This window comes from Chenopodium album, chromosome 9 (assembly GCF_948465745.1).
Source record: "Chenopodium album chromosome 9, dcCheAlbu1.1, whole genome shotgun sequence".
Taxonomy (NCBI): domain Eukaryota; kingdom Viridiplantae; phylum Streptophyta; class Magnoliopsida; order Caryophyllales; family Amaranthaceae; genus Chenopodium; species Chenopodium album.
The window spans coordinates 68,352,461-68,422,962 of record NC_137842.1 but is presented as its reverse complement, the minus strand read 5'-3'; the positions used below and the strand labels follow the sequence as shown (position 1 = coordinate 68,422,962).

Below are 70,502 nucleotides of genomic sequence, written 5' to 3'. Positions count from 1 at the left end.
TTGGGTACTTCAAGTATGGCTCTTTGCTTTGGAAGAAATGGAGTTGTTTTGGAAGGTTTTGTCGATGCCGATTTTGGAGGATGTTATGATTCAAGCAAAAGCACTTCGGGGTATGTGTATACTATTGGTGGTACGGCCATTAGTTGGATGAGCAAGCTCCAAAAGTGTGTCTCTATGTCTACGACGGAAGCCGAGTATGTTGCTATGTCGGAAGCGGGAAAAGAGATGGAATGGTTGAAGGGTTTCCTTGAAGAAATGGGCATGAAACAAGACGTTTGTGCGTTGTATAGTGATAGCCAAAGTGCGGTTCAATTGGCTAAGAATCCTATGTTTCATTATCGCACTAAACACATCAAGAGGCGTTATCACTACACTAGGAGTTTAGTGAAGGACGGCACGATGTGTTTGAGGAAGATTGCCGGTTCTAAGAATCCGGCGGATATGCTCACTAAGGTTGTTTCTAATGACAAATTGAGGTTGTGTAGGACCTCAATTGGACTCCATCATTAATTGATGAAGTGTTGCGCTATGGTGAAAAATTTGTTTTTTGATGATTGTGTTGAGTGCTCTTGAGGAAGGTGTATATATGGATTTCTATGGTGCATGCATGATTGATCCTATCTCCAAGTGGGAGATTGTTAGGATTAGTGTGGAGATGGATAAATCAAGGAGGCATAAGGTGAAATCAATGAGGTGAAGATTTTGACCACTTTAAGAAAAGGGCTGACTTCAAATGAGCATATCTCTCAATCTAGAAAGGATTTTGAGATGATTCAAGTTGGATGTGATAGCTTATCTCAAGAGCTTTCCAACGACTGGTCATAAGCTAAATTTGGCCAAGAAACGAGGAAGTTATGGCTGTTTTACGAGAAGCTGTCCAGCAGGGGAATTCGGAGCGCCCGCTCCTATCCGAGGAGCGCCCGCTCCATTCGAGGCTCGTTTTCTATTTTTTCCAGTTTGTTTGAGCGGTCGCTCATGTTCTTTGGAGCGTCCGCTCCAATGGGTTTCACGGGGTTGCTCTGTTTTTTGGGCTCGGTTTTCTTTGTATGGTCATGATTAACTTTCTCCTCCCTCTTGATTAATCTTAGCCTTTGATTATCTCCTAATACCTAGACTATATATATTGTTTTTAGATCTCTTATTTCATTATTCACAAAATATAAACACTTAGAGAGAGAGTTTATGGAAGGTTTGTGAGGAGCATTTGAATTATACACAATTCATGCTTGTAATCTTGATTTCATTCATCATCAATAATACTCCATAGTGCAAGGGTGGGTTTTTTCTCCCGGTTCTCGGGTTTTCCCACGGTAACTTTGTCTCACCTTTACTTGCTTTAATTATTCATGGTTGTTCTTGATTGTTATACTTGCTTGTTCATTGTTGTTGTGGGTGGATTGCAATTAGTTTGAACCCTTAATCCTTACAAGTTCATCTCTAATAAGTCCAGTTCACTTCAATTCAGCTCCTAATTTCCTTCTCTTATAAAATATTCAGTTCAATTTAATTAAGTTCAGTTTAGTTCAGTTCAGCTCTAACCAGTTCAGTTCAGTTTAACTGTTCAGTTCAGCTCAGATCCAGTCAATGAAAACAGGCCCTCAATCAAAAAGATACCTAATTCATGAGATTTATGGGAAGAATTTGATAAAAGAGCAGGGTGTTGAGAGGAGAGAGAATCACTTAAAAAGAAATCTATCAATTAGTGCAAGAGTAAATTTGATCAAAAACTTCGTATGTATTAAACTATCCACTATATATATAAAATTATATTCCTTTGATTAAGATTGGTTGGCACTTGGCAGTTTTCCATTGATTGTTTGTTATACTTTAATTCTATCCATCCATGTTAATTGTTCCTCATATAGTTATCCTATGGAGATTAGGATGATGGTTGAATACTTAGAAGTTCATCAATGGTAGAAACAAGTAGGGTTTTTATTATTATTATTTATTTATTTAGGATAAAGTAGTTTTTAAAATATTTATAATTTAGAAGTCAAATATTGAACGGATAAGATTAATTATTAATATTTAAACTATTAAGATTAAAATTAGTTACAATGGCTACATTTAATTTTTATGTAGCCATTGAATAGTCTTCCATCAATCTACATAATTTTTATTTCCCTATTCTTTTTTTTTGGTGGTCAAATGTTGTTCGATATTTTGAGAACACCTCAAAGAACTCTTTTTCGAGAAGGAAAGGTCGATCTTTCAATCAATATATGTAGGGTGACTGGGTGAGATTAAGAATTGGTCAACAAAATTGTTGTGGGAAGATCTTCAATTCACAATAATTGCGTGCAATATATGGTGAATTATTGCTTGTAACAACTCACGAGCATATAGTGAATATGAAAATTTTTATGGGTATATGGTGAATAAACAAAAAAAACTTAGGGGTATATGGTGAAAAAACCCGAAAATAAAACGTAATCAACTTTAATCATTTTTATTTAGGGAAATTATTCTGTGTATTTTTGGGGCTTTAAAAAATGCACCATGTATCTATGAAAACTTCCCAATGCACTATATACTCCCGAGGTTTGTAAAAAAATTTAAATATACCAAATACCCTGATCATCTAACAAAGTAACAAATGAATATATCATCAACTTATCAAACTAAAATCATACCCACACATTGACCCCCTTTAAGTATCTTATATTTATGTCGCAAAACAACTTTAAAACATAAATTACATCAAAAATTGAACTCTATCAATCATTCTAAATCCTAAACTTTTTGGGTATTTGAATTTGATTTATTAACTAAGTTTTTACTTGGTAATTAAATGGTTTAGCTTCACAGTAACAGTATACTGCAATAATTTAATAGATTTGATGTTTAAGGATCTCAATCTAGCAAAATTAATATTTCTTATAAGTTTAGGGTGTTTGGTGCATTTTTTTACGAACTTTTAGGGGGTGTACGGTGCATTTGGAAATTTTAAGAGACATACGGTGCATTTTTTAAATCCTCGGGAATAACGGAACAATTTCCCTTGGGAAATTCTACATTATAACCCGCTACTTTTTGAAATTCTACGTTGTGCCCCTACTTTTTGAAACTTCTACAATGTAACCCCAAGGTATAGTAAGTAACTTTGTTGTACCCTTGATGCTAAATCACCGTTAATATAGTTCCGTTAGACATAAAAAATTTATTTAATTAAATAAATAAATAAATGAAATATATAAAAAAAAATCAAAACACCAAAACCACCCCATGGTCAGCCCGCTGCCACCGCCGACCCACCACCCTTCCCCCGGAGCGCCGGCCGCCTAGATTTCTTCCCCTCCCCCGACGTTCGCGTTGCCCCGACCACCTCCCCCTTTCCCCTTTGAATCACCCACCATGAAGTTCAACAAAATCTCTCAAATTCCAACCCCCAAATCCCAAACCCTAACCATAACTTTCAATTTCCGGCAGTAGGAGGCTAGAGCGGAGAGAGAGAAAAGGAACAACAGCGGAGGCTACGGCTGCGGTGAAGGGAGATGGCGGATCGTTGATTTCCGGCGATTGGAGGTAATTTAAGGTGTTTTTTCGAGGGTGAGGGGGAGGGGTTACGAGTGGTTTTACGGGGAAAGGGGAGGGTCATCGGGGCTGTGCAGTCACCGAGGGAGGGAAAGGGGGTCTAAGAGGCGTCCGACGTTCGAGGGGACGGGGGTAGGGCTGGCCGTGGGTTGCAGCGGCTGGTTGTGGGTGGTTGAATTGGTGATTTTGGTTTTCTTTTTTCTTTTTAATTTTTTTTAATTTTTTTGGGATAACGGAACTTTATTAACGGACACTTAACGACAAGGGTACAACAGAGTTACCAATGAGACCTTAGGGTTACAGTGTAGAAGTTTCAAAAACCAGGGGCACAACGTAGAATTTCAAAAAGTAGCGGGTTATAATGTAGAATTTATTTATGATGGGAAACAAAACACACATTAGACAGAGTACTATATCCAAATTAAATCTGTAATGGGCCCAAGCCCTTTGAACCATGTAAAGGCTATGAAGGCAATTATGGACCAACGGAAATAATCATATGAAGCTCTTGTCTACTCCCGCTTGACTCTGAAATCATTAACATCTTTTATTTATGCTAATATGTGCACTCAATTACATAATTTATGATGTGGACCGCACTTTTAAAAGGTTGTACTGCTACACGCACCTTTATCATAGTTGGTGTTGTTGCGGCCAATTTTCTTATATTGAAAGGCGTTTTTGTGAACATTTATGTGTCACGTAGGCTCCTCATTGGGCCATGTCATATATTTAATTTCTCAATATGTCATGTCACAAACTCAATTCCTTAATATGCCACATCACCCATTCAACCAACAATTACACTATATGATTTCAATTGGAGCCCTTAGGGTTCTTCGGACTATACCCAATTTGATTTATGTGTACTTCTTCCAATATAATTTATAGTTATTTTCATAGTAGAATTTCAAGTAAATCCCTTCGTTATTTTTATTACGGACTTTTAATTGTTAAACACAATGTTAGTTACTCATCGCTTTGGGTAAGTGGAGGCTTTCCATAGGAATTGATGAGCAACTTCCTCAGGAGTGGGATGGCACGACAATGTAAGGCCTTGTTCAGTTCACCTTAAAATAATAATATTTAGTAAAAATAATTTCAGTTTAGGAAAAATAATTTAAGTTCGGTAAAAATCAGTAATTTTAAAGAGAAATATAAAAGAGAATCAGTAAAATTAATTTTACTTCAACAAAAATAATTTCACTTCATTAAAATTAATTTCAGTTCTAGAAAAAAAAATTAATTCAATAAAAAAAAAAAATCAATTCAGCAAAAATTTCAATTCGCGTGTTTTTGTCATGAATTTTTAATTTTATACAATTTTCAAGAGTGTATTTATTGCTTATATATATAGCATTACCCTATTCCTTGGAAAATGTTATACATAGCCCTTAGGACTACATATAAGCATTAATTTTATACAATTTTCAAGAGTGCATTTAATGCTTATATACAGTTTATGTGTTCAATTTTATACATTTTTCCTCTTTATTTTATGTCAAATCATTGCAAATAATATGAAATAAAGGTAATAGTAATACATTAAAATGAGCTGGCCCAGCAAAATTGATTGACAAACAAAGTCAATCAAATAGACTAATCGGGCATGGCTCTTTCTTAAATGCTTAATTCAATGAGATCATGTACTCTTCAAAGTCGAGTTCATATATATGTAGAACGTAGTTGAGTTAATTAGTATATCACATAGATAATTTAAATATTACAATCCAAGCTAAAATAATGATACAAAAAATGGGTGAGGATGATGAGCATGAGTTTAAGTATAAAGACGAGGCTCCTTCATCACCCGTCGGCCAAGTATTCCGGAAGCTTTACAGCCGGAAATCGGAGATTGTGATCAACTGTGCCATGGGAGTAAGGGATCCAATCGATGTTATAAGTCTTAAGGAAGCGATCTCAAACTCGATCATGCTCAAACACCCGAGGTTTTGTAGCCTCGTAGTTAGGGATCAAAGTAGCGGTAATATTGAACTATTGAAAAGAACTCACGTTAACATTGACGATCACGTCTTTGTTCATCACCAAACAACCGGTGTAAAAGATGAAGAAGAGGATAAAGAAGCCGCAATCAATTCATTCTTAGCTGATATTTCAGTGTCAACACCGTTAAGTGAAACCAAACCATTATGGGAAGTCCATGTATTATTAGGGTTAAATTGTGTGGTGTTGAGAGTTCATCATGCATTAGGTGATGGGAGTTCCTTGATGTCTATGCTTTGTGCGTGTTTTGGTAAATCGAGGCCGGCTTCTGATGCTACAAGTGAAGCTGGTTCTAGCCAAATTAAGAAAGGTGATGGTGCAAAGAAGAAGTGGAGAAAGCAAGGAGTATGGGCGCTAGTCAAAAGCTTATGGTATACAAATGTGATAATGCTCAAAGTTATAGGAAGAATATTTTGGGTGAAAGACGAGGTTAGTATGTTAAGTGGTAGTGATGGGGTGGAGCTTTGGCCAAGGAAATTAGTCACTGCCAAGTTTAACATTGATGAATTAAAGTCCATCAAATTGGTCATTCCTAAAGCTGTAAGTTATTTTTTTTGAAAAAAAAAATTACATAAATGATTCACTAGTTCAAAGTATATAAAAATTAAATCTAATGAGAAGCTTTTTAAAATGAAAAAAAATAAAAATAAATGTTTTAACATTTTTCCACTAGATATATATGCATGCCAATTTACTGTACATTTTTATTATGTAGTTATGTGCCTATTTTGATTTTCCAATTAATAAAAAGTAATAGTTTATCAATCATGATGAAACCATTTCTTAACCGAGACATTTTTAGTTGTTTAAAAAAAAAAAAAAAAAACCGAGACATTTTTAGTCTTTTTTTTTTTTTTTTTTTTTCTTTTTGGGCCTAATGTCAGTCACTGGAAAAGTATTTCAAGGAAATAGTTAACATAATATGTATTTTATGTTTTCTTTTCAAAATACATAATATTATGTTAACAATTTCCTTTATAATCCAAATTTATAATGCCTCATCTTTTTGTTTGACTTTTTTTTTTGGAATTGTTTATATGTGCTTAAATATTTTTATTTTCAAATACCTGCAATAATTTCTACTCACATAGTAGTATATACTATATAGGGTATTTAAATGAATTATTATATTGATATACTTAGTTTCAAAAATCCAAATTTTCCCAGCATTCACAAACCAAACAATGTGGGGAAATTTTTGTATTTTTTAAACAGTTTTTGAAAGTAATTATATCAAAATAATAATGCAATTAAGTACCCATTTACTATTACGTGGTTGCAAAAATTACTACAGGTTTTTTACAAAAAAAAAAAAAAAAAAACCAATAAAGGTGTGGGGTATCATTAATTTAAATTGTGCTGTAAAAGAAATTGTTAACGTAATAGGTATTTTGAAAGGAAAACAGAGAATTAATAATAAATAATTATAGACGGAAAATTCCTCATGATACTTTTTCGGTGAGCGGCGTACTGTTTTGCACATATAGTACAAAATGTGGTACTACTGATAGCAATTAGTATATTTCGTATTATTTTACACACACCGTTAATAGTGGTACTCCCTCCGTTTATAATGTTAGTCTCATATGGAATCAATCACATAAAATAAGACAAGAAATATATTTGGAATCTAATATTAAAGTACAATAACATAATTCATAATTGGGCAAGTCTTGTATGTGGCTAGACGCACAGTGTGGCCACATTAATTTATAAGAGTAATCTTCATTTACATGATGAGTAACCTCATTTTTTCATAAGAGTAACCTCACGTAATCCATAAAAGTAACCCAAATTCATTATACGAGTGAAATCATGTAATTTAGAAATAAGTAACTCCATTTGTTCATTCGAGTAACCCCTATTCTTTTGTTTTAAAAAAATGAAAGAATAATTCCACTTATTTAAAAAAGTAACCCCCTTTTCTCATTTAAGTAACCTACATATATTAAGGTAACCCCATTTATTCATCACCGTAACCCCCTACTACTTAATTAATTGCCTTATATGTAATTATGTGAAATGGCCACACCATGTGGCTAGCCACATTTAAGACTTTGTGTTCATAATTAGTTTAATTAGTTTACTTTAGTTAACTTTTTTGATTTTTTATTAGAAAAGCACAAGTCATAATTGCATAATTTAAGGTAAAGATTTCCTTACTTGGAGTCATGTCATCAATCCACAACCAATTAATTCCAAAAAAATCAAGTTATAAATGAAATATATTCAATATGGGTAGATCTTTTTGAAACGCACAAATTAGTATATGAGACTAACATTATGAAACGGAGGGAGTATTATTTTAAGCCAATTTTCCTATTTTAAATCAAATATTTTTGTAAAACTTATTGTTAATATAGTTATTTAACTAATGTGCATTGCACTGGGTTTAATCTACTATTTTATTTGAAAAAAAAGAAATTATTATTTTTGAAGGAATCTACTAGTATACATAAATAGGTGGTGATGTTGATGAGAGAAAATGGCTTAAGTTGTACAGAGTAATTTGTTTTTAAACAAGTTGTACGGAGTATATTATTTTGCGCACATGAACAACGATACGTAGTAGTTCCTTTCAAACCAAAAAAATAATAATTGAGATTATTTAAAGCCATTTTTTCCACCGAAAAGACGAACATTGTTACGTTGTTAGGTCAGCTATTGGGTCAGCATTTTAATTTATATTAATTAATATTATTGTTGGGTCAGCGTTTCAATTTATATTAATATTTTAGAATACACGTGTACTTTTTTGGATCTTTATTTGTTGTGGTTCACAAATGCTTGAAGTAGATGGTATTCTTTTCGTCTCACCAATTAAGTAATTGCGTGATGCAGACTATTAATGATGTGCTGTTAGGGATCATATCATCAGGACTGTCCAATTATCTAAACATTAAATCATCAGGTGATAACACTTTTTTTATTTCAGTTGTTACTGGTATCATTTTTCTTTATTGCTATATTTGTTTCTAGTTACTGCATATCTCCGTTCACTTACTAAAAGATCAGAGTCAAGCTACGCCTATTTCTTCTTATATATTTACAAATAAATTAAGACAGAATTATGTGTGATCTCTAGAATCATTTCAATGTATGATATACAAATATCAAAACTTTTATTAGAGTCTCATTTCTAATAATTATTACTCATGTAATAAAGAGAAATGAGACTCTAATAAAATAACGGAGAGAGTAGTAATTTACATTGGTATGTACTGTAATTAAAAGTATAATTGTATAACATGAGAGTTGGAAATTGCACAAAAAAATCTTTTTGATCTTGATTATTAATTTATAATCACGGCTACTCGAGGACAATCCGTTGTATCCTATATGTTGCTCTTACCTCAATTGTTCATTTTCTGGTTTAGCTGTGCGACAAGCCCTGCAACTTAGTTTTATCATTCCAGTTAATCTTCGCAAAGATTCTTCCATGCAGGTAATTTTTTTTTTTTTTTTTTTTTTTTTTTTTTTTTTGGAAAAAAGAAGTGGCTTTCTTTAATTATACTAGTACTAGGTTATTCCCGTGCTATTTTAATTTTATTTTTTTTTAAAAGTTATCCCAGTACGATGCACGATTATAAATTAAAATGAGTCTTTCTCGTAACTTAGGTTATATTGAATTACATTCTATTACAATATTAGAATTATTAGAGATAAATATAAATTACAGTTAAGAATGTATATTAATGAAATCTTAAGGGAAAAAAAAATACAGTATACAATTAACACCAATGTTATCAAAATTTTTTTAGCTTCTAATAATTAACAGGTTGTACATAGTATAATAGTTTGTAGAAGCATCTATTTGATTTTGTAGTCATAATTCATAAAACAATTTTCAAAGCAATAAACATAGAGTAGCTCAGCTTTAAAAAAATAAAAATAAAAATAAATTGAAAATGGTGTCATTAAAAAGCATTTAAGCGGGATTTTTTTTGGAAAAATTGCGAAAAACCACCTTTTATAATACCTTCTTTGTGAAAAAACACCTTATAAAATTTTTCTTGTGAAAGCACACTTAAACCCAGATTTTTTTCGCAAGGTAACACCTTAGGCCGGTTTCAGATCACTGACCTTGTTTTCCGGGGTTGAGCACCGGTGTTGACCCTTATGTGAGAGTCACGTGCTCAACCCCTCCCTCCATAAAACCACCAAAATCACAGCCTAGCCGACTCCACCTATCGACACTGGAACCACCTATCAGTCGTCGACACCACCACCCATAAATCTAACCGCCTCCAAAATCACCCAAAACCACCCAGAAAAAGTGCAACGTCCCCCAAAAACCAATAGAGAGGAGAGAGATAGAGGGTAGGTAGCAGTTTTTCCCCAAGTAAAAACCCTAGATCTAAGGTAAATAAAAAAATCCAACGAAATTAACAACAATGAATCAATTTTCTTAACTTTAACAACTTTTACCTACCTCAAAATTAGATTAATTAACGTTGTTCTTTGTAGCAAGTCAATATGTTTTGTTTTAGTAATAATTAATAGAGAAGTAAGGAGTATATAAATGACTCGTAATCAAAACATGGACATAGATCATCTCAAAAATCAAAGTTATGAAATTTTTTCTGTGGAGGCGGATGCACCATGCTTGGTGCATCCAGTGTTCTTTAAAAAAAGGCGGAATGAACATTTAGCTATTCAGTAAAGAACATATAGTTGTTTTGTAAAGAACATATAACTATTTTATAAAGAACATCCAGTTTTATATGTTTTTTTTGTAAATCTAAAGAACATTTGTAATATTAGTAAAGAACACGATAATATTAAAGAACATTATTCATATAGTAAATGTACATTTGGTATAAATGATCATGTATGTATATGAAAATGTACATTTTACTATATTATAATGTACATTGTATTATATTCTAATGAACATATATGTTATAATGTTGGTTACATGTTTTATGTAAATTGTATTATTTGCATCATATAAGTATATGAAAATAGAACATTTTACTGTAATGTACATTGTATTATTTAGATCTACAACTTTTTCTAAATTTGTCTATTTGCTTGCTTTCTTCTTCCAAAATATATTAATCGGTTGATCTTCTTCAAGAATTTCATTTTATTTCTCATTGCAACAACAAAATTATATCAAAATCGCAATTAATTTTCAATCAAATTTATAAAAAACAAACACTCAAACTCAAAATAAACAAGTATGAATGTCAAATAAACAAGTATAAATGTCGAATTTGGTCTTACTTTTCGTTTTTATTTGTCATCTTGAACAATCTTGGGCTCAAAATTTCGAATTTCTTGAAATTTTGTTTGAGGTTTGAGGAATTTAAATGGGTTTGAAGTTTTGTTTGGAGAGAGAAAGTGAACTTTTGGTAAAAAAAAATTGAAATGATTTGTAATTAATGTATGGTAAAAAAAATTAATTATAGTACTATTTATCTATTTCATTATACAAAATATATATACAAAATTGTTGCATAAAAAACTGATGTACATTAAAAATGACTACTATGTTCTTTTATATGACCATGTTCATTAGAATATATCTGAATGTTCATTCTGCCTTTTTGTATTTTGGAGCGGATGCACCATGTGGATCGTGCATCCGCCTCCACGAACCAACTATTATCATAGTTAGGCCATCAACATAACATTGTCGTCTTAGAGATCGAGAATCAAATCGACAAGAAAATCACAATTCTTTCAAAAATCTTAATTAGGCTGCAACATATGATCAAATGCTTATAAAATTACTCCTTCGATTCCTTAAGTTCTTTATTTAACATTTTCTTTGTCAATAACAAAAATTTCAACTACTGTATTTTATAAAACAGGATATATCAGATTTGATGAAGACTCCTAATTCTGAGTTAACTGGATGGGGAAACAAATCAAGTGTGGTAATTGTGCCAATTGATTGCTGTAATGGGCTCAAGCCTTTAGAACATGTTAAGCAGAAGAAATCAGTTATGGACAAAATGAAGAAATCCTGTTATGCTCAGTTTGGTTTTAAAATGATGAATGTTATAATTTCCTGTTTAGGCCCAAAGGTTAGTCCATTTACTTTTTTTAAGAGCAATATATTAAATTGAATCATGCAAATGCATAAGCTTATAAGTAGAAATTAAATGACATTAAATTTCAGGTTGGTTGTTGGATCTTTTACAAATTGATAAGTCATACAACCTTGAGCATGTCTAATGTTGTGGGTCCTTCCGAGGACCTAGTGATTGGTGACAACCCTATAACGGACATAAAGTTGAATACATCAAGCACATCTCATGTAAGTTTCTCTCTCGCTAAATAATCCTTAAGAATTTTATTTTTCATACATGCTTTAAATTTTACATGTTGAATTTTGATGTTTGTTTGTTTGTTTGTTGATTATAGGCAATTTCATTTCTCTTGGTAAGCTATGCTGGAAAGATTAATCTACAAGTGATGGTTGCTAAAGATATCATCCCTGACCCTGAACTAATGGTCAAGTGTTTCCAAGATTCTTTTCAAGAAATGAAGAGTTCCAACAAAATGAAGTTGCAAGTTTAATTTTAAATGTGGAGATTTGTGTTCTCTTCCTTCATAAGATACGAGTATTAGTTTAACTCGATCAAGTGGGTTATTCCTTTGATTGACAATTGATATTTGAATGGAACCTCACTTCGGTTATGTTATTGTCTTGTTGTCGTAATATCATATTTTGTGTATTAATTGAAAACAATAGAGTTGCTTAAATTAAAGCTATGTACTTTAAACTTTTGAACAATAAAAGTATTAGTGTACACCTTGTGTAATCAAAAGTTTTTGGTCATTAATTATACAACTACAAACTTAATGGGATATATTATCCTATACTAGACTCCTAGTGCTACCAACCCTTATAATTTCGCAAACAATAACCTCAAAGACTTTCATTAGAATTTCTTAAAAATGATGTTAATGATTTGAAAATGTAATTTGGCTTAAGAGGACATTGTTCTATGCTTTGGTTAACATGAAATGTCAAATTTGATGAGAGTCACTTCTTAAATCAAATGGGTTTTCGGGATGGAAAAACAAAACGACTATTTCACCAAATGCCATTGAGTACTTTAAAAATTCACCAAATGCCATCGGACTTTTCAGAATTCACCAAATGCCACCGAGTTTTTAAAAAATTCACCGAGTGCCATTAATGACTAACATTAGTTAACTCCGTTAGTCATTAAGGCTAATTATGCCACGTGGCATATTCTAATTGGTTCATTTTATTATTATTTTATTTATCAAAAAAATTATAATTAAAAAAAAAAATGAACCCCAACCACTCTTCCCACCGCACCACCGCCCCTACGCCAGCCCAACCCCTTGCCTCCACCCCCAACGGCGACCAACATCGTCAGCGGCCACCCTTCCCCCTAACCCTATGCCCCCTACCATCTTCATCCACTCCCCCCCTAAACACCCATCCTCGACACCCTAATAAAACCCCAAAAACAAAATCTCCAAAATCGAAAACCAAATTTGGTTTTCGATTTTAAGCAAGGTGGTTCAGGGCTGTAGATGGGAGGGAAAGAGGTGGTTTGGGTTCGTCGGAGCAGGAGGGATAGAGTGGAGGGGGTTACGAATTTAGGGAAATCGATATTGGGGTTAAAGGTGTCGAAACCCTAGATTTCGATTTTTGGGGATTTTAATTTAGGGTTCCGGCGTGGTGGTTGAAAGGGTGGAGCTCGGAGGGGATGAACTGATTTGGGTTCTTCGACGTGGGGAGAGGGGCTTTGGTCGTCGACGGTGGTGAGGGGAGGGATTTTCGAGGGAGAAGGAGAGTTTGCGAATTGGCTGGGTGCGTTGACGGCGCGGTTGTTCAAGGCTGGGTTGCCGGCTCGATTGTTCAGGGCAGGGTCGTCGCCGCAGTGGGTGGTTGGAGGTGGGGATATGGTGGTGGCAGTGATAGACGGTGGTCGGGCTGGGTCATGGTGGGTGGGTGGTTTTTTTTTTTTTTTTTTTTTTTTTTAAAGTTTTTTATTAAGTAATTAATTTACTAATTTAATAAGCAACCAATCATAAGCCACCACGTGGCATAATTAGCCTTAATGACTAACGGAGTTAACTGCCGTTAGTCATTGATGGCACTCGGTGAATTTTTTAAAAACTCGGTGGCATTTGGTGAATTCTGAAAAGCCCGATGGCATTTGGTGAATTTTTAAAGTGCTCAGTGGCATTTGGTGAAATAGCCGAAAACAAAACAACCACTACTCCTGCCAGATTAATGCTATAATGGGCCAAACCCTTTGGACCATGTAAAGGCAATAAAACCAACTATGAAAAAAGAAAGTCATATGAAGTCTTATGACTCTAAAATTGTTGAAATCCTTTATAGGCCCAAAGGTTAGTCCAATCTTGTTATTCTACTTACTAATTTACTATCAATATTGGCATATTCTATTCTAAAGAATTTGTGTGATTGTTAACTAGCTAAGTATCTTGGGGGTACTAGCTAGCTAATGATTGAATCTTTGAACCATGTCTATATTAATGTCCTTTGTGGCTAACTCAAGTTTCAATACACCAAAACTTATCTCGTAAAAATGTACGACTTTAACTTGCTTATTACTACTCCGTATGATGGATCCAAGTAATGAAGTGTGCGAGTTGGTTCTATCAAAGAGTAATAAGTAAAATTGAACAACTAACCTTACTTGTTTCAAACATCTTGGATCATTCTATAAAGATAACAATTTATGACAACACTGTAATACTCATAAAGTTGAATGTTTCGTGCCAAACGTATGCAATGCCATAATTTTTCCATGCTAGTTTATGTACTTCTTAAAATTAACACCATTCAATGTCATCTTTAATACAACATTGTATTTTATAAGTAATTCTAACAAGGTTCTCAATCGGCCAACCATACCCTACCTTAAAGGCTTAAACCTACACGCATGCTACTTCTAGTTATAACTTTCAGCTCTTAACTATGACCAAATTTGAGACGGGAAGTTAGACTATTAATTCTTACTAGTAAAACATAAATTCATAATCACTCATTTTACAAACAAACTACCAAAAGAAGGTTTCGCATTAGATTTCCTTGACAATGACAGGAGTATAGCTAGCCACCACACAAGAATAATCAACTAACCATTGGAAAAAGTAAAGTTTGATTACTCTAAAAACATTCTTACACTCAAAATATTAAAGTTCCCTCTCTTAGCTTCTTCCATAAACATTTAAAACCAACTTAACTTTTTCTTATTAAATTTTTTTTTTTTTTAAAAAAAAAAAAAAAAAAAAAAAAAAACCCTTAGAATCAACTTCTTTCATGGAAGCCAATAGAGATGAGCCTGTAACGCCGGCGGGCCGGCTATTTCTACAGCCACACTTTAACCAAATAATCAACTGCGCGATTGGCTTCAAAGAACCTCTAAATATAGAGGCCATAAAAACAGATATCTCTAACTGTTTGATGGTAAAACACCCTAGATTTTGCAGCCTCTTAGTATTAGATGATCATGGAAGAGAATATTGGAGAAGAACCCAAATCAACTTAGACGATCATATAATCATTCATCACAAAAACCCGGGTTTCGATTCCGATTCCAATTCTGAGGAAAAAATAGAAGAAAAGATCAATTCTTTGTTAGCAGATTTTGCAGTTTCTTCTCCTTTAAGTACAGATAAACCCTTATGGGAATTACACTTGATTAGTGAATTAAAATGTGTGATTCTTCGAATTCATCATTCTTTAGGAGATGGGATTTCTTTAATGTCAATGTTTTTAGCTTCTTGTAAGAGATTAGATGGTAATAATGAAGTAGGTTTTACAGAGAAAAACAGAGAAAACAGGGGAGATGCAAAAAAAGTGAGAAAAAGAGGTTTGTTGGATGTTTTGAAGATTTTTTGGTGGACCATACTTTCTGTGATTGGATTTTTTGGGAAATGTTTATGGGTTAGTGATACAAAGACCGCCGTAAGTGGCGGAGATGGGGTGGAGCTGTGGCCGAGGACGGCGGCGACTGCCAAATTTAGCCTTAATGATATGAAAGCTGTCAAAGGTGCCATTCCTAATGCGGTAAGTACATCTCTTTTGCTTGATCACGCGAAATATGGCAATTATTTTAGGGAAGACTTTTCAATGGCTCACAATTTTTGCAGTCATTATAACTCTAATAAATGAACGAATCCAAGTCCTTGAATTTAAACAGATAGTCTTATTCGTTGATTAATTTCACCATTATTGGTCAAACTGAAGTGATCATGCCATCATCAGCCCATCACTTTTATTTAGATTTTTTTTTTCAATCCTTTATCTGTAAAATAAAATTACAATCTGATTAGTGATAAAAATGGGAAAAAATTAAGTCACAAATTGATTATGGGAATAGAAAAAAAAAAAACTATCTATATTTGAGGATGGGCTGATGGCATGATTCAACTGAAAAAACTAATTCATCGTTCCATATTCAAACAATCTTAATCTACAAACCATCGAAATATCGAATTCAATTAGTATTCAGGATTCATGACATTTGCAAATTGCAATGTATACATAATCACATGAATAGGATAAAAAAATCTCCATAGATTAAATGAATTCACTGATTATTAAGTAATAAAAAAAGAAGGGGAAGGAGAAGGAGAAGGGGTCGTCAGTATTTTCCATTAATTAAAAATAAAATAGTCTAGTCAATAAAATAAAGGGTATAGATCTAATATTACGGAGTAATAATTAACGATTTGGATCAAAATATTAGGAGCTAGCTTCAACTAATTTACTATATATAGGTAGATGATGGCAAAAATTGTTATACTAAAATCAATGCGATAGTTTGTAATACAACATAACTTTGTTAATGGTACAAATTGCAACCAAGTTTAAAGCAACTTTATTAAGAAATTGTCTGTTACACAAAACTATTTGATCAAGATTAAGATTTTAAGATCCATATTTCTATTGCAATAGAAAGTCTATTTAGTTTGCATTGAACTATCCTTAATTAGAGTAGTCACATCGCTCGCATGTTATTTTAACGCGGGCTATTTTGGACTCTTAGTGGACATGATTCAAAAATGCAACACAGAACTTAATTAATAGACATTATAATCAAAATATGAGATGTAATTTGTTGCCCTCAAATCAATACGATAATTTGCATTGCTACATCTTGCAGACCATCAACGACGTTCTATTTGGAATCATTTCATCAGGGTTTTCAAAATACTTGGATATTCGATCATCTCATGGTACGAAATAGCTCTTGTTCGTTACAATTTTTTACTCTGTATGTAATAAATCTAGCTTATTAGCCAGTGTGAAAGACTAGTTATCATAGTGTAGAAACACAACATGAACCCAAGGACAATTCAAGATCAAGGCTCTCTAAAGGAAAGAAGGTAGTTTAGTACTTAATTAGGCCTTGATTATCATTCCAAGGTCTTAACAATATGAGTTACAAACAATTGTCGAGAAATTTAGCTGATAGTCTCCAACAAGTATTTCATAATCTAGGAATTTTATTAACTAATTAATTCTCCCTCACCAAGCAGTAGTAGGGCAGGAGAGAGACGCCGTGATAGAAGAGTTGCCCTGAGTCCCTGAATGCAGGGCATTGAGGCATACAGCACACAGTCATAGACATATTAACTAAAATCGGACTGTTTGTGTGCATTAGCTTTGCAGGAAGGGCTTAAGATTACAGGAATAGCTATGGTTAATTTGAGGAGACAACCTGGATTACAGGTGATTTACAAAGTTTAATTTCTTTAATTTCTTATAATTAAGTAACACTGTGACGATGAAGCTTAACACACGATTTTTTATTGCATATTTAACTAGGAAATGTCGAAGTTGATGGAAGATAATTCTAGAGCTAGATGGGGTAATCAATTTGGAATGATTCTGTTGCCTATATATTGTCATACAAAAGATCCAGATCCTCTAAATTATGTAAAGAGAGCTAAGGTGATGATCGATCGAAAGAAACAATCATTGGAGGCTCATTTTTCATACAATATAGGGAACTTAGCAATGTCCCTCCTTGGACCAAAGGTACGGTTCACCAAAACAATAGTTCTAACTTAAATATTAATGCTTGTGACGATATGATGATAAAACAATTAGATTGTAATTGACACTAGTACTTCAGTATGCCAGCATACTTAATCACAGGATTCTTTGCAATACGACGTTCACAATCTCAAACATGGTCGGTCCAGAAGAAGAATTGATGTTTGCTGACAACCCCATCACCTATATTAGACCAACATCCTCTAGCTTACCTCATGTAAGTTCTCTATTTGTCAAAACCTTATATATGTATAAAGATTCTTGGATTAAATGATACTTCTTCCATTCCTTAATTTATTACAGTATTATACCCATGGTATATAAATTAAATTAAGTTGGTACACGGTTAGTTTGATCGATGTTGGTTTGGTAAATGTAGGCGATAACAATGCATATGGTGAGTTATGCGGGAATGGCTAATATGCAAATCTTAGTAGCAAAAGAGATTGTCCCAGATCCACGATTTCTGGCTAAATGCTTTGAAGATGGTTTGCTTGAAATGAAGAATGCAGTTATCTTGTAGTCATTAAATGACGTTTAACCAACAGATTATTGATGAGTAGATAGGTGTTATGGATTCGATTCATACGAAATGTGTGTGATTGATCCTAGAGTATGCCATATTAAACTGCTGAAAAAAATGCTTTTTATGAATTTCTTTTACTCCTTATATGTGTGATCTGATCTCATTTCGTTTCTCATTCCTCCACTACAGTCTACAGGTTTGTTTCGTAATGTCTAGTATGCGACAGTTTACAATGTAACCATTAACTAATAAATAAAGAATTGCATGCTTTAAGAGACAGAGAAAGACATATACTACGTATATACTTTAGTATTTAAAAACTATAACCAAGAAACTAAGAAAGACACATGTCCTCATCCATTCTATTACATTTCTCTAACCATAGTGCCACATGTTATCTTACACTATTAATTTTTTATTACACTATTTTTTAAAATTCTTTCATTAAACTTATACTTCATCTTTCATACACACTTCATCTCTTCATCTTCATCTCTCCCCTTTAATTAAACCTTTTCCTATTCTCTCTTTAATTTTAGCCCTTCCACCTTCTATTTAAGCCTCTTTTTCGATTAAAGTTCCAAAATTTTAATTTCTTTAATCATGTTTCCGATTACATATTATACCCTATAATGACTTATTGATATTTCCTCACTTATCTCTCAATACAATTTTATATGAATAACTCGTGCATTGCACGGGCCAGAAGGCTAGTTAATAGTAAAATGCAACCAATTATTGTGGCCTTGTGGATTGTCTCGATGGGAAAACAAGAAAGACATATTAACATTTTATTATTATTATTATTTCTTTTTTTACATGAACTTATAACAAAAAACAACTGTTGTAATTCTTAATTAAGTCTTTATCCTTCTTCCTCCACCATTAAAACTCCCTCCATTATTGAAAAGCTTCCTGCTTTTTCCTCCAAGCTTCCCCGATCTCCACCCACTGCACCTTCCTCTGTCGTAAACAAAAACCCTATGAATGAAGGGTGAATATAAGGGTATGTTCAACCCTAAAGGATAACTAGGCATGGTCAACCCCAAACGAAAACCCTGTTGAAGCTTATAAGTTTTGATGATGATGAACTTAAACTAAAGCAAACTCAACTAAAGGTTTACAAGTGCTTAAGTACAGGAGAAATGGACCTTGGTGAAGGAAGAACATCTTGTATTATGAAGACTTGAAGAATCTTTAAAGAGTTAATCAATAGAAGAAGAGTTCTCTAACAAGAACTAAATTCCTTAACAGGAATGTTCCCTAACAGGAACTTGAAGGTTGTAAGCTGAAGACAGTAAGTTCCACAAGGAACTTAGGCTGCGAAGTTCCAGTTGTGAACTGGAGACCAAGTGACAGCAGGAACTTATTCCTGGCCTGCGTGAAGCCCAAGATATTCAGAATTACAGAAGCGCGGCATTGAGATATTAATTTAGTTAAGATTTTATCTTCTAGATTTATTGTTAAATATGTTAATAAGATATGCATGAAATCTATTAGAGACGTGACAAGATAATTTGGCAAAAAGATAAAATTGGAAAAATATAAAAAGATAGATTTTGGAAAAAAAAATTTGTTTTAATTTATTTTCCTAAAATCAGTTGCAAAACGATATTATTCTCTAACATATATCTTCTTGTATTTTTCGGAAAAGATTTTTCTTTAACAAAATGATTTACCAAAAATCGTATTTAGAGATAAGGAAAGTTAACATCTTTATCTTTTGAAAACCTACTTTCTATACAAGTTATACTTGTATAAATAGTAGAGGTAAAACTGCTTTCGATTTTTGTAAGTTTATGCGTGAAGAAAAAACTTGTGAGCTTTATCAAAGTGTAAGTTTGCCAAGCTTTATTTTGTCATATTAGTTTCGGGTTTTATGCATAGCTTGCCTAACATATTATAGACATATTATTTACTGTAATTGATTGGGCATTTGGGTGAGAGTGTATGAGATTTATTATCACATACAGTAGAAGTTATTTTGTAAAAAGAGTGCATTGGTACTGTGAGAGTACGAGTGAATTCAAGTCAAGGGATTTGAGTTGGGTAGGATTGAGTCTTACCGTGCTACAAGTTCTAGTTGGAACTTGTGTTTAAAGGTGTGGATTATAATAGGTTTGTAATTTCTTCATTGCCCTATTATAGTGGATTGCTTGTGTGTTTGAAATCCCTTAGAAGGGTCGAGGTTTTACTTCCAATTGGGCCCTGGAAGGTTTCCTCGTAAAACTGTGTGTGCACTATCAAGTTCCTTTTATATTATGTTTTAAATTTGCAAAAGTAGTCACTAGGAACTTAACTACAATTCACCCCCCCTCTTGTAGTATTCGTTTCAACTAACAAACCCTATAATGAAAGGTGAAAATTTGTATTATTTTGTTTAAAACTTACATGAAAAATATCACGATTGATTAACAATAGAGCGGCGGATTGATTGGCCAATCTTGGAGTCATTCTAGACTCTCAATTGACTATTATATTATCATTGTTGTTCGGTAAGAGTTAAGTCATATGCTAGACTCTCAATTGACTAGTCCCTTTGCGGTTTAGCTTTATTTGTTTTTGTTTGTTTTTTTTTGTTTCTTTCTTGAACTCGATTTGTTTTTGCTTTTCTTTCTTGGTTTTTAAATAGTTGATTAAAAAAAACACATGAAAAATATTATTCGAAAAAACAATATTCAAATTAACATAAATACTTTATGCAGTTAAATGATGCAAAATATTTTAAATAACATGCCCATACGGAATAATAACATATAATCAATTTAAAATAACATAAATAATTAATTAATAAATAGTTACATCAAAATAACATGAAATGTACACAATTTGAAGTACCTTGTGCATGCATGGTACTCCATACCTGATACCCCTTTCGTTTTTAAATACTTGCTCTATTTCTCTATGTGCGGAGTTTTAGGAGAAATTGGAGAATTAATAAAATATGTAGGTAGTGGGATTGGTGGAAGAATAAAAAATTGTAAAAACCTAGAAATAGTGGAGAAAAGTGAAGGAAGGAGAATATGGAATTAATATTGTTGGATCCACTTGGTGAGAGAAATTAATTAAATATTGTAAAAACTTTTCAAATAAGAAAATGGAACAAATATTTAAAAACGGCCGGAAAAGAAAAGTGTAGCAATTATTTAAAAATGGAAGGAGTACCATGCAGGTGTGTTAAATGAATGTGTATGGTCCAATGGTTCATAGTATAAATTATGAACATCACAGTTGGTAGATATGAGATTAAAAGCTTTCCAAATATGGTAAAGGAGCAATTATTTAAAATGGTCGGAAATGAAAAATGGAACAAGTATTCAAAAATGGAAGGAGTATAATATAATGTATCACGAGTAGTATGAAAAAAAAAAAAAAAAATTGTCATCTAGGGTGCTATACTCGTTTAGTTGCAATATAAAAATTAATTTCACATGGTAATTTACAATTCATGAGAAATTATTTCCCTCTCCAAATTTCTAGGAAATTGCTTTAATTTGTTTGGTTGAACATACTATTTGTGAACATTAAAATATTTAAAATATTGGTTGGACCTACTTTTTTTTTTTTTTTTTTTTTCTGAGGCAATTGGTTGGACCTACATAAAATTGATGCAACCAAAATAAATTATGATTTGTAAACATTAAAAAAAACCACATTTTTATTTTTTTATTTTTTTTTAGGAAAATGATATTCAAAGATTTGGTAGATATTTTATATTTTGCATTCATTGAACTTAATGATAAGCCCCACGTACTAACGAGTGACTTGTGTAGAAAATAGCCCCACTATTTCGTGCTGCACGTTTTTAGCTTTGTCGAGTTGTGCGTTGTATCTTTGCAATTTTCATTATGTAGATTGATACTTATGAACAAGAAAAGAATGTAATTTAGCAATTTTGAATTTATTAAAGTGAATATATATAATTTATTATCAACAATTAATGAATACACACAATAACATGTTTGGAATAAAATTTAAACGACTTTAATATAAAACGCATGATATGATTTGAGGAAAAAACAATACATTATAAGTAAAATTATGTGGTGGCTTGTAGAATGTGTAGGTTGATATTTCTCTATAATTTTGTAATTGTATAATTTGGACCTTTGCACTATTTATAAAATTTACTTTGACTAACTATTGTAATTTATCCGTAAAGAAAAAAACATAATCATGTAAGTTTTAGTTGGCTTCATCTCAATTTCTAGTTTTTAAATATCAACTTTTTATAATTTTTACAAAAATACAATTAAATACTTCGTATATTAGTAGGACCAAAGTATTGCATTGACGGGCGTAAAATGATAAATGGTGCAATTAAAAAAATGAAGGAAGTAATTTGTATTGAAAATGTTATATATAACCCTAAAAGCCATGTATAAGCAGCAAAAAGTTGAAAGTTTTCTTTTTTTTTTAAATAAAAAAAATGCTAAAAGTTGAAAGTATTGATGAAATATATTCATTAATTGCATCCATTTGCACGTAATTTTGTCATACATTCTTAAATTAATACAATATCAAATAAGGAAAAATAAGAGGTCGGAGAGTATACCCGAATGTAGATGCCCCAAGTAAAAACAAAAGAATCTTCTCTATTTAAGTAAAGTACCACTAGTTAACCACTTTAATCCCAGTGTCCCACCCTACACCTTTGCACCTTCTCCTAATCGAGACAACAAAGTAATTTTTCACATTGTCTCAACTTCTAAAACTTTCAATTATAGTTATTAATTTATCCGTACTTCGATATGAACTACCAAAAAGGAAGCCATATTTCCGGTGACCCTCCAACGCCGATAACCCGGGTAAGCATCCACCCTAAGCACAACCATGTAATCCATTGCGTCTTAGGGTTCAAGAACCCTATCGACGTAAACACCCTTAAAGACGAGTTATCCAACTCCGTCATGATCAAAATACCACGTTTCTTAAGCCTACTAGTTGTGGATAAAAACAATGGTACTGAATATTGGAAAAAAACCGATGTTAACCTAGATGACCACATCTTCATCCATGATGATGATGATGATGATGTTGATGATGAACCACCAATGTCCGATGATGATGCCATCAACGCGTACTTGGCAGACATAGCCTTATCACCACCCATGAGCTTGGACAAGCCATTATGGGAGCTACACATCATGCATAAGCATAAGTGCTCAATATTGAGAGTACACCATGCAGTAGCTGATGGCATGTCATTGATGTCTTTGCTATGGACCATGGGTAATAACTCATCAATTCGACGTGTGAGTGATGGTAAGCAACTTCATCATGATGCTCAAAATCATCCAATAGTTATGTCAAGTAATAATGACCAAAGTTTAAGGAAGAAAGGGAGCATTAAAAAAATGGGATTATGGGAAGGTTTGATGTATATTTGGGTTAGCTTGGTTTTAGTGTTGAAATTTATAGTAAGGTCTTTGTGGGTGAAAGATAAGAAGTCTGTGATTAGTGGAATTGAAGGGGTGGAGCTTTGGCCAAGAAAGGTGGTTACTGCCAAGTTTCAAATTAGTGATATGAAGACCATCAAAAATGCCGTCCCAAATGCTGTAAGACTCTACTTAATTATTATGAGATTTTTATTACATGAGTATGTTGCTTTCATGATATTATTGCATCAATCTAAGTTCATACATTTTATGCTTTTTTTAATTAAAAAAAAAATACCTTACATGACTACATGAGTGATTGTTTGATTATGCTAGCGGCCTCTTTTTTCTAATATAAAAAAAAAAACGAGGAAGCGTTGATAGACGGCTTATAATTTCAAAATCTATCATTTATAAAAAGGCATACGACATCTACAAATTAAATGAAAGCTAAATTTACCAAATACATAAAAATAAATCAAACAAAAATTTTCTTCATTGAAGCCACGATTTTTTTATTAAATCTTGCACTGTGATACAGCCCTCGCACATATCGCTGCAATATACAACCTTTTCTGAAATACAATCTAACGACACTTTGCAGCCAAGAAGATTAATTTCATCTTATTCATTTAAATGCATTTGAAAACTTGACAACCTTTGTAATTTCGTCGTATGATTCTTTACCAACAAATCAGTTAAAGGGCAGAAGAAGATTGATTTTTTTATGAACTCTAACTATAAGTCATTTCCTAAGAGGAATGAACAATCACACCAACGACCAACTACTTCAATAGAGGGAGATCAATGCATCTACACTACTCATGTAGATTTATTGATATCAATAATGAAAATTAAAGAAAAACAATGAGGATGGGTTAGAAATAGTCTAATTTTCGAAGAAATTAAACTATTTTTGTCCTAACGGCCAAAATAATATTAAACCCTAAGCTAGAGAAGAAGAGGAGGAGGAGAAGGGGGAAAGAGAACGACTAGGGTTTTTTCTTCCTTAGATCCTTAGAGGTAATAACTCTGTCATTTGGTGTAATTAGTTCTTAATCGTTTTTATTATTTTCTTTTTTTAGCTTGTAAAGGGTACATTGCTTTTTTCATTTTAAATATTCTTTAAAAAAAAAAAAACATATTTTCATTTGCATGTTAGCGTTCTCCAATTTACAACTTATACCATTAATATCTCTAGTTTTGTATCACGAAGTCATGGTGAAATTAATAAAAAATTGATATTATGAAAATACAAATTGCAATAACTACCCTAACTATAAGTGTAATGATATATGTAACCATTAGGGCTGCATATAAGCATTAAATAAACTCTTAAAAATTGTTAAAATTTAGGAATTTATGACAAAAACATGCGTAGATCAGTGTAATCATATCGGTGCTTATATTTTCTAAATATACGCGTAGATTATTAGTATATTGATGTAAAGAAGTAAAGATTTTGAAAAAAGTAAAACAATTACACTGATTTCTGTGTGTTTTGTCATAATATACTAAATTTAAACATTTTTTAAGAGTGTATTTAATGCTTATATGCATATAGCATTACCCTAATAATAGTGATCTTGCAACGAACACCATGGGGAGTTAGCCAGTTAGGTAAGTAGTTTAAGTATTCCTAAAATGATACTAATTTATAAATGCATGCTAAAATCATACATCAATCAGTGCAATTATTACTTATTTTAATTAATTCAATATTCTACTCTAATTTATCTTATCCAGTGCCCATTTGATGTTTGTTACGTATGAATTATTTTGCCTAATACAAAGTACTCTACATGTGGCCCGTCACTATGTGAGAATGTGAGTTTGAGGATTAAATGGAGGATTGGATAAGAAGTGAACATTTTTAAAATTAATCTCACTCACTCACAAATTCTTTTGGGACAACATAAAATTAATGGGACCATCAAATTATCAAACTATTCAACTGACCAAGTGTAGTGAATTTGTGAGTGAGTGAGTGGTGAATATGGGAGGAGTTTGGTCGGAGCAAAAGTCATTTTATTGTTGAAACTTGAAAGGAACAAATACATGGGCCCGTCACAATGAACCATGGGCCCGTCACAAGGATTGTAGCTTGCTTACAGGCCTTACACGTCTTTGCTTAGAGTACCAATAATACTTTTGTTTTGATGCATATAAATAATACTTCGTAGATTAGAACAAAACACTCCTTGATGTGACTGGTCATATGATGTGACCAACCGCATACAAAGTATAAAAATTTGTGAAACAGTTGTATGTAATTTAAATATTGAGTTTATCCATTGAAAGGAATTTAATATGCTCTTATAGTATTGTACTGTTGTATGTTCAACTCATAGTATGTTGTGATTCATAATTAAAATAAAGTTATTATCCAAACAAAACAATAAGACAATCACATAGAGGGAAAAATAAAAGTATAGATTCTCAAATTAAAATACTCCGAAATATTTAGTGTAGAGTTATAGTTTTTTGACAATGAAATGTTATTATCGGAAAGTCAATAAACCCCCTACATGATCTTTCAAATTTTTAAAAAATGTTTATAACAGTTAGAAAAATATTATAATTGTGATTATGTGAAAATCGGATGGACATACATCGATATCATTACCTATTTTTAATGATCTTTTAAATACACTAATCACCACAAACTTTTTTTACTACCAAATGCAGACGATAAATGATGTTTTATATGGAATAGTATGGTGCGGTCTAACTAAATATCTCAAAACTCGACATCCTAATAATGGTAAGAGCATTATACTTTTTTTTTTCTTTTATTAGATCTACAAATCATTGTTTTTTATATTACAATTTACAAATTGTACATGTTTTACCTACTTAATCACTAGCTTTGCAAGATGGCTTTCAATTTACTGGCCTATGCCCAATGAACTTGAGAGAACAACCAGGAGTTCAGGTACGTCAGCATCTTAATATGTACTCCCTCTATCTCTAAAAGTTATTATTGTTTGATCTTTAATGCTAATTATTATTAACTAATGATGTTGTATTCAGGATGTTTTCAATATGATATCAAAAAATTCAAGGGCACCTTGGGGTAATAGATTTGCAATGGTCCTATTACCCATTACTTACTTCAAACGTGACTTAAATGCTCTAGCTTACATTGCTCAAGCTAAGGCCGTGATGGATCAGAAAAAACGATCAATGGAAGCTCGCTTATGCTTCGAAATAGGATACCTCATATTTACATTGTTTGGTTCCAAGGTAAATTAGATTACCATAGAATAATCGCCATTCATCTGGATTTACAGTTATATGTTACCTTACTCTAACTTTAATAATATAATGAAATATAATTTTACTTCAAACATTTATCACAATTATCGGACCATTGACACATTGAAATAGTCATGTAGATTTTCCTCAATCAACTAGCTAGCCTTAGCAAGGGAGGTACAATTAGTCATAATAGTCAATTACAACTATTGTGAGATCGAAAAAACCAATGCCAAACACAAGCTATAGGCAACATGGCTACTATTCCCTAAAAGAAGCTAAGGTGGTTAAGTGTTAGACAGATTTTAAGCAGAGTGAATGGAAGCAAGTGTTCCATCATAATCTTGTCCTAATTAAGGCTCGGTTCTTTTCACCATAAAAATAATTTTCAGTAAAAAAAATTTAATATGTAATATAAATTAATTCAAAAAAACCAATATACTATGATCATAAAAATAATTTAAATTTAGAAAAAATTATTTAAGGTCGGTAAATAACAATAAAACATAGACTAATTACATAGTAATACGATGATTAATTTGATTTTTGAACGGTGGCCTTGTTACAAATGTCTGCCTATAAATGAAACATGGTGAGTGATAAGCAAGTTTTGGGTTGGTGTTACGTTGCAGGTTGGAAGTGAAGTATTTTACAATCTGTTTACTCATACAAGCTTCCTTATGTCCAATATTGCTGGTCCTCCGGAACCAATTTCACTCGCTGGCAACCCTATCACTTTTATAAGACTTACATCTTCTGCTCAAGCTCATGTAAGTGCATTTATTTAATTATTTATACTTCGTATAATTTTTTTTTTTTTTTTTGCGAATGAGCCACAACCCACAAGAGTAACACAGTAACAAATAACGATCTAATATATTATACACAGATCTTCAGTCTTAGTCACTAGAGCACAAAGTATTACGAAGTAATGTACATTTTTATTTTCCTTATGTACACACCTCTCTCATCTTACCTCATTCACATGTCAACAATTACTCACCAAGTCACCAGTCATCACCACCCACACCCCTAACTAACAACCACCATGCCATTGCCACGACAACCAACAAGTCAAGAAGCCAGCTGTTGTTGGCCGCCAAATTGGCTTCACTAAGCTATAAAAACTAATGTATATAGTGAATTGGTTTTGTAATGGTGCAGGCATTCACATTGCATATGGTAAGCTACGCAGGGAAGGCAGATCTACAAATCCAAGTAGCCAAAGAAGTGATACCTGACCCTGAATTTCTAGCCACTTGCATTGAAAACGCATTGCTTGAAGCGAAGGAAGCTGCTAATGCACATGTCACCAAATAATTAGTCGTCGTCTTGCCACATATATAACTACTAATAAGGCTTGCGCTAGTTTAGCCAGGTTTACAAGATTATTATTGTATAATTTCAATAAATGGTAGAAGAATAATTAATTATCTTGCATTAGTTGTTTGTTTGATAATATAAGATATACAAGTACGAAGTATATATAGTTTATATAAGGTTGCAACCTGTGTTTAATCTTTGAATTATGTTACAATGCTATTAATCGACGTGTGATGATCGTGTTTGGCTTATTCATGATGTGTGTAGCTTATAAAATTAGAGTTAGAGAATATGTCAGATTTATGATGGCAAACATATATGTAATCAAATGAGGTGAGAAGCCTTAAATAAAAACATGTTAAGTTATGAAATTCAAATTCTAAGCTCAACATGACTTGCGCAAATCCAAATGTGAAATATGTGAAGACCTTATAGTAGTATAGTATGAAGACTTGGCCTCATAATAAACTTATTTGTAAATTAAGATAAATCAAACAAAATCACTTACAAAATACGAATGGATCGGAGTATAAATAAAAGTGTATAAATGTTCACAACAAATGGGAGACCAAAGTGTTGAAACCCATTGTAGTCCACTTATGAGTGTCCCACATTGGAGAAAGAGGAGAGATGGTTTCACTTTATAAGGTAGAGGAGTACCTCCTACTATTGCCAATTGGTTTTAGTATGGAAGCTCCAAAGCCTTGTTTGTGGACCGAACTCTCCTCCTCCTTGTTCGGGTTACCCAGACCCATTTCAAATTGTTTCTAAATTTAACATGGTATAAGTGGAACAAAATATAAACTCGGCGATAGTGGTCTCTATAAATTTTTGTCTGTTTTACACATGAACATATGTCTGAAAAGTATTAGTGAAGCCCACATTACCTTTTTCACTCTTTCTATCCCTCCTCCATTCTCTCTCTTCATTGTACATTTTTTTTTTTAACAGTTGTGAGACACAACCCTCCATTTATACTTCCTCGTAATTCTGTTTGTGACCTAACCTCGGCAAACGAGAGTACGATACAAGTGAAATTTTAAATACAGGTAAGTCTTGTATGTGGCTAGCCACATTAATTTATAAGAGTAATGTTCATTTATATGTATGGATAGCTTAATTTTTTCATAAGAGTAACCCCATAATGTCCCTAAAAGTAACTCAAATTCATTATACAAGTGAAATCAAGTAATTTAGTAATAAATAACCTCATTTCTTCATTCAAGTAACCCCTATTATTTGTTTTAAAAAATGAAAGAATAATTCCACCTATTTAAGATAGTAACCCATTTTTTTCATTTAATTTAAGTAACCTACATATGATAGGTAACTCTATTTGCTCATCACCATAACCTCATATTACTTAATTAATTGTTTTATATGTGTACATATGAAGTGGTCATACCATGTGGCTAGCCACATATAAGACCTTGTGATTCTGGAATATTCTATAAAGATCTTATTTTGTGTAAATCTATTAACTATTACTAAAACAGAAGATGTTGACGTCACCATTGCGTGCCCACGTGTCGCTCTAGAGCTATCATATTTAACATTTTTAAAATTTAAGTATTAGAAGCTTCTACATTACAACCAAAACCTATCTATTTATCGTAGAAAATTGAAACAATTTTAAATAGCACACTAATAAATGACTTCTTGCATTGAACTATGTATTCAACAACATTGAATAGAAACTATATCATAATTTTGATGAAAATCTAAAATTTTGAAATTACAAAATGTACGTAATTCTTATTTATATTCATGTACAATATAGCCTTGTATTTTTATAATATACAAGTTAAAAATAAGTTTTATATAAATTGTGCATCGCACGGGTTCTAACCTAGTATGTTAATATTATAATTCTCATAGATTAGGGTTTGTACACTTGTATGGCATATATTTGTTTCTAATGAGAACACTCCCTCCGACTAAGGAGAGTTACACAATTCTACATGGTATCACAACTAATAGGAAAATTTTCTCTCTAATTTCCTAACCCTTGTAATTTTATTCAAAATGGCCAAACCTCTAATAGGCTTCAATAAGCTAAAAGCTCTCTAAGTTATTGATGTGTATAGAATATATATTTATTTATTATGATGAAAGATAATGTATATGAACAGTTTGTAGTTTACTATTTTGATGTATATAGAATATATATTTACTATGAACGGATTAACCGGTTAAAATTGTTATGTGTTTGTCGTTCGTTCTACTATTTTATATTATTGTTTAAGGTATACAAAAAATTTAAAAAATTATACTTCCTCCGCCCACAATTATGTGCAACAAAGGAATATTTTACATTTCACAAATAATATCTCTTTATTGCACATGATTATGGGCGGAGGAAGTGTTAAAAAAAGGATCTAAACATTCTAAAGGGAGGGGTGGGTGTTTAGAGTGTGCTGGACGGAGGAAGGAGGATTCATTTCTTTTATTACTGCTAACGAAAACAACACACGTCGTGTGACAATATTAACCGGCTAAAAATCTAATAAGAATTGCTTTTTTCTATAAAATCATTCTAAAGTTAAGACTGCCCTGAATTACGATAGTTGAAATGTTAAAACGTTTATAATAATATCGATCATTACAGTTAGGAAGCCTGATGCCGATTTATCTTCAAAAAGAAGTCGGTTTTTTTAATTATTATGGACCACAAAAATGTAATCACCAACCAATTCATAAGATTTTTTCAAAAATGGTTTTTTTTTTTTTTTTTTTTTTGGGGGGGGGGGGGGGGGGGGGGGCCTAGCCAACCATATCTCCATGTACCCCAATGTAGATGCCCCTAGTTAGAGCAAAAGAATCTTCTCTATTAAAGCAAATCATCACCGATCCACCACAATAAAAAATTTCTTGTGTCACCCTACACCTTCTCCTAATAGTGAAAAATTCATTACTTGTTACATTGTCTCAACTTCTAAAACTTTCAATTACTGTTACAGTGTACTTTAATTTGGTATGGATCACCATATAGAGAGCCATATTTCCGGTGAGCCTTCAACGCCGATAACCCGGGTAAGCATCCACCCTAAGCACAACCAAGTAATCCATTGTGTCTTAGGGTTTAAAAACCCTATCGACGTAAACACCCTTAAAGATGAGTTATCCAACTCCGTCATGCTCAAAATCCCACGTTTCTCAAGCCTACTAGTTGTGGATACAAATAATGGTACAGAATATTGGGAAAAAACCAATGTTAACCTAGATGACCACATCTTCATCTATGATGATGATGGTGAAGCTCCAATGTCCGATGATGATGCCATCAACGCGTATTTGGCAGACATAGCCTTATCACCACCCATGAGCTTGGACAAGCCATTATGGGAGCTACACGTCATGCATAAGTATAAGTGTTCAATATTGAGAGTACACCATGCAGTAGCTGATGGCATGTCATTGATGTCATTGCTATGGACCATGGGTAATAACTCATCAATTCAAAGAGAGCGCGACGGGGGTAAGAAACTTCATCATGATGTACAAAATGTTCATCCAAATGTCATAAGTAAAAATGACCAAGGTTTTATTAGGAAGAAAGGGGGCATAAAGAAAATGGGATTATGGGAAGGTTTGATGTATATTTGGGTTAGCTTGGTTTTAGTGTTGAAATTTATAGTAAGGTCTTTGTGGGTGAAAGATAAGAAGTCTGTGATTAGTGGAATTGAAGGGGTGGAGCTTTGGCCAAGAAAGGTGGTTACTGCCAAGTTTCAAATTAGTGACATGAAGACTATCAAAAATGCCATCCCAAATGCTGTAAGACTCTTCTTACCTAATCTAAACATATACATGCATGATTATTATTTATGTTGCATTCATGACATATATTATTGCATCAATCTATTTTATGCATTACATATATACATTAATGAGGGATTGTTTTATTATTATTTTAGGCTTTTTTTTTAATACAACGACGTAATGTCCTGTTTGATAGATAAGACAACGATGATGACAATGATAATTCTAATAAGAGAAACATATATACTAAAATAGTTGTGTATCCGATCCCACATTAGTATAGAATAATGGTAGTGTACGTAACTTGACCAAAATGGTATATACATTTAGGAATATTATTATTTAATATTCTAATGTAACGAACAATTATTATTTAATATTTTTTTTTTACTACAACGCGTTTTTGGTGCGGCTGGCCGCACCATGCGGCGGCAGGGTGTCAAATCAGCAAATGACAAAGTAACCCCTGACCCACTTGGTAACCCCTGACCGGACCTAATAATCCTTGACTAAGTAACCCTTGACCGGACCTAGTAACCCCTGACCGAACCAAGTAATTCCTAATTAACCGGACCTATTAACCCCTTACTAAGTAACCCCTAACCGGACCTAGTAACCCCTAACCAAGTAAGTAACCCCTAATCCTACACCACCTCAAAGCCTTAAACTCCACCACACCACCACCAGCCCAAAACCCACCCTAACCACCAGCAACCACGAAATTACCACTACCAATCTAATCCACCAACAAAACATATCTAGAACCCAGAACCACCGAACCACCACTACCCACCCACAAAACCACCACCAAAACCACCTCTACCCACCCACAAAATTATCACTACCCACCCACGAAACCACTTCTACCCAAAACGAACCACCACCAAACCCACCCACGAAAAATCCACACCCAAAACCCACCCCTGACCTAACCCACGACGACGACGAATGATAGATCGGAGAAGAAAAGAGGAGAGAGAAACGAAGACGACGATCTGGGTTGGAGTGCCAAGAAATGATGGCTGGGAGAAATTATAGGTTCGATGCTTCAGTGCTTCAGGGAAGAGAAAATGGAGGAGAGGAGAGAGAAAAGAGAGAGAGAAAAATTGTGGCTGGCTGTACGGTGCGGCCAGCCGCATATGAAACTTTGTGTTTATACTAACATTATATTTCAAAGTAGTAACCTGGACTACTTGGTACAAGGTCCATAACACACACTAATTGATATACTCGTATAAAACATCTACCAATCAACAATCATTGAAAAGCACATAAAAATAGAGGAAGTAGTAAGGAGGTTAGTTATGCATTTGCAAATGCATAACAAACACTAAAATATTAAAAAGCACATGGGGATGAGAGAAAGGAGGAGAGAGATGGGTAAGTGGGGCCATTTTTTAAATGTACCGTTGAAAGTTTAGATAGTACCATTAACTATGTAGTGATACTATTTTTACCGTAGTGAGTACCACTGAATAAATATATAATACCACTACATACATAAATAGTACCACTGAAATGTTTAATGATATCATTTAATCATCTAGTGATACAATTGATCACCCAGTGGCACTACTCTAAATTCAAAAATGCATTTACGTGAAATGACCCTCATGCCCCTCGTTATGTATTTACTCATACATAACTAACCTCCCTTTGGAAGGCCTCCATAAAAATACTCCGTAATTTATACTCCGTATGCATCAGATCAAAACAAGCTACACTCCCGGGCCCATGGTTTATTATGAAGTACTCCGTAGTAACCCGGAGTATTATTGAACTAGATTTGTTCCATTCTACTAAAACGACGTGGCTCCTATCAAACTCCTTCCATATTCACCATTTACTCACAAAATTCACTACACTTGGTCCCAAATTCCCAATCAATCACATTTCAATTTCATAAAGATAACATTTAATACCTTGTATATTCATTTGAATATATAATTTCTTATATATATTCTTTTTTGTTGTGATTTATTCATAATCACATCAAAATTGTCCAAACAAAACGACAAGAAAATCTTTAAAAGATCACAATGGAAATAATAAAGTATAAATTTTCAAAATAAAATTAATAGTTTGATGACGATGAGACGTTATTGAAATCCAATATAATTCGTACGTGATTTTTAAACTTTTTTTAAAAAATTAATAATAATCAGAAAATCATTATGGATGTGAAAAGTTAGATAGACATTACCTACTGGTATGTTTTATGATCTTTTAGATGCATTAATCGCCATAAACTTAATTACTACTAAATGCAGACAATAAATGATGTTCTCTACGGAATAGTATGGTGCGGACTAACTAGATATCTCAAAATTCGACATCCTAATGGTAAGAGCATTACTACTTTTTTTTTTTTTCTTTTTCTTTTTTTTGGTGAAGACTTTTTTTTTTATTAGATCAACAAATCAACATTTTTCTTTGTCTCATTTCATACTAATGTATAACAAACTAAGTATATTTTCCCTACTTAATTACTAGCTTTGCAAGATGGCTTTCAATTTACCGGCCTATGCCCAATGAACTTGAGAGAACAATCGGGAGTTCAGGTCAACAACTTAATATATACTCCCTTTATCTCTAAAAGCAGTACTCTGTATTATTATTTGATCTTTAATGATAATTATTATTAATGATGTTTTACGTGTTCAGGATGTTTTCAATATGATATCAAAAAATTCAAAGGCGCCTTGGGGTAACATATTTGCAATGGTCCTATTACCCATTACTTACTTTAAACGCGACTTGAATGCTCTAGCTTACATTGCTCGAGCTAAGGCTGTGATGGATCAGAAGAAACGATCAATGGAAGCTCGTTTATGTTTCGAATTAGGGTACCTCATATTTTCATTGTTTGGCTCCAAGGTAAATAAAAATTTTCCATTGAATCGCATGCAGTTCATCTAGATATAATCAGATCAAGGAATTAACCAATAACCACTACACATAATTATGGAGAGATGATGAAATAGTTCATACATTTATTACAATTATTGGACTATTGAAACATTGATATAGACTTTTCCTCCTTTTTTTTTTGAAAGAGATATAGACTACTTTTCCTCCTCAATCAACTAGTTAGCCCTAATTAATATGAGTATATCGTATATGACCTACTATTTTCCAAAGGAAGGTACTAACAAATTATGGGTGGTCAATTCATTATAGTATCAATGTAAATAATCCATACGATAGTGAATCATATAAATAAGTTTTTTTTTTTTTTTTTTTTTTAGGAAAAAATCATATAAATAAGTTAAATCAAAAGTCAGTAAAAATCAAATAAAGTGTAATAATAGACCTATATATGATAATTTTGAACGAACTTACAAATGTATGCCAAGTGAATTCGACCTATATATGATAAATTTTGGGTTGTGTTACATTGCAGATTGGAGGTGAACTATTTTACAATCTGTTTACTCATACAAGCTTCCTTATGTCCAATATTGCTGGCCCTCTAGAACCAATTTCACTCGCTGCCAACCCTATCACTTTTATAAGAATTACGTCCTCTGCTCAAGCTCATGTAAGTGCATTTATTTATATAATTTTTTATTTTCCGAATGAGCTACAAGAGTAACACAAATTACAAATAGCAACCTATTATACACAGACCTAATATACCGGTACATTTTTATCCCTATGTATGTACACTCCACTCTCATCTTACCTCATTCACAAGTCAACAACAATCACTCACCAGTCATCACCACCTACCATCGCCAGTTCGCCACGACAACCACCACATCGGCTTCACTTTAAAGACTAATGTATATAGTGAATTGGTTTTGTAATGGTGCAGGCATTCACATTGCATATGGTAAGCTACGCAGGGAAGGCAGACCTACAAATCCAAGTAGCCAAAGATGTGATACATGACCCTGAATTTCTAGCCACTTGCATTGAAAACGCATTGCTTGAAATGAAGGAAGCTGCTAATGCACGTGTCACCAAATAATTAGTTGTCGTCTTGCCACATATAGAACTACTAATAAGGCTTAGCTTAGCCAGGTTTACAAGATTATTGTATAATTTCAATAAATGGTAGAAGAATAATTAATTATCTTGCATTAATTGTTTGTTTGATAATATAAGATATACAAGTACGAAGTATATAGTTTATATAAGGTTGCACCCTGTATTTAATCTTTGAATTATGTTACAATACTATTAATCGACGTGTGATGATTGGATTTGGCTTATTCATGATGTGTGTGACTTATTCGCTTATAAAATTAGAGTTAGTGAACAGGTCGGATTTATGATGGCAAACATATATGTAATCAAATGAGGTGAGAAGCCTTAAATAAAAACATGTTAAGTTATGAAATTCTAATTTCTAAGCTCAACATGACTTGCGCAAATCCAAATGTGAAATATATGAAGACCTTAGGTAGTATAGTACTATAGTCTGAAGACCTAGCCTCACTTGTGATATAATAAACTTATTTGTAAATTAAGATAAATCAAATAAAATCACGTATAAAATACGAATGGAGTATAAAAATGTATGTGTAAATAATGTTCACAACAAAATTACGTCTAAAGTACGTCAGATATCTCATGGGAGAGGGAGACTAAAGGCTGAAATGCATGTTAGATAATGGGCTTGGCTGGCAAAGAGTGGACTCCAAGTCTCCAACTCTCCAAGTCCAACTTTGAGAAAGTGAAAATTCAAATATACTTGTATTTATAATTTATAATTAGATCCGATTTTGATTTCATGTGCATAACGTAGATATATTAGATACAATTTGTCTTAATTTAATATGACGAATTATTGAAAAAATTATGCATCGATCAGTAATAATTTAGGAAATCCCTACCCCCTAAGTACCCTCACTTGGTAAGATTCGAACCCTAAACCTTTAGGATATGAAGTAAAAGACTTATCAATAATTGAGGTAACACTTTGTTGGTATATATATTTGTATATGCGTATTATATTTCTCTGATCTATTCATATATGCGGCCATGCTTGTATCTTACTAGCTCTTAACAAGCAAGACACACCAACACATACATAATATAGTACAGCCCATAACATACCTTATCAAATACAAATCGATATATATATATGGATCCCCATCTCCTAAGAGGAAGTGATAGCGAGGAGCCGGTGTCACCAACCACCCGACTAAGCACCCTCCCTAGGCATTACCAAGTGATCAATTGCGCGGTAGGGTTCAAGAACCCCATCGACGTAGCCACCCTTAAAGATGAATTATCCAAGTCGATCATATGCAAAATCCCGCGGTTCACAAGCCTTTTAGTGATGGATCCAAACAATAATGGAGCAGAACGCTGGGAAAAAACCCATGTTAACCTAGATGACCATATCTTCAACCACCATGATAACTATGGTAACAATGATAATGATGCCATCAACTCGTATTTTGCTGACATGGCCATCTCACCACCCATGAGCTTGGATAAACCATTATGGGAGTTACACATCATGCATGAACATAAGTGCATGATATTAAGAGTTCATCATGCATTAGCTGATGGTATGTCATTGATGTCATTGCTATGGACCATTGGAAGAAGTGATCATGATCGCGGTCATGATCATCACCATGAAGAGGTCATGGCCAACAAGAAAGGCAATGTTTTTGTGAAGAAATGGAATTTTAGAAAAATGGGATTATGGAAAAGTTTGAAGTTTATGTGGTATAGCTTAATTTATGTGTTACAATATTTAGGAAGGAGTTTATGGATTAAAGATAAAGGGACTGTGATTAGTGGAATTGAAGGTGTGGAACATATGCCAAGGAAGGTCACAACAGCAAGGTTTCAAATTAATGATATGAAGACCATCAAAAACGCCATCCCAAATGTTGTAAGAACTTGTAAATTCTAGTATTTCCCCTGTTTTTTTAATGTTTCCTCCGTTTTTTTTGTTTTTTTTTCGTTTAAAAAAAATTATTTCCTCTAATTTTATATTTGTACTAATAATTACTTATAAATGCAGACGATAAATGATGTTCTTTATGGAATAATATGGTGTGGACTTATAAGATATCTCAATATTCGACATCCTAATGAAGGTAAAATTCAATTTTGGTGATTTTAAAAAAATATTCTAATGTTAATCTTTATTCAGGGGTGCGTTGTATTACTTGTAGATATATACTATCTCCTTTCCTAATATAATACTCTGTAGATCTTGGTTACAATTTTTTTAATACTCCATAGCAAACTAGCAGAGACTAATGAGGATAGAACGAGAGAGGGTACAAAGTAAGACAAGCGTCAAAAAAACAAAAAAAAAAAAAAATCGAGACAGTGTAATATTAGCGTATAAGTGGAATTTATGTTTGAAAAAAATTGCAAAAAAAAAAAGTACTGATCAATCGATATAATTAATACTCCGTATTTATTTTAATTTGATAATTCTACTTTTAGTTATCTAATCCAACGAACGTTTTTAGTTTTTGTCTTTTATTTTGTCTCATGTATTTAGCTTGCAATTTAAAGATAGAATTAAAACGTATCAAAAATATATCTTGATACGTTTTCCACTGAGAGCGATTTTCTTTCTTGTTAGTTTTGCAAGAAGGCACTCAAATTACTGGCCTTTTCCCTGTTGACTTAAGAGAACAGCCAGGAATTCAGGTTTATAATATTCTTGCCTTTACATTTACTACTTCTCATTGTATGCATTGTAATGTCAACCAAATTACTGGCATTTTTCCTGTTGACTTAACAGAACAGCCAGGAATTGAGTATATATAGCTGTTAGATTGGCCATGCAACTTCTCATAATAATAGGAAGTTGCATGACCAATGTAACATAAATTTTTAACATTGCAGTTTATATTACTTTCATTTAAATTGAGTATCAACTAACTACTTCTCATTGTATGCATTGTAATGTCAACCAAACAAGTAATAAACATAATAAAACATTAATTATAGCATTGATCAACAAGTAGAGTGTGTTTTGCATTCCTAAATAAATATTTATTATTTTTGCTTTAAAAAAAAAAAAATTATTATTCAAAGAAAAATGACATATTCATATCAACATCTTGGGAGCCAGTTGTCAGATATAGTATATAAGCATTTTATATCTTTTTTTAAACTGTACTGATATTGATTTAGGACTAGATCGAGATGACGACAAAAAAACCATGTGCCAATTGGTGTTAATACTAATGTTTGTTTTTTCTAAATATTTTTATTTTTACCTTTTTTTATATACATCATTTAGGATTGTATATGTTGTTCTCTTGCTAGTAAACGTATTGTTTATACAGATTTCTAATTACATTACATTAATATTGCATTAGTATGTCATAGCTAATAATAATATTTGTTGTAATCAGGATATGTCTGCTATGCTATCAGAAAAATCACGCTCACCTTGGGGCAACAAGTTTATGTTAAACCTATTGCCAATTACTTACTCTAAACGTGATTTAGATGCTCTAGCTTGTACAGCTCGAGCTAAGGTGATAATGGATCATATGAAGCATTCAATGGAAACTCGTATATGCGACAAATTGGGAAAGCTTACATATTCACTACTTGGTTACAAGGTACAGGGTAATTACTAGGAATAATAATAAGTATGACATATTATCTATACTTTAAAAAATATACAACACTTTGACTATTAATAATATCGCCAATATTCACACTTGGACATTAGTTAATACTCCATATTTTTTTTATTTCCGTATTTTATCCTATTTTTGCTTATACATTATAATATGTTGCATGGGGCTTGAATAATGTACAAACACCCTTTTGTAAAACAAATGATTCCACCAAGGAGGGATTAAACTAATAAACTTTCTTTACTCTTGTGTTGCATGCAGCTTGTAAGTGATTTTTATAGCAAAATCTTTAGTAATACAAGCTTCGTTATATCGAACATGGCTGGCCCTCAAGAGGAGATTTCAATTGCTAACAACCCTGTTACATTTTTAAGAATCACATCTTCTAGTCAACCTCATGTAAGTTGTGATGTCAACTAATTTCTCTGTCCTTGAAAAGTTGAGTATTTTGTTTTTAACTTTTTTTGTGAAACAATTACCAATCTAGAAAGAATTAATATTTAGAGATAATATATTCAAAGAAAGGGAGTATAAAATGCGTGTCCTAAAGTATTTACACGTTTTTCACATAAATGACATTGTTTGGTTTCGAATTTGATGGTTTAGGCAATCACAATGCATATGGTAAGATATGCAGGGAAGGCCGATTTGCAAATTCAAGTAGCAAAAGAAGTGATACCTGACCCTGAATTTCTAGCCACCTGCTTTGAAGATGCGTTGCTTGAAATGAAGGGAGTTGCTGCTAATAAGATGGGTTGTAAATTGTGAACACGTTAAATACTCATCCGATCATGTAATACAACTACATTGAATATCTTGAATAGACTACGAACTCTCGTTAGAGGAGAAAGCAAAACTCAATAATTCTTACTCCGTATGTTATATAATATAATTTATACTCCTTGTTCAATAAATATCAAATTTGTATGGTATAACATACTTCCTTTTTATGTATCACATGTAAAAATTATTTTTAATAATTTATCCATTTACATTAAATACTCTCAACCTCATAGTACGTGGCATAAGAATGAATTGCTAAATGAGTAAAAATAAAGGAATGAATATATTTTTAATCGATTTAACAACTAATAATTGAAATTTCTTACCTTAAAAGTACACACGTAAACACGTTTAATGTAAGTGATAGAATACAAATGCGATATTGATATTTCAATCATCAAGTTAAACTTTTGGTTGACTTAGCAAAATAATCTAACTTTTTGAAACTTTTAGTGTTGAATAATCGAAAAGTTAAATTATTTTAGGAGAATAGGAGAAATTATAATATTTTGTAGATCATTTGGAAAATTCAAATTCTTATATACGGGCAATGTGACTGACACACGGCATGACCAATCATGATAGTAGTTACTTCTTTAGTGTTATGAGAGTTATTTGATTAGTGTCACAAGTGTTATTTCGTCGCTGTTACAAGAGTTACCTGATTAGTGTTAAAGAGGTTACCCATTTAGTATTAGGGTTTCTTAGTGTTACTTGGGGTATCCGGTATTCGTGTTACTCCGTAATATACAAGCGGCTACAGTCTACAGATACACGATTTAGCCAACCACACACAAGACTTTGGAATTAAAAAAAAAAAAAAAAAAAAAAAAAAAAAAAAAAAAAAAAAAAAAAATCCGTTAAATGAGTGTAGTATTCTCATCCACTTACTTTCCCTCTCGGCCTCTCTCTCACCAGTCATCCCCTACCGCTGCCACTGCCACTGCCACCGCCGGCGCCACCATTAACTCCGCCACATCACTACAAACTTGTACACACGCTATTTTCTCATTCAAGATTTTTTTTTTAAAAAATAAAATAAAGGAAAATGAGAGCAGGGGTAGTAGGTATTGTTCATGGAGGTCCCACTTTCACTTCTAGGTTGCGCAGTACTTGCGCTCTTTCCCACCTCGTCCTCTTCATGTTCGGTGCTTTTCTTCTTCCGGTATCTTTACTTTCTTTAATTTTTAATTAGTTCCCAATTATTTATGATCTTTGATACTAAATTGTAATTTCTTAATTTGCTCTGTTTACCTAGAATTAGAGGTTTGTTAATTCATAGTCTGGTTTTGTTAATCCACAATTGGGTTTTTTGGATATCTTTTTCAATGAATTGGGTATCTTTCTTTTTTTAAAAAAATAAATTTGTAATGGTTTTATTATAATATTAGATTGAATATGGTTAGGAACTTAGAATAATTTGCAATTTTGATGTGGATTTTTGGTGATAAATGTGAGAATTTAGAATCTGCTAGCGTATTCAGCATTTCTTTGATAACAATGGTGGAATAAGATTTTTGTAATTAGGCTGAAAGGATGACTTCCAATATTAATTGTAAGTTGTAACTCTATTTTGAACAATGTTACTTGGAGGGTAAATTCTATGAACAACTACCCTCATATTTAGTGATTTAATCTTCTTACATTGCAAATTCGATGTTTTGGTTGGTTCATGGAGTGGTGGATTATAAGAAATAGCTTTGTAATACGATAGAGTGTAGACAATATAAGGGAAAAAAAATTTAATTTAGGCTCTTGTGAGTGAAATTTATACGTGATTTAGAGTTACTTACCTAATTAGTTCTGTTATAGAATCTGAGGTGATGGGAATCTGGTTATGGGAGAAAATTTTGGACGGGCTATTGTTAACAAGTTTTCTCTTAGTGATGTGCTAATGCCTAATGGTGGATTGAAATTGATGTAGTATGTATTTCTAAGGCCAATTCGAGTTGTGTTTTCACAAAAAATAAAATAATAGTTAATTTTTTGGTACTTGCAGTAGTATTTTGATTGATAGAGCTATTTACTAGATGAGGGTCGAGCTTGATCTTGATTTACTTAAGTTTGCATTGGCTTATACAAGACTCATACGCAAAGATTTTGAGCTGGATTATCTATTAGAATAGGTTGCTAGCTTGAAGGTTCAGCAAGGGGAAACAAAAAATCAATCTTCTTCTTGTGTGATTATGATACTTGTATGCAGCATAGTGGTAGTTATTTTGATTTAGCGATTTACAGTCATAATTGTGTGCAATGTACAGCTAAAAGCTTGCTTATGAACTTATATATATCTTGAAAAGCAGAGGTTAGTTGGTAGATGAAGTATTTATGGACGACATGACCTGCATTATAGTTGATTGAGTTCCGTCTTTTACCATTTTACCTGCTATCTGTTCTATGAAGTTTTATACATTTAGCTAATTTATTTATCTAATTTTTGCTCTTGGAGCTTTTCAAAAAAAAAAAAAAAGTTTTATACATTTCTGTTTTAATTATGTAAAAATATGTGCAGGCCATATATCATTTATAAAGGATGTTGCTTGCACTCAACCCCCTGAGCATCTTCATGAGCTGCTAAATGTGCTACAAACAAAGGGTATAGTTCATACAAACTCAACCATCATCTTTGAGGGATCAAGATTTCTATGGTATGGCGTGTGGTAAATTAGGAAAGTATTGTTTTTAACATCATAAACTTTTGAGTCATGGCACTATATCTAGTTAAAAACAGTGATCCGTGCATCAAATATGATTTTATCGTGGTTTTGAGTTCACTAGTACTAATTTTATTTAAATTTTTTTTTTATTATTATAAAATCAGTAATCAAGATGTGTATCCATGGCTGTCTGTGGACTGTGGATAATTCGTAGTAACTCAAAACCGACAAATAGAAACCTGATATTTTCAATATGCATTAGTTAGGGGATACAAAACCCTTACATGTATAGCCATAATTGTTGTTTACATATCTGCAAAAAAAAAAAAAAAATAAATAAAAATAAAAAATAAAATAAAAATAAAAAATAAATCTTTGGCATCAGAACTTAAAAGATTTTAGCCTTACCTTGTTTTATTGATAATAGAGCTGAACTCTTACTTTCATATGCTTCAAGCAGGTGAAACTATTGTTTCCCCAGGAGCTAGGCAGGGTTTGATTCCCCTTGTTATTCCACTATCAGAAAATTCATCAGGTTATAAGAGTTAACAACTGTTCACAATTATGTATCCTCTATCATTGAATTCTCTATGTGCTCAATGAACTATTATCTTTAACAGGTACTGTAACTGCCTTGCTGCGTTGGCCAACAGCTCCACCAGGGTAGGAAATTTGAAAACTTGTGTACCTAATTCCTTGAACTTCTTTTACAAGTTCTCGTAAACCCATTACCAACTGTTTAGACTTCCAAATCCCACACTGCAGGATGGAGATGCCAGTTGTGGAAGTACACAAACATGGAGTTTGGCTTTTGGCAAAGAATGTAATAAATTATTCTGAAAGCATATGTTCACGTGCGTACGTAGACAAGTTCTAGTATCAATATTGAAGGATGATGTACTCTGTCTAGTATATGCTTTATGTCTTCCACCGTCAACATACTTTTTTGTGTCACCCATCCTAATGAGCCCCATGTTTCAAAACATGATGAATGTTTACTTTCCAATCCAGGTAAATCAATATATTCACAGAATACTTGTTGAGGAAGATGCATTGAACAGGGAAGGTGGTGATGATGTGCTTTTCGCGGCTTCTCTTGAGGCTGGAAAAAAGCTTTATAATAAGGGTGATATTGCTGAGTCGCAGACTCCTAATCTTGATGTCTATCTTCTTAAAAAGGTAAGAGGAGAAATTTGAAATTTACTTAATAACTTGACTCCTTGAACTTGTTAAATGACACCATTCTTTATTTAGGTCGGGTTGTTTCCAGATGTTTTAGAGAGAAAAGTGATGCGACATTTCGATGATGGTGATCATGTGAGCTTACTTGGATTCTATCCATATTTTTCTGCTGAATATTGCGATTGATCTGTTTTTTTGTAATACTCTTCTATGTGACCTGAAGGTTTCAGCATTGGTGACTGGAGAATTCTATACGAAGAAAGACCTTTTCCCAGGGTTTGCACGGCCTTATGTTTTCAATTCAAAGATCTTGTTGAAGTATGCTGACTTGTACTTTAGTTGTCGATAAGCACATATTTCTACTGCTGAGTAGATAGGGTTCTTGATAGTTTGCTTATGACTTGGAAGTTATATAACCTTAAACTATTAATTTTCAGGGTTGGGCGTGTTTCAGAAGCTAAAGATGCTGCAAGGGTGGCACTGAAATCACCATGGTGGACTTTAGGTTGTCCATACCTGGTATGCATCCTTTCTTCCCCGTTATTTCCTGCATTTCCAGCTCCTTCCCAAAGTTTCCTTGCAGGTTTGGTTAGCTTGGTGACCTTCTTCCCCCTTCTTAAAAAGGATTGAAATCTTTAGAATTTCTTGTCATATTTCGATTGAAAATCACTACAATTAAAGAAAGTCAAGGACGAGGATAATGGAATCACTTTCTGAACCATTTTTTCTTGTTTTGACTAAAGACTTCCGTTACTAGATTTCTTTTTTTTATGGCTTGTGATGTCTATTAATGTTGAACAGGAAGTTGCTGATATGGCACATTGGGAAGATGAACAAATAGAATACATCAAGGAGAAGGTGACAGAAGAGGGTAGGCAGGAAGATTTGAAGAAAGGAAAAGAACCAATCCAGGTATGAATGTATGATTATATAATTATAATTGGTTTTGCTAAATTCAATTTTTGGTTCGGGGAAGATGACCCCAAAAGTTTGACAGGAATTCTAGGCAACACATTTTAAGCAAACTATTTTTCAAACTTCATGTTCAGGTGGCATTGGATGAAGCCGCTTTTTTGTTGGACTTGGCTTCCATTGAAGGATCTTGGGATGAAAGTCTTGAGCGAGTTGCTGAATGCTACAAGGAAGCTGGACTAGATGAAATTGCTAGATTTGTTATGTACAGAGACTGATTATAAAACGAGGTGATGTGCTCCATTTTGTTCTGTCCAGAAATTTGCTCCATTTTCCAGTTTTGATTGCTCTTAAAGTTGATTCAACCAACCTGCCAATTGTAACTTTTTTCCTTGTATATATTACTAAAGAATTCACATTTTGAAACAATGGGAAGAGAAAGTCTTGTATAGAATCATGCAAGAAATACAATTTTTTTTTTATCATATCAAGTATTATTACAACCTTTTAATTTTAAGAATTCATACTGCTTGATTATGTACATGCAACCCCAAACTTTAGTGCTTTCAATCACTAGCTTGCAACAAAAGGCTCCTTACTCAATGTTTTGGAAAAAATTTAAGAGTAGGGAGAAGGATTCAAGTCCATATACTATACTAAATCACAAGCAAGACATCCCTTTGTTTCTTCAAGGTGCTTGTGTTGCGCTGCAATGGAGCAGCTTTTGTTTTGCTGGAGCCTTTCCTCCTCCTAAAGAACAGCTTTCTGATAAAACCAAACCCACCACCCGGCTTCTTACTCGGCACAAGAGCTAATGTGCTAACTTCTTCAAGAGATTGGACCTTTAGCCCAGGAGGAGGAGGCAGAGCTTTGAACTCTGTATGGTTGACACTCTTCTTCTCTGAGCTGTCTTCATAACATTCTTCTTCTTCAGTTCTAAGATTCTTGAGACCATCTGTTTGATCACCAGTGTCCTCCAACATACGATCACGGAGAGTAGAGCGTTGTATGGCTAAACTCTTGTTATCAATCGATGAGGAATTCTGAATCTTTAATGTATTAGTATCAGGAGAGGAAAGCTCATCAAATTGTGTTGCATCTGGTGTTGGAAATGCCTTGAGTTGCTTGGCCAAATTTTGAATTGTTTCCTGCCATTAAAACATATATCAGCCAGTAGTGACAACTACCAAGGCTAGAAGAGGGGGGGGGGGGGGTCTTATTAGACGTTTTTAACTTTAGTATACACATGTCGGAAAGAGTCAATGCAAGATAAAGGGGAGCTTATGAGTTATGAGATGGACTGCATGTTCGTTATCCCATCCTATGCTTATACTCTGAAACTTTAGCATATGAAGTACGGAGTAATTATTGTTCTCAGTACCTTCTCTACTTGATTTGTGTCATTCTCTGGAAACTCCTCTTTTGAGAGCCTGAACCTGCAGTCACACGCCCTATAGTCTGATCAATTATACATACATAAAACATACACAGATACGTACAATGCATGCATACATGTGCTGTGTGTGAGCATCTGTGTGTGATCTATATCATGAATTTCCTTAAGTTTTTCAGGCTTTCACTAGTTCCTCAGAAGCTAAATGATTCCAAAGGGAAGAGGGCAAGGGGGGAAGATTCCTCTTACGTTTCCAACTGAAGCTGAAGCTCGAGGCATGTTGTCTCCAATTCTTCACAGCAATTATTCTTATCCTCCAACTCTACCTCTAAGGATGATAATTTGTGGAGTATCTCGTTTTGTTTGGCTTTTGCAACAGTAAGCTGTGTATCAAGATCTTCATTAATCAACCTCTCATTTTCTACTTGTTCCTCAGTAAGGCCTTTTGATTCCTTGAGAGATTCTAGCTCTCTTTCTAGGCTATCAATGGTTTGCTTTGATTCTTGAAGTTGGTTTCCTAGAGATACCTTTTCTTCAATCACACTTTGTAGCTTCTCCTTCACTTGTCTGTTCTCATCTTGCATTGCTGATTGAATTGCTATCATCTGAGCAAGTGTATCATGACGATTAAGAGAGCCAACCACCATTCGGTTGTCACTTTTTGATCTGTCAACACTGAAACGTTTTCTTATCTTTTCACTCTCGAATGAAGCATCTGTTACATTCTGACCTTTGGTGTCTTCCACTGAGATACTGTTGCTTAAAAAGCTTGCAAGAGTTGAACTCTCTGAGGGAGTAGAATCTAAAGATTTCCATGTCAAAAGACCACAAATATCTGAGCTGTGATTATCATTTTTCTGCAGATTATCGTAACCCAAAGCAATCATAATGTCTTGCAAAAGCTCACCCATATTTCTTTTTGAAACTCGATGTTCTTCCAAGATCACCTTTAAGATCTTATCCAGCCAAGAATCCTCCTGTCTAAGCAACCCTTTTTCCTTGTTGCTCATATTATCTACAGAAACTGGAACAATTTCTTTACTGGTTGATTGTAACTCCTTCCCTGAACCTTGTGTATCCGTGCTTACTATAGCATATTTCTCCATTTCTGGCTCATTCTTGATTTTCTCTTGTCTAAACTGTTCGAGTTCTGCTAGTAAAGCATTAGCCCATGATTCAGAATCACAAACTTCATCATAATTGCTGAGGCCAAGATCAGATATAGCCAACTGCATCGAGTTTTCAGCTTCTGAAAGCTCGTTCAGTTGTGCTTTAAGTTCTGCTACTTTAGATGCCATCTGACCATATTTGACTCTCCAAGACCGAAGCTCTCCGTTACTTAAAGCCAGCATCTCTTTCAACATCTTGTTTTCCTCTTCCATGTTGAATGCCCTGTCAATGAGAAAACTTGTTCCCCTGCCAGATTTTTCAGGAGAATCCCCCACCCTCAGATTTGACCTCTTTGTATTCAATGGAGCGATTAGACCTTGAAGCCTTTTTCTAACTAGATTGCGTAGCTCCTGACATTCGGCCTCTAACTTCTTTACTAGCTTTGCATTCTCCAACTCTGATCTACGGCTGTTTTTCCATTCCTCATTTTGCAATTCCAGCTCCTTCTCCATCATGTGGAACTCATACTTCAGAAGCGTATTCTCTTTCTCAGCTGAATCTAACCTGTCCATCAGCATGCCGAATTCAGCTTCCAGCTCCTCTTTTCCCTTATCAAGATCTTGGACCAACTTCTCTTTGTAGAGAAGGGCCTTCATCAAATTGGCATTTTCAGCTGATAAATTTACCATCCTTTTGTTAGCTTCGCCTAATTTACCATCCAACTTCCTCTTTTCCTTCTCAAAATCCACCAACACCTTCTGCCCATCTCGGAGAGACTCTATCTCCTGCATGCAGTCCTTCAATGCAGCATTGAGATTAGCTAATTTTTGCTCGGCTGGTTCTCCTTGCTGCAGCGCTTTGTCTAGCTCTTGCTTGAAGTATGCTGCCTCCGCTGCTGCCATCTTTTGACCTGTGATACGATATTAGTAACAATTGGACTTCTTAACCAGACATACACCAGAAGACTGTAAAACCTCGCTATCTACCTGCTAGTGCTTGTTCTGCTATTCGTGCGTGCATTCTGATTAGTTCATCCTTAGCATTACAGTCACAGATGACCGAGGCTGATTTGTCACTGATATTACTCGTGCATTTCACAGGTCCTACTCTCTCTTCACCCTGCAGTCAATATACCAACAAAAATCAAAACTAATGCATTTACTTGCACATTCAATTATACTGAAGGATATGCTTAGATTGACAGAATATATTAGCTGCATATTCATAATGACTTTGGTTCAGTCACACTTTATATAACAATCACATAAATCTAGAATGGCATGAAAAATATCTATACACTAAAACATTCTGTTGAGCTCAGAAACTATTCACAATATCCAACATATATAAAATCAGGCAAAATTGCATTACCTCTTCTACATTTCCTTCCACAGACAGACTAGCACTCCCATCATCAACTACAGTCTTTTCCGACGATTTCCTCCGCCAACGCCACGACTTGTTCTCCATGGCTTCTAATAACACTCAAAGAAGAGCTACTGCACTAGTACATTGTCAAAACAACCTGAAAAACAAGTAAATATCATAATCTATCACTTTTCTTCACAACATTATACCAGCTGCTAAAAAAGCACCAAGATAACTCATTTCATTACATAACCTTTCATAATAATGAAGGAAGACTAATGATGATGAATTGAAACACACGGAAGTAAATTCATACCCTCAACTTAACTAATCATGATTTGGGTTTTTGATTAATAATAATAATAGCAAACTTATTAAACCACACATGTCATACCATATGATTCAACAAAGACATTATAAAAACTATAATATATACACATAATATAAGATAAACTAACCAAATTTGGTTGATGATTTTAGCAGGAAAATGGGAAATCTCACCGACAAGCAAGAAATCAAAGGAGAAGTAATAATGTTGTGGGGAGAAAGGGGCCAATGAAGAAGGTGAGTGGAGAAAAGCACGCATGGGTCCGTTGAAAAAGCAGAGAAATAACCGGTGATTAAGGAAACAGACAGTGGAATGACTGTGTTTTTTACTTTTTTGACTACATTATTACATTGGATTCTACTGTATGTTGTGCTACTGTTGTACTATCTTTCTGCTACTGTCTGCTAAAGAGTTGAACATGTTACACCTTTAGAAGGTACAAGGTATATATGGTGATTAACTGATTAATTTTCTTGGGGAAATTAGATCATCTACATCACTACATGTGATATGACCGTTAGACGTATCGTTAAATTGTGACTCGTAATGATTTTTCTTATCGAATTAAAGTAACTGGCATATGTTACAATTGAAGGTTCGTTTACTAGTGCTTGAGCTTGTTCGACAAAAGTAGTTGTTGTAATATATGTTAGCTGATAAATTTGGATGTATGTCTTTTATGCTAAGCCCGATGAATGCATATGTTTTGGAAGATGACATTTATTAAGCACATGTTTCTTTGATGGTGAGTTTGCTCATTATGGTTAGCCTTTTAAGGCAGTGTTCATAGCTAAAAGTACAAACAAGCACATTAGTGATGTATATCATAGACTTGTAGAGAGTAAAAATGTATATAAACAAATTTTGTTTTATCAATTAATACTTCAAAATTGGACGAGCCATTAAGAATAATATTCATTCCTTTTGTCATAAAATTCTTCATATTTGCTTTATACGCAATTAATTTTAAATACATTGTATACACTTTATTCTCATCCGTCAACTCCACCAATGAACCAACATCAATTATGGCTAGTTGGCTACTACCCCATGGCCATTAGTGCATCCCACCAATTCATGATCATCGGAATTTATAAGTGTCACCAACATGAAATTTAAGGTCTTTATTCCAACTTATTACCACAAACCACCATTAAAGGCAAAGCTTCAAGATTTGAACAACCCACCAATCCACCATATATCAAAAATTCAAAATAAATGATCCAGCTAATCTATATTTAATGATTAAAGTTGTTCTTTTAAGCTATAATAACATGCAATCACTTCTTTATCCTAACTAACTTAACATTTACTAATTTACTATAATTGGCATGTTACATCACTTACATGCATGTACGAAAACATTACTAATTAGTTGGTACAATAATAATTATAATAACGAAAAGATAATAATAAAGAAAAGAACATACCTGGTTATGTCTTAGTTTAGGTGTTGATCTTCATTCTTCTTCCTCCTTTATTTGGTTAAATTCCTTCTTTTATTTTCTTTTTTGGGTTATGTATTTAATTTCCATCTTTTCAAATTCTGGTTTTTATAGTTCAATCATGTAGTTTTTACTCATTTCGTTTTGTGATTGTCATTCATTGTTAGTTAAATGAAGTATAAAAGGGATGATCTAGAATTTGGTTATTGTGTCTTTGTCTCTTGATTGGATTAACACTCCCCTGCCTAAGCAAAGATGCCACATACTAAATTCTAGTTGGTGGACTCAAAGTCCTCCATGTGGCCACTAATTGTAAATCAAAATGTTTTTCTTTTTAATGAAGTTTGACATACATAATTTTATTTTAGGTACCTAAATTTTTGGTAACTTTATTTGGATATCCTAAATTATATAAGCGATTCCACCTTGAGTGTTCGCTTTAATATTTTATATTTTCGTTACATTAATTTTGTCATCTGTTATTTAACTATTTTTTTTTAAAAAAAAAAAAAAAAAAAAACTTAAAATGTCTTTTGAATTAAAAAAATAATTAGGCTTTGTTTCTTGACCTACAAAAATACCAAGTAAAAATATATTTCAATAAGTTCAGTCTCAATAAATTCAATTCAGTTTTGATGAATTCAAACTCCACAAACATTTTTCTAGCTAAAGATCATTGCATCTTGTATTCACACGATTGACACAAAGTATATTAGGATTAAAGACTCCATCAACTCTTCATCCACACGCATTTATTTTCCAACCTTAACCTTTGCACAAATTTAAACTCAAACACCTGTGGTACATTGACACCTTATAACCTCCACCTTTATGATTACTCGTGTTATTTACCATACTTTATATCTTATAGTTAAAAATAAAAAAATATATATATATATATATTTCAAAATAAAATAACATACGGAGTACAAGTGTACTCAAATTACAAAATACGTAGTATTATTCTACTCGTTAATTGTTAGCATTAACATACGGAGTATTGCACATCATACTCTCGGGTTCAAAAGCTGAAAAGCGTATAAAACATAGAAAATACAGCAGTACCTTACACGGCTACACCCAAATTAAACAAGAGTCCTATAAAAACAACGCGTAGAAATATTTATTTCTTTATTTATACATTTCATTTTCGTCGCAAAGTACGTGGTTGGTTCAGTTACAATTGAGGGGCATAAACGACATTTCAGCATTGATCACGATAATAGTCGGTGTTTTTTTTCTCCATCAGATAACCAGATATTCTTATCCACCCTAACTTCTCTATATTACCGCCTTTACCGGTAACCCAAACTACAAAACTCAGGGACAAAACCGGCAATTTCCCTCCCAAAATATTCTCTCTCCTCTAATCATCACCTCATTTCCCCCTTTTCCCCAAATATTCATCCGATTCATCTTTCGTCGGAACCCTAGATTTTCTCTCTCTTCAATGGAGATTTCTCCGGCAACGTCGGCATCTGCCTCGTACGATTCTCAGATCCGAAGTTCGAATTCCGAAGATGCGTCGTCTAATGAGTTGACTGATTCGAATGATGTTTCAATCGAAGAAGAAAGAGATGGTAATTCTACGGCGGCGCCGGAGAATTTTTCGGCGTCTTCTTCGCCGCCGTCTTCGGTTGCTGTGAATAAATCGTACGATGATGATGACGAAGAAGAAGATGTTTGTCGGATTTGTCGAAATCCAGGCGATGCGGATAATCCATTGAGGTATCCGTGTGCTTGTAGCGGAAGTATTAAATTTGTTCATCAGGATTGTCTTCTTCAGTGGCTTAATCATAGTAATGCTCGTCAGTGCGAGGTTTCAGCTCTTTCTTCTTCTTTTTAATTATCTCTGATTTTTTTTATAATTTCTATTTTTGTTGACTATGAATTGATAATTCGTGGAGAAATTGATCGAATTTTGTGGTGTTTGATGCTTCTTTGAGTTTAGAAATGTTGATTATCTTAGAAATTGGGGCAAGATTTAATCTTGTAATTATTGTAGAATTGTCATATATATATTGACAGTAAGAAAATTAGGATTTAGTAGGTTTTACCAATTTTTGAAGAGAAAGAGGGGAGTGGTAGTAATTGAGCATGTGCAAGTAATTTGAATTTAGTGCTTTAGAATTAGGGTTTTTCAAGAGAGGTGATCACATCGTTTTTATGTCTTTATTTTTTTTTGTGTGAATGGTATTGTCACACTATGATGATGGTCAAGGAGTTCTGGTTTTGTAAGTTGAATTTAACGGTGAAGTTGTGGTGATTATCAATCATGCTGCTGCAATGAAGCTGACTAGTCTGTGAGGGTCTTGTACATATATACAGTCATTTATCTTTATTGAAAGGACTTAGTCTGTTTAAGCAATTGCTATAAATAACGACTGCAAACATTATATGTTATATGTCGTCTTGTTGAGGTGAGGTCTAGGGAGATCTAGTTGTATGCAGCCTTAGCTCAAGTAGTCCAAAATTGCTCCATATTAGAGAGGTCAATTTGCTTCAGTTGTTCATGAATTTGGCTCCTGTGGTACTATATTATAAAACTATTATTTTTGTAGTAATTATCTTCTGAAAGTTAATTGTTAAAATGCATGTAGTTTTCATTCTATGATAACTAATAAAACTATCTTTTCATAGTAATTATCTTCTGAAAGTTAATTGTTAAAAATCTTAAAATGCATGTCGTGTTCATTCTATGATAGCTTATAGAACTTAAATCTGCGATATATGTTTTTTTTCTTTCTTTTTTCGTTTATCTGATGACAATGTCTTGAATGTCTGCAGGTGTGCAAGCATGCATTTGCATTTTCTCCTGTTTATGCTGAGAACGCTCCAACTAGACTTCCTTTCCGGGAGTTTGTTCTTGGGATAGGGAAGAAGACCTGTCATGTTCTGAAATTCTTTTTACGTCTTGGTTTTGTGCTATCTGTTTGGCTTCTGATTATCCCTTTCATCACTTTCTGGATTTGGCGACTGGCTTTTGTTCGTAGTTTTTCTGAAGCCAATCGTTTATTCCTCAGTCATATGTCATTTACCGTTATTCTTACCGATTGTCTGCATGGATTTCTTCTCTCGGCAAGCATTGTGTTTATTTTTCTTGGGGCTACATCTTTGAGAGATTATTTTAGACATGTACGAGAAGCTCAAGGGCAAGATGCCGATAGAGAGGATGAAGGGGATAGGAATGGGGCCAGAGCTGTGAGAAGGCCTCTTGGACAGGTAAATAGAAATTTGCTTGCTGATGGCAATGTGGATGATGTTGGTGAAGCTGCTCAAGTAATTGCTGGAGCTAATCAATTGATCAGACGGGCAGAAAACGTTGCTGCTCAATGGGAGAGGCATGCTGCCCGGCTTGAAGTTCATGTTGATCAGATTTTTGATGGGCTGGATGATGCAGATGGTGCAGAAGATGTTCCCTTTGATGAGCTTGTGGGCATGCAGGGTCCTGTTTTCCATTTGGTTGAGAATGCTTTTACTGTGAGTATCTACTTATTTTTTGCTGAATTTTTTTACCCTAGCCCCAAATTCCCATATGCACTCGGAACTGAAATTGAAATAAATAATTTGGCATTATATAATAGGGTTAGAGGTAAACTGCTGATGTTGATACTGCTTACCCTTTTGAGCATAAAGTATTTGATTGAATTTTGTTCTGTATGGCTCTGGACATTAGACTCTTTGGGACATGTCAGCTAGGACATTTTATGAGAAAGTACTGTGAGTGAAGGACTTTCTGTTGAATTTCTTTCTGGTTCATGATATCTGTAGATGTTTAAGGATGGCTTGTATACTGTTTAAACTTAAAAAATCTCAGATACATGATGTTTGTAAGATGTGCTCATTCAAGTGTTTGTTTTATGGAGTTACACTATTTTAAATATACTACCCAAAAGTACCAGCTCAAGAATATTTATATTGTCTTTTGATATTGTAGTTTTTTTTATAAATAAAATACAGTTGCTATCTTGCTGTTATCTTTAGTATTAGAGCATGTTAGCATTACACCATATAGAGATAGACTGATAGAGCATAATGTTTACTTTGTTAGCTAAAACATTAAACAGTACTTAATTCTCCATGTTTTGTAACTTAACATTTATCTATTATTTGAAACCTTCAAGTTGGTTGGAAATTTGCATTGCCTTATTCTGTGTAAATAGGAGCTATATTTCAATATTTGATCTGGTTCACATGGATGAGTACACATGCACAGCTTATTTGAAGTTTAGTTCAGGGACTTATTTTGATGCGATGTAATATCAGACATTATGACTTCATGTTATTATGTAGTATTAGTGCTTAAAATTGTTGCGTGATAACACAGGCTAATTACTTCATCTAAATGTCTCATTAACTGTATTTTTTATTTGCTACGAAATACTAGATGCTTGGCATGCTTAGGTCCAGAGGTCCAGTAGAAATAGCCTCTCTGGGCCTTCCCAAACTGACGAGGGTGCCTCTTTGGAGGCATTAAATATTGTGCTCTCTTTGTTAATTCTAGCTTCTTTGTTTTGCTTTGGCTGCAGGTTTTGGCAAGCAACATGATCTTTCTTGGAGTTGTTATATTTGCTCCTTTCTCTCTTGGACGTGTAATATTACATTATATATCATGGCTTTTCTCTTCTGCAACTTATCCAGTACTTTCCACAGTCATGCCACTTACAGAATCAGCTCTTTCCTTGGCTAATATTACCTTGAAGAATGCCTTGACAACTGTCACTAATCTGTCTTCTGAAAAATCTGAAAGCCTAATTGATAATGTGGCTGAAATTTTGAGTACAAATGCAAGTGAGCTGAATGTTTCTCCGAACAACATTAGCTCCCCTCTGACCTCAGATGTCCTGAAAGGTGTGACTGCTGGAACATCCAAGCTTTCTGATGTTACGACACTGGCTGTTGGATACATGTTTATTTTCTCCCTCATCTTTCTTTACTTTGGCATGGTTGCATTAATTAAGTATACCAAAGGTGAGCCTTTAACTATGGGAAGGTTCCATGGTATTGCTTCAGCAGCAGAGAATATTCCTTCCCTTTTACGGCAGTTCTTCGCAGGCATGAGACACTTAATGACTATGATCAAGGTTGCATTCCTTCTTGTTATTGAACTTGGAGTTTTCCCTTTGATGTGTGGCTGGTGGCTGGATATTTGCACAATCAGGATGTTTGGAAAATCGATGGCGCAAAGAGTTGAATTTTTTTCAGTCTCTCCATTGGCTAGTTCTTTGGTTCATTGGGTTGTTGGGATATTCTACATGCTGCAGATCAGCATCTTTGTCAGCCTTCTTCGAGGGGTATTCTACCCTTTCCTTGAGATGTTCTTAATGTTTCATAAAAATTTCTTTTCTTATATGTATTGATTTCCTCCTTGTTTTGATAGGTTTTGCGTAGTGGAGTCCTTTATTTCCTTCGAGATCCAGCTGATCCTAACTACAATCCATTTCGCGATCTTATTGACGATCCTGTTCACAAACATGCTCGTAGAGTTTTGCTCTCTGTAGCTGTATATGGCAGTTTGATTGTGATGCTGGTTTTCCTTCCTGTAAAGCTTGCAATGCGGATGGCGCCCTCCATATTTCCACTTGATATTTCGTACGACCACTTTCTATGCTTAATAGGCTGTTAATGTTCATCATTGTGATTTTCAGTTCGACCTGTGATTTCTCATTTGCTAATATGCTATTTACATTTTGGTATCTTTCAGAGTTGCAGATCCATTTACTGAGATACCTGCTGACATACTGTTGTTTCAAATCTGCATTCCCTTTGCCATTGAGCATTTCAAACTAAGAACAACAATTAAGTCTCTTCTTCGGTATTGGTTCACTGCTGTTGGCTGGACACTTGGCTTGACAGATTTTTTACTTCCAAAGTCTGATGAAGCTGGTAATCAAGATAATGGCAATGATGAAGCAGTTAGGCAGGACAGATTACGTGGTCTGCAGCTGGGAGGTGCACAGCAGGACCATCTAGCACTTCTTCCAGATGCTCAAAATGAGGGCCATGGATCTGAAACTTCAGATATGGAGGAATATGACGGAGAAGAACAATCTGATGCAGAGTAAGTTACTAATGACTGACCATAGTGTCAGTATGCTGTTAGAAATCACTACCCATGTTTTATATTTTTAGTTTTGTCTTTCAGCCTTGTTTTTCATTTCCTGATTGATTTTTGTCTTAATGCTTATATACATATTTTCTCGATTTCCATTCTCAAATTGGTTCTTTTAAATCTTTACAGGCGATACAGATTTGTATTCCGTATTGTTTTGCTCTTGGTAGTGGCTTGGATGACCTTACTCGTCTTCAATTCTGCATTAATTATTGTACCCGTATCTCTTGGAAGGGCTATCTTCAACTCCATCCCTCTTCTTCCTATAACGCATGGCATAAAGTGCAATGGTACTACTGTTAATTTGTTGTAATTTATAGTTTTTACTCTGATATTTTTTGAGGAAATGCTGTAAACACTTCCCTGATTATTATCTGCAGACCTGTATGCTTTCACCATTGGAAGCTATGTTATTTGGACTGCCATAGCTGGAGTCAGGTATACAATTGAGCAGGTCAAATCAAGGAGGGCAGCAGTTTTATTTGGCCAAATTTGGAAGTGGTGTGGAATTGCTCTTAAGAGTTTTGCACTTCTATCAATATGGGTAAGTTATATATTCTGTTTACCCAAATCTCTCCACCATGTAGAATATGGAAGAAGAGGAATTAAAAAAGGGTTACACTATTGTACACTTTTTTTTCCGTTTCTTTATCAACTTACCTTTTATCAGAATGATGATATATTAGTGGAATTAGGGGGTTGCTTTTATTGGGAGTTACCTGGTGGGAGCTGGAAGGTGTATTTTACCCCTTTCATCAGGGCACCTTTTATTGGAACGATTAATTAGATGCATCGATTTGCTGTTGAAAATCGGCAAGTCACAGTCGCAGCTAGTGTAATTCTATGATTGGCTGATTGCTTTCTAGCAGCGCCATGAGAAAAAGAAGGGGGTGTCTGTTAGAAATTGTAGGATCCTTAAGATATCCCTTTGCCTGTCTCACAACTAATTTCCAACATTTTTTACTTAAGACCAATGCAGAGAAGCACATATTGTGAACAACCTGAGTTTGAAAGTTTTTTTTTTTATCATATTTTAAAGTAAAGACTTGATATATCTGAAAATGTTCCTGTGAGAGAGATATTGTTTGGCTGCTGGTCTATTTTAGTTTTATGCTTGTTCTTTATGACATCGTGATATATTTCCTATATTTAGTAAAACATTGTCCATATATTGTCCCTTAAATATTGACCCTTAATTGTTGTGCTGTCCAGATATTTGTAATTCCTGTCTTGATAGGACTGCTGTTCGAGCTTTTGGTGATTGTACCAATGCGAGTACCGGTAGATGAAAGCCCAGTTTTCCTCCTTTACCAAGATTGGGCCTTGGGACTGATATTTTTGAAGATATGGACACGATTGGTGAGTATCTGATCATTGTGGAATATGGATTGTAGTATGTGTTGCCTGTCTTATTTGGGTAATTTAACTGGATCTGTTCCAGAATGTACTTTCTAGATTGCTTTTTGGGCATAGAACTTATGCTTCCGTGCATTGACCCTCACTCGTTTTTCGGATGGTGCTGGATTGCTGATGTTTTGTACTTGTGTTTGGTTACTGGAAACACACTTGTATATTACTCCGACACAGATTCTGGTGGAAATACTGAAGTACTCTTTCTTCACGATGCATCTTCCATCTGCTACACGTGTTTCTTTTAACTCTGATTTGATTTTGTGTCATGGTGTCCCATAATGTGAAGTCCTAGTTAATGTTTGAAGTTGATTGCATGATTTTGACGTGCAACTCTAATTTGTTTCAAATTTATATTCCACAGGTCATGTTGGACCACATGATGCCCATGGTAGATGAGAGTTGGAGAGCTAAATTTGAGAGAGTTAGAGAAGATGGATTCTCTAGGCTGCAGGGTCTTTGGGTGCTGCGGGAGATAGTGCTACCTATAATACTAAAGCTGCTTACTGCTCTCTGCGTACCTTATGTTTTAGCTCGAGGAGTATTTCCCGTTTTTGGTTACCCCTTGATTGTCAACTCGGCCGTTTACCGGTTTGCTTGGTTGGGGTGCCTGTGCTTAAGCGTGTTATTTTTCTGTGCCAAGAGGTTCCATGTCTGGTTCACAAACTTGCACAATTCCATTCGTGATGACCGCTACCTTATCGGTCGCAGACTCCATAATTTTGGGGAAGCTGCCATAAGAAGGGCTGCTGAAGAAACAGAAGCTCTGAGTATGCAACGAAATGATGTAATTAGACAAGAAGATGTGGGTCTGAGATTAAGACGAGGCAACCAAGTTGATGCTTAGTTATAGATATGAATCTACGAGTCAATTTCCTGGCATGTAGTTCTATACCTGTTTCGGAAGAAGTCATGTGAGTTAAATGTAGATTGATTATTTAGTTTGTGCATATAACATGTAATAGTAAGAGAAGGAAGAGGAAATGTAATATTTTTTTGTCCTTTATTCCTAATAATTTTTCGTAGCTATCAGCTGACAGCGTAGAATTAAGGTTTAGTTCCTACACATTATACTGTCCTGTTTCTTGAAAGAGAGATAAAATCCAGTTGGATTTTAGCTTCAGATTCATTTAAGTGTTCAAAATTAACGATGGCAATGAGATTCAATAACTGGTTTTCATGAAGGTATCTTAATATTCCAACTAAACTTCAGTCATGTCGAATCAACGTGTTATACAATCGTCTCATGTCATTGAGTTTTCTTATTTCTTGGTTAGATTCTGATTTGGCTGGCTCACCATGGTAAATGTAGCGATTATGCTTATAGTTGGGACATGGGATGGAGGAAATACAAGTGAATGATTACCAGCTTTTAATCCAGTTAGCCACCATCTCCTCTCTTCACTCTTTAAAAGCCCTAGTTTTTCTTTGTTACAATTTTTTTTTTGGAAATTAACTGGCTTTATTTTTATGTTCACATCAGCTATTCTTTCTTTTATTATTTTTGGGGTTTTACTACAAAGTACCAGTATACTTTATTTGATTTTTCAAGTTATATCTACTGTTTTTCCATATTACTTCGTACTACGTATATGGTACCCCTCAAGTAGAGTTATCAATCACGGCTAGGGTTTTCTCTCCTTTGCTTACTCTCTCTCCTTTCCTTTACCTTTGTGGTCTTAAAATTTTGAGATCCTTCATTGTTGTGGTCTCCAAAGCTCTCAAGCAAGTCTTATTCTCGCAATTTTTCTTCTAATTCATCTTGTGACTTGGAGCCTCTTAGCCCACAATGTTATTGCAAGATGACTTAACTTGCTAAGTTGAAGATTAACAAAAGGAACATAAAACTAACAAGACTACTAAACGTCTAAGTTAACAAGGAAAGATCCTGTCAAAAAAAAAAAAAAAAATTAACAAGGAAAGAATGTACTTGTATTATTAATTGTACCTCCTTGAGAAGTTGAGAGGCACTATATATAATATGGGTTTTCTAGAAATTTTATCTCACCTTATGAAGGTTTGGGGTTATGTTCTTTTTAGTGTAGTAAATCAACTCCTACAAAAATTTACCATCATCAACCTCTAGTGTCCTTTCAAAACTACTAGCCATCTTTACTGCAGTATCTATTTCATAGTGTATATACACACCCAATTCTTTTTAGTTTGTAGAGCAGTTCTCACCATCTCTCTTTGCTCAGTTCAAGTTGTCAACTACAACTAGAGCTGTCAAAAGTTGACCCGACCCAAAATACCGACTCGATCCTGATTATTAACCGACCCATCTGAACCCGAAAAATGGTGACCCAAAACCGACCGGACCAGACCTAAAACTAACCCCAGACCCGTGTTGACCCAAGTATATGAGACCCGAACCCGAACATGAATTGACCTGAAGATGACCCGACCCGAATGTAACCCGTAAATTAACCTGACTTGAACCGAAATTGACCCAAACCTGTCAAAACCCGAATTTAACCCGACTTGTTACTAACCTGACCTGAATTCAACCCGACCCGTTCCTAACCCGACCCGAATTTAACCCAACCATTTACAAACTCGGCCCAAGATCAACCCGACTTGTTATTGACCTGACCCAAATTCAACCCGACTTGTTATTGACCCAATCCGAATTTTACCAGACCTATTACTAACCCGACCCAAAAATTCAACCCGATCTGTTACTAACCCAACTTGAAATCAACACGACTTGTTATTGACCCGACCTAAATTCAACCCAAATTGTTTCTGACCCGATTTCAAATCACCTTAAATGCAATTTAGACCACCTTATTATTGTTGATCAAAGCATTTTGTCTAGGGAGACCAAGTCGGTCCAGGCCAGCAAAAGAAAGGAGTATCATCCTCAAATTTAAGAGTTAAATATAGTATATATATGTTGTATGGTCAAAGGAGGTAATTATCTTCCTAAATTATAAAGTATAGTTCTCTAGTATATTGCCGTATATATTATAGTCAAAGAAAATAATTAGCTTGATAAAAATGATAATTATCTATTTATAGTTGTTGAACCCGAATATGACTGGACTTGGAAATGACCCGACCTGATTGTAACCTGCAAATTATTGACTTGAACATAACTCGACTTGACTCCGAAAATGATCCGACTTGGAAATGACCCAACCTGATTATAGCCCGAAAATTATTGACTTGAACCGAACTCGACTTGAACCCGAGAATGACCCGACCTGATTATAACCCGCAAATTATTGAATTGAACTGAACCCGACTCAACCCGAGAATGACTCGACCTGATTCTAACCCTCAAATTATTGACTTGAACCGAACCCGACTCGAACCCGAGAATTAACCAAACCCGTTAAAACCCGAATTAAACCCACTTATTGTTAACCCAGCCAGAATGTAAGCCGACCTATAATTAAACCGACCTAAACGACATTATATGACAACAAATAATGATCATATATGGTTCAAGCCTACCACGAACAGTCATGGCTAATTTACCGATTTACAACTTGCATTCATTAATCCAAGCCTACCACGAACATTTATGACAACATTTAATGATCATATATGGTTCCAAACGGCATTATATGACCCTGAGATGTATCTCCTTAAATCCCAAGCCTTTTCAACACCTGGACCTGAAACCTCCAAAATTTCTTAAAAAGCGTGGATATTAGCCTTCAATTTAGAATTTTTAAAATTGTTTTCACCCGGAAATAAAAATTGCTGAAATGTTTACCATGGTCCTTAATACCCTCCAGGAGTCCAATTGGCTGGGTGGAACCATCCAATTTGCCTTTAAACGACCAATTTACCGGTTTACAACTTGCACCGATTTCATTAACTCAAGCTTACCGCGAACATTTATGACAACATATAATGATCATATATGGATCAAAACGGTATTATATGACTCCCCGATATGTATCCCCTAAAATCACAATGCTTTTCGACACCGGGCCCCTAATCATTCGAAATTTCTCAAAAAGCGTTGATATTATAATTCAATTTTAGAATTTTTTGACTTTTTTCCCCTGGATATAAAAATTGCCGAAATGTTTACCATGGACCCAAATATCCTCCAGGAGTCCAATTGGGAGGGTGGAACCATCCAATTTGCCTTTAACGACCAATTTACCAATTTACAACTTGTACTGATTTCATTAATTCAAGCATACCAAGAACATTTATGACACGACCATATAATGATCATATATGGTTCCAAACGGCATTATATGACCCCGAGATGTATCTCCTTAAATCTCAAGCCTTTTCAACACCTGGCCCATAAACCTCCAAAATTTCTCAAAAAACGTGGATATTAGCCTTCAATTTTGAAATTTATTGACTTTTTTCGCTCGGAAATAAAAATTTCCGAAATGTTGACCACGTGACAGGGTAAAGTCGTATCCCCTAATCAAAAGTAATTCCTAAATCCTCTAACTAATGTAGATAGAGAAGTAGGGTCGGATCCACAGAGAAACGAGTCTTTCTATTCCTAATTAATTAATATAATCTAGATTATAAAGTAACTAAAATATAATAATCGAAGGAAACTAAACTACTAAGAGTAAAAGTGGGAAAGAATAAAAGTAGGAGGAGAAACAATAAATAAAAGGCCTAGGGCATAGGTTCACCAATAAATAATATTTCAGGGTAAAACATAATAATCAATCATCAATGCATACATTAATCAGATCATAAAGGGCTTTCGCTACGTATTACAATCACACAATTAATTTACCGGTATTAAATCTCATCTCTCGAATTAACCATTTATAAATTAACCGGCCTATTGAAACTAGACCTAAACATCAATTCTCATCTGTCGAATCTCGAATCAATATTGTTAAACTCATGCATAAAAGATCTGCGCAAATCTAGTCACAAAGCATTAAATCAATCAATAGGAAATTAATCTAGCATTGACAATTAACAACAATAAATTATCCCTTCATATTATTTATGGATCCCCACAAACCCTAGAAATAAACTACTAGTGCATAATTAAAACTAAACTAATTAAAGCAATTAAAGAAAGCATGATTAAAAGCAAAAAGTAAGAGAAAGAGATTAATAATATTAAAGTAATAAGAAAACAAAATAATAAATCTTGATATGAAAAGTAGAAAAGAAAAGAAAAGAAAAGGAACTAAAACTAAACTAATAAAACTAGTAATTAAAAGCTAACTAAAACTAAACTACCACTTACCTCCCCCAACCTACGTACTACTACTCCTTTAAATAAGAAAGGAAAAAGGAGTTTGACTCCCAATCAACCTCTAACCCCTCATCCAAGAAGCGTACTACGTCCACCCTAGTGGGCTTATATAACAAAGTCCACTAATAGAAAAACTCCGGACAAACGGCAGCAATATCACGCAACAGTCACCCGATTCAGAATTGGGCATCAGTCCGCTAGCAACGTTTGGGCTTCACTTCTTTGTCTGGACTTGTAACTTGGGCATTTATCTGAATTGACCAAAATTCCTTCCTCCTGGTATATGAGTATTGGACTTGCATTAAGTAAATACTCCAAACAAACTGAGCCCTTAATTATCAAACCAAATTTATTTAGCTCGACCTTGGGCTTTAAATATACGGTCATAAAATACGATCCGACTCAAATATCTTTGTAGTGGCTCAATAAGCTCGGGAATTATCATAAATCTGCAAATTCCTACAAAATGATACCAACTCTACAAAAACGCTAGAAAACTTATATTAGTAATAAAAATAGCTCCGTAGAGCTCAAATAAGCACAAATATGGCCATGGGACAGAGAATAAAAATATACATAATATAGACTTATCACCACGGTCCCTGGTACCCTCCGAGAGTCCAATTGGGTGGGTGGAATCATCTAATTTTCCTTTTAACGGTTAATTTACCGGTTTAGAACTTGCACTGATTTCATTAACTCAAGACTACCACGAACATTTATAACAACAAATAATGATCATTTACGGTTTAAAACAGTATTATATGACCCCGAGATGGATCCCCTAAAATCTCAAAACTTTTCAACACCCGGCCCCGAAACCTCAAAAAAATTTCATAAAGCGTGGATATAAGCCTGCAATTTTGGAATTCTTTTCTCCCAAAAATAAAAATTGCCGAAATGTTTACCATAGTTCCTAATACCCTCCGGTATTCCAATTAGGTGGGTGGAATCATCCAATTTGCATTTAAACAACCAATTTACCAGTTTATAATTTGCTCTTATTTCTCTAACTCAAGCCTACCAAGAACATTTATGACAATATATAAAGGTCATTTATGGTTTCAAACGTCATTATATGACCCCGAAATGCATATAATAAAATCTCATTTCTTTTCGACACCTGGCCCCGAAACCTTCAAAATTTCTCAAAAAGCGTGGATATTAGCCTTCAAATTAAGAATATTTTGACTTTTTTTCGCCCGAAAGTAAAAAAATTTCCGAAATGATTATCATGGTCACTAATACCCTCTGGGGTCCCAATTGGGTGGGTGAAACCATCTAATTTGCTTTTAAACGGCCAATTTACCGATTTACAACTTGCACCGATTTCATTAATTCAAGCCTACCACGAACATTTATGACACCTTATAATGATCATATATGGTTCCAAACGGCATTATATGATCCCGAGACGTATCTCATTAAATCTCAAGCCTTTTCGACACCTGGCCCAGAAACCTCCAAAATTTCTCAAAAAACGTGGATATTAGCCTTCAGTTTTGGAATTTTTTGACTTTTTTTCGTCCGGAAGCTAAATTGCCAAAATGTTGACCATTGTCCCTAATACCCTCCGAGAGTCCAATTGGGTGGGTGGAACCATCTAATTTGCCATTAAACGACCAATTTACCGGTTTACAATTTGCACCGATTTCATTAACTCAAGACTACCACGAATATTTATAACAACATATAATGATAATTTATGGTTTAAAACAGTATTCTAAGACCACGAGATGAATCCCCTAAAATCTCAAAACTTTTCAACACCAGGCCCCGAAACCTCAAAAAAATTTCAAAAAGCGTGGATATTAGCCTTCAATTTTGGAATTTTTTAAAAAAACTTCGCTCGAAAATAAAAATTGTCAAAATGTTAACCATATTTCCTAATACCCTCCGGTATTCGAATTAGATGGGTGGAACCATCCAATTTGCATTTAAACAACCAATTAACTAGTTTATAACTTGCACTTATTTCATTAACTCTAGCCTACCACGAACATTTATGACAACATATAATGGTCATTTATGGTTTTAAACGTAATTATATGACCACGAAATGCATCTAATAAAATCTCATTCCTTTTCAACACCTGGCCCCGAAACATTTGAAATTTCTCAAAAAAATGGATATTGGCCTTCAATTTAAGAATTTATTGACTTTTATTCGAATTAAAATTAAAATTGCCAAAATGTTTACCATGGTCTATAATACCCTCTAGGGTCCCAATTGGGTGGGTGGAACAATCCAATTTGCCTTTAAACAACCAATTTACTGGTTTATAACTTGCACCGATTTCATTAATTCAAGCCTATCACGAACATTTATGACACCATATAATGATCATATACGGTTCCAAACGGCATTATATGACCCCGAGATGTATCTCCTTAAATCTCAAGCCTTTTCGACACCTAGTCCAGAAACCTCCAAAATTTCTCAAAAAACGTGGATATTAGCCTTCATTTTTGAAATTTTTTGACTTTTTTTGGCCTGAAAATAAAAATTGCGGAAATGTTGACCATTGTCCCTAATACTCTCCGAGAGTCCAATTGGGTGGGTGGAACCATCTAATTTGCCTTTAAACGGACAATTTATCGGTTTAAAACTTGCACCGATATCATCAACTCAAGACTACCACGAACATTTATAACAACATATAATGATCATTTATGGTTTAAAACATTATTACATGACCTCATGATGTATCTCCTAAAATCTCAAAACTTTTCAACACAAGGCCCCTAAACCTCTAAATTTTCTCTAAAAACGTGGATATTAGTCTTCAATTTTGGAATTTTTTGATATTTTTTCGCCCGAAAAAAAAATTGTCAAAATGTTAACCATAGTTCCTAATACCCTCCGGTGTTCCAATTAGGTGTGTGAAACCATCCAATTTGCATTTAAACAACCAATCAACAAGTTTATAACTTGCACTTATTTCATTAACTCAATCCTAGCACGAACATTTATGACAACATACAATGGTCATTTATGGTTTCAAACGTCATTATATGACCCCGAAATGCATCTAATAAAATATCATTTCTTTTCGACACCTGGCCCCGAAACATTCGAAATTTCTCAAAAAGCGTGGATACTAGCCTTCAATTTAAGAATTTATTGACTTTTTTTCTCCCGAAAATAAAAATTGCCGAAATTTTTACCATGGTCTCTAATACCCTCTAGGGTCCCAATTGGGTGGGTGGAACAATCGAATTTGCCTTTAAACGACCAATTTACCGGTTTTATAACTTGCACCGATTTCATTAATTCAAGCCTATCACGAACATTTATGACACCATATAATGATCATATACGGTTCCAAACGACATTATATGACCCCGAGATGTATCTCCTTAAATTTCAAGCCTTTTCGACACCTGGTCCAGAAACCTCCAAAATTTCTCAAAAAGTGTGGATTTTAGCCTTCAATTTTGGAATTTTTTGACTTTTTTTTGCCTGAAAATAAAAATTGCCGAAATGTTGACCATCGTCCCTAATATCCTCTAAGAGTCCAATTGGGTGGGTGGAACCATCTAATTTGCCTTTAAACGGCCAATTTTCCGGTTTATAACTTGCACCGATTTCATTAACTCAAAACTACCACGAATATTTATAACAACATATAATGATCATTTATGGTTTAAAACAGTATTCCATGACCCCGTGATGTATCTCCTAAAATCTCAAAACCTTTCAACACCGGGCGCCAAAACCTCAAAATTTTCTCTAAAAACGTGGATATTAGCCTTCAATTTTGGAATTTTTTGATATTTTTTCGCCCGAAAATAAAAATTGTCGAAATGTTAACCAAAATTCCTAATACCCTCCGGTATTCCAATTAGGTGGGTGGAATTATCCAATTTGCATTTAAACAACCAATCAACCAGTTTATAACTCGTACTTATTTCATTAATTCAAGCCTACCACGAACATTTATGACAACATATAATGGTCATTTATGGTTTAAAACGTCATTATATGACCCCGGAATGCATCTAATAAATTCTCATTTCTTTTCGACACCTGGCCCCAAAACATTCGAAATTTCTCAAAAAGCGTGGATATTAGCCTTCAATTTAAGAATTTATTGACTTTTTTCGCCCGAAAATAAAAATTGCCGAAATGTTTACCATGGTCCCTAATACCCTCTAGGAGTCCAATTTGATGGGTGAAACCATCCAATTTTCCTTTAAACGGCCAATTTACCAAATTGCAACTTGCACCGATTTCATTAATTCAAGCCTACCACAAACATTTATGACACCATACACTAGTAGAAAAATACAAAAAGGCAACCCCAAAATGGCACCGGTTCAGGCCAAACCGGTGCCAAAAATCGGCCTACAATTGAGCAGGGATTTAGACCAAGAACAATGGCACCGATTCAGCTAAAACCGGTGTCAAAAATAAAAAGGCCACCGGTTTGAACCGGTGCCACTGAACCGGTGCACCAACAAAAAAAAACGTCTTTTTCCTTTATATACCCTAAGCTAACCTACCTCCTTCTCTCTCCTCCTTCTCTCTCCTCTAAACTCGGTGCCTCTCATCCTTCTCTCTCCTCTGAACTCAGCGTTCCTCTCCTCCCCTCCTTCTCTCTCCGACCTCTCTTCTTTGTCCTCTATCCCCTCTCTGTCCTCTCTCCCCTCTCTGTCCTCTTCTGTCTCGATCTCCGACCTCTCTTCTGTCTTCTGCCCACCACCACCAACGCCACTAACCACCGCCGCCACCAAGTCCGCTTATTTTCAGGTCAAATTTGAGGTTAGTGCATGTTTCTGGGTTTACTTATTCGGGGTAAGGGTTTCTGGGTTTAATTATTTATGTTATATGCCTTAATTTTTTTGGGTTTGATTGTTGTAATATTGTTCGAAATTGATTGGTGTAATTGATCTTGGAATTATTTGGGTTAATTGATTTTGTCATTTTTTGCACTTAATTGATTTTTCGAAATTTCTGGGTTTAATTGATTTTCGAAAGTTTTGGGGTTAATTGATTTTCTAGGTTTGCTGGGTTTGATTGATTTTCGAAATTTTTGGAGTTCGTAGATTTGCTGGGTTTTATTGGGCGATTTATTTGGGTTTTCTAGGTTCAATTTCATTATAATTCATTGTATGGGCGATTGATTTTCTCTTTCTCTTGGGCGATTGATTTGCTGGGATTTATTTGGGCGATTGATTTTCTCTTTCTCTTTCATGCATGAGTTTTCTGGGTCATTGTTTTTCGGTTTTTTTTTTTTTTTAGTTTTAATAATTTCTGGGTTTTAATTGATGCAGGTGTTAATTCATGCAACAAGGATTCAAGACTTTGATTTTGGAATATTGTTTTGATGTTGTAATTTGTTTTTTTTTTTTTTTTTTGTTGTATAATTTCAATTTCTGAGTTGAATTTCAATTTATTTTTATTTTTTTTTTGTATTGTACAATAACAATTTACTTGATGAATATAATGTGATTATATTTCATTGTTTTTGCTTCTGTTATATCGATTACTGATGTTTGGTTTGTACTCCGTATTTTACCATTTATTTTTGTTTGGTTCGTATTTTTGATGTTTGTTTTTATATTATTTTTATTATTATTGCAAGAAAAAAGTTTTAAAAAAAAATACCAAAACGACACCGGTTAACCGGTGCCTAAAAGAGCTGCCACTAAAAAATAATATTTCGCGGAATTATTTAAGGCACCGGTTTTGAACCGGTGCCAAAAAGGGGGGTAATTGGCACCCCCCACATTGGCCCCGGTTCAAACCGGTGCCTTAAGCCGGGTTTGAACCGGTGCCCTTTGCTATTTTTCTACTAGTGATATAATGATCATATACGGTTCCAAACGCCATTATAAAACCCCGAGATGTATCTCCTTAAATCTCAAGCCTTTTCGACACCTGATCCAGAAACCTCCAAAATTTCTCAAAAAGCGTGGATATTAGCCTTCAATTTTGGAATTTTTTGACTTTTTTTTGCCTGAAAATAAAAATTGCCGAAATGTTGACCATCGTCCCTAATACCCTCCGAGAGTCCAATTGGGTGGGTGGAACCATCTAATTTGCCTTTAAACGGCCAATTTATCGGTTTAAAACTTGCACCGATATCATTAACTCAAGACTACCACGAACATTTATAACAACATATAATGATCATTTATGGTTTACATGACCCCGTGATGTATCTCCTAAAATCTCAAAACTTTTCGACACCGGGCCCCAAAACCTCAAAATTTTCTCTAAAAGCGTAGATATTAGCCTTCAATTTTGGAATTTTTTGATATTTTTTCACCCGAAAATAAAAATTGTCAAAATGCTAACCAAAGTTCCTAATACCCTCCGGTATTCCAATTAGGTGGGTGGAACCATCTAATTTGCATTTAAACAACCAATCAACCAGTTTATAACTTGCACTTATTTCATTAACTCAAGCCTACCACGAACATTTATGACAACATATAATGATCGTTTATGGTTTCAAACGTCATTATATGACCCCGAAATGCATCTAATAAAATCTCATTTCTTTTCGACACCTGGCCCCGAAACATTCGAAATTTCTCAAAAAGCGTGGATATTAGCCTTTAATTTAAGAATTTATTGACTTTTTTCGCTCTAAAATAAAAATTGCTGAATGTTTACCATAGTCCCTAATACCCTCTAGGAGTCCAATTGGGTGTATGAAACCATCCAATTTGCCTTTAAACGGCCAATTTACTAATTTACAACTTACACCGATTTCATTAATTCAAGCCTACCACGAATATTTATAACAACATATAATGATCATTTATGGTTTAAAATAGTATTATATGACCCCGAGATAAATCCCCTAAAATCTCAAAACTTTTCAACACCAGGCCCCGAAACCTCAAAAAAATTTCAAAAAGTGTGGATATTAGCCTTCAATTTTGGAATTTTTTAATATTTGTTCGCCCGAAAATAAAAATTGTCGAAATGTTCACCATAGTTCCTAATACCCTCCGGTATTCAAATTAGGTGGGTGGAACTATCCAATTTGCATTTAAACAATGTAATCCCCCGTATTTTTAAATATTTTATAAATGAAAATTTATTTTATTTATAATATTTATTTGTTATTTTTCATAATTTAATTTCAAAAGTTTCAAATTATTAATATTTGAACAAATTATTTTATGTACCTTTATTCTACAATTTATGTCCAATCACACAAATCTAACCCATTATTTTTATGA

General features: G+C 34.0%; 7 protein-coding genes and 1 pseudogene across 12 annotated transcripts; 7 read left to right on the top strand and 1 right to left on the bottom strand.

The window, feature by feature from the left end:
* Nucleotides 1–5,280: 5,280 nt before the first annotated feature.
* On the top strand, nucleotides 5,281–12,243 carry LOC145560329 (wax ester synthase/diacylglycerol acyltransferase 11-like). Its single transcript, XM_081621584.1, has 7 exons — nucleotides 5,281–5,826; nucleotides 5,872–6,081; nucleotides 8,383–8,452; nucleotides 8,919–8,986; nucleotides 11,361–11,576; nucleotides 11,672–11,809; nucleotides 11,917–12,243. The coding sequence occupies exons 1-7, from the start codon at nucleotides 5,281–5,283 to the stop codon at nucleotides 12,070–12,072; spliced, it is 1,404 nt and encodes a 467-aa protein (XP_081477710.1). The 3' UTR covers nucleotides 12,073–12,243.
* A 2,517-nt stretch (nucleotides 12,244–14,760) lies between these two features.
* On the top strand, nucleotides 14,761–18,242 carry LOC145558971 (wax ester synthase/diacylglycerol acyltransferase 5-like). The gene is made up of 6 exons (XM_081620351.1): nucleotides 14,761–15,577; nucleotides 16,677–16,749; nucleotides 17,178–17,245; nucleotides 17,342–17,554; nucleotides 17,652–17,789; nucleotides 17,952–18,242. Exons 1-6 carry the CDS (start codon nucleotides 14,828–14,830, stop codon nucleotides 18,093–18,095), a joined length of 1,386 nt encoding a protein of 461 aa, XP_081476477.1. The 5' UTR covers nucleotides 14,761–14,827; the 3' UTR covers nucleotides 18,096–18,242.
* A 4,477-nt stretch (nucleotides 18,243–22,719) lies between these two features.
* Nucleotides 22,720–28,284, top strand: LOC145558970 (wax ester synthase/diacylglycerol acyltransferase 10-like). 2 transcript variants are annotated; one of them, XM_081620350.1, is made up of 6 exons: nucleotides 22,720–23,656; nucleotides 26,165–26,236; nucleotides 26,343–26,411; nucleotides 26,510–26,722; nucleotides 27,367–27,504; nucleotides 27,899–28,284. In XM_081620350.1, the coding sequence occupies exons 1-6, from the start codon at nucleotides 22,850–22,852 to the stop codon at nucleotides 28,052–28,054; spliced, it is 1,455 nt and encodes a 484-aa protein (XP_081476476.1). In that variant the 5' UTR covers nucleotides 22,720–22,849; the 3' UTR covers nucleotides 28,055–28,284. The 2 variants fall into 2 exon arrangements, with proteins under 2 accessions (XP_081476476.1, XP_081476474.1); XM_081620348.1 differs by having other exon boundaries at nucleotides 26,165–26,240; nucleotides 26,344–26,411.
* Nucleotides 28,285–30,821: 2,537 nt separating this feature from the next.
* LOC145560328 (wax ester synthase/diacylglycerol acyltransferase 10-like) lies at nucleotides 30,822–36,015 on the top strand. Its single transcript, XM_081621583.1, has 6 exons — nucleotides 30,822–31,831; nucleotides 34,087–34,159; nucleotides 34,310–34,377; nucleotides 34,481–34,693; nucleotides 35,220–35,357; nucleotides 35,634–36,015. The coding sequence occupies exons 1-6, from the start codon at nucleotides 31,034–31,036 to the stop codon at nucleotides 35,787–35,789; spliced, it is 1,446 nt and encodes a 481-aa protein (XP_081477709.1). The 5' UTR covers nucleotides 30,822–31,033; the 3' UTR covers nucleotides 35,790–36,015.
* Nucleotides 36,016–36,806: 791 nt separating this feature from the next.
* On the top strand, nucleotides 36,807–40,178 carry LOC145560327 (wax ester synthase/diacylglycerol acyltransferase 10-like). Its single transcript, XM_081621582.1, has 6 exons — nucleotides 36,807–37,673; nucleotides 37,806–37,881; nucleotides 38,382–38,449; nucleotides 39,163–39,375; nucleotides 39,658–39,795; nucleotides 40,003–40,178. The coding sequence occupies exons 1-6, from the start codon at nucleotides 36,909–36,911 to the stop codon at nucleotides 40,162–40,164; spliced, it is 1,422 nt and encodes a 473-aa protein (XP_081477708.1). The 5' UTR covers nucleotides 36,807–36,908; the 3' UTR covers nucleotides 40,165–40,178.
* An 890-nt stretch (nucleotides 40,179–41,068) lies between these two features.
* On the top strand, nucleotides 41,069–45,410 carry LOC145558969 (protein IN CHLOROPLAST ATPASE BIOGENESIS, chloroplastic-like; annotated as a pseudogene). Its single transcript, XR_014092632.1, has 11 exons — nucleotides 41,069–41,344; nucleotides 42,692–42,775; nucleotides 43,297–43,371; nucleotides 43,457–43,499; nucleotides 43,602–43,659; nucleotides 43,848–44,015; nucleotides 44,091–44,153; nucleotides 44,242–44,336; nucleotides 44,456–44,537; nucleotides 44,820–44,930; nucleotides 45,068–45,410. The product of XR_014092632.1 is annotated as a protein IN CHLOROPLAST ATPASE BIOGENESIS, chloroplastic-like (transcript).
* A 126-nt stretch (nucleotides 45,411–45,536) lies between these two features.
* LOC145558967 (filament-like plant protein 7) lies at nucleotides 45,537–50,717 on the bottom strand. 4 transcript variants are annotated; one of them, XM_081620347.1, is made up of 6 exons: nucleotides 50,560–50,717; nucleotides 48,805–48,958; nucleotides 48,420–48,552; nucleotides 46,573–48,343; nucleotides 46,312–46,366; nucleotides 45,537–46,078 (listed from the first exon to the last, which is right to left on the bottom strand). In XM_081620347.1, the coding sequence occupies exons 2-6, from the start codon at nucleotides 48,901–48,903 to the stop codon at nucleotides 45,587–45,589; spliced, it is 2,550 nt and encodes an 849-aa protein (XP_081476473.1). In that variant the 5' UTR covers nucleotides 48,904–48,958; nucleotides 50,560–50,717; the 3' UTR covers nucleotides 45,537–45,586. The 4 variants fall into 4 exon arrangements, with proteins under 4 accessions (XP_081476473.1, XP_081476470.1, XP_081476472.1 ...); XM_081620344.1 differs by lacking the exon at nucleotides 50,560–50,717 and adding an exon at nucleotides 49,260–49,833; XM_081620346.1 differs by lacking the exon at nucleotides 50,560–50,717 and adding an exon at nucleotides 49,118–49,249.
* Nucleotides 50,718–51,855: 1,138 nt separating this feature from the next.
* Nucleotides 51,856–59,276, top strand: LOC145558966 (putative E3 ubiquitin ligase SUD1). Its single transcript, XM_081620343.1, has 9 exons — nucleotides 51,856–52,393; nucleotides 53,362–54,054; nucleotides 55,104–55,868; nucleotides 55,955–56,166; nucleotides 56,279–56,635; nucleotides 56,816–56,976; nucleotides 57,067–57,230; nucleotides 57,899–58,045; nucleotides 58,461–59,276. The coding sequence occupies exons 1-9, from the start codon at nucleotides 52,025–52,027 to the stop codon at nucleotides 58,941–58,943; spliced, it is 3,351 nt and encodes a 1,116-aa protein (XP_081476469.1). The 5' UTR covers nucleotides 51,856–52,024; the 3' UTR covers nucleotides 58,944–59,276.
* The last annotated feature ends 11,226 nt before the right edge of the window (nucleotides 59,277–70,502 follow it).

Coding starts and splice junctions, on each gene's coding strand:
- LOC145560329 (XM_081621584.1), top strand. CDS start 5,281: ATGATACAAAAAATGGGTGAGGATGATGAGCATGAGTTTAAGTATAAA. Junction 8,453..8,918: donor TCTAAACATTAAATCATCAG/GTGATAACACTT, acceptor TTTCTGGTTTAG/CTGTGCGACAAGCCCTGCAA. Junction 11,577..11,671: donor TTTCCTGTTTAGGCCCAAAG/GTTAGTCCATTT, acceptor ATTAAATTTCAG/GTTGGTTGTTGGATCTTTTA.
- LOC145558971 (XM_081620351.1), top strand. CDS start 14,828: ATGGAAGCCAATAGAGATGAGCCTGTAACGCCGGCGGGCCGGCTATTT. Junction 17,246..17,341: donor GGAGACAACCTGGATTACAG/GTGATTTACAAA, acceptor ATATTTAACTAG/GAAATGTCGAAGTTGATGGA. Junction 17,555..17,651: donor TGTCCCTCCTTGGACCAAAG/GTACGGTTCACC, acceptor CTAGTACTTCAG/TATGCCAGCATACTTAATCA.
- LOC145558970 (XM_081620348.1), top strand. CDS start 22,850: ATGAACTACCAAAAAGGAAGCCATATTTCCGGTGACCCTCCAACGCCG. Junction 26,412..26,509: donor GAGAACAACCAGGAGTTCAG/GTACGTCAGCAT, acceptor TGTTGTATTCAG/GATGTTTTCAATATGATATC. Junction 27,505..27,898: donor CATCTTCTGCTCAAGCTCAT/GTAAGTGCATTT, acceptor GTAATGGTGCAG/GCATTCACATTGCATATGGT.
- LOC145560328 (XM_081621583.1), top strand. CDS start 31,034: ATGGATCACCATATAGAGAGCCATATTTCCGGTGAGCCTTCAACGCCG. Junction 31,832..34,086: donor AAAATGCCATCCCAAATGCT/GTAAGACTCTTC, acceptor TACTAAATGCAG/ACAATAAATGATGTTCTCTA. Junction 34,694..35,219: donor TTTCATTGTTTGGCTCCAAG/GTAAATAAAAAT, acceptor GTTACATTGCAG/ATTGGAGGTGAACTATTTTA.
- LOC145560327 (XM_081621582.1), top strand. CDS start 36,909: ATGGATCCCCATCTCCTAAGAGGAAGTGATAGCGAGGAGCCGGTGTCA. Junction 37,882..38,381: donor TATTCGACATCCTAATGAAG/GTAAAATTCAAT, acceptor CTTTCTTGTTAG/TTTTGCAAGAAGGCACTCAA. Junction 38,450..39,162: donor GAGAACAGCCAGGAATTCAG/GTTTATAATATT, acceptor TGTTGTAATCAG/GATATGTCTGCTATGCTATC.
- LOC145558967 (XM_081620347.1), bottom strand. CDS start 48,903: ATGGAGAACAAGTCGTGGCGTTGGCGGAGGAAATCGTCGGAAAAGACT. Junction 46,367..46,572: donor CTTCAGCTTCAGTTGGAAAC/GTAAGAGGAATC, acceptor GTGTGACTGCAG/GTTCAGGCTCTCAAAAGAGG. Junction 46,079..46,311: donor ACACAAATCAAGTAGAGAAG/GTACTGAGAACA, acceptor TTTTAATGGCAG/GAAACAATTCAAAATTTGGC.
- LOC145558966 (XM_081620343.1), top strand. CDS start 52,025: ATGGAGATTTCTCCGGCAACGTCGGCATCTGCCTCGTACGATTCTCAG. Junction 52,394..53,361: donor GTAATGCTCGTCAGTGCGAG/GTTTCAGCTCTT, acceptor GAATGTCTGCAG/GTGTGCAAGCATGCATTTGC. Junction 56,167..56,278: donor ATATTTCCACTTGATATTTC/GTACGACCACTT, acceptor GGTATCTTTCAG/AGTTGCAGATCCATTTACTG.